The sequence below is a fragment of the Pelobates fuscus genome, chromosome 1 (assembly GCF_036172605.1).
Source record: "Pelobates fuscus isolate aPelFus1 chromosome 1, aPelFus1.pri, whole genome shotgun sequence".
Lineage (NCBI taxonomy): Eukaryota > Metazoa > Chordata > Amphibia > Anura > Pelobatidae > Pelobates > Pelobates fuscus.
This window is the reverse complement of record NC_086317.1, coordinates 24,536,278-24,608,366: the sequence shown is the minus strand read 5'-3', so window position 1 is coordinate 24,608,366 and position 72,089 is coordinate 24,536,278. Positions and strand designations below refer to the sequence as shown.

General features: G+C 44.1%; 1 protein-coding gene across 3 annotated transcripts; it reads right to left on the bottom strand.

Moving 5' to 3' along the window:
- Positions 1-27,666: 27,666 nt before the first annotated feature.
- Positions 27,667-70,962, bottom strand: LOC134602114 (OX-2 membrane glycoprotein-like). 3 transcript variants are annotated; one of them, XM_063446655.1, is made up of 9 exons: positions 70,876-70,962; positions 65,980-66,191; positions 56,071-56,137; positions 49,886-50,218; positions 46,929-47,195; positions 44,327-44,656; positions 43,544-43,798; positions 30,841-30,993; positions 28,605-28,693 (listed from the first exon to the last, which is right to left on the bottom strand). In XM_063446655.1, the coding sequence occupies exons 2-8, from the start codon at positions 65,989-65,991 to the stop codon at positions 30,863-30,865; spliced, it is 1,395 nt and encodes a 464-aa protein (XP_063302725.1). In that variant the 5' UTR covers positions 65,992-66,191; positions 70,876-70,962; the 3' UTR covers positions 28,605-28,693; positions 30,841-30,862. The 3 variants fall into 3 exon arrangements, with proteins under 3 accessions (XP_063302734.1, XP_063302725.1, XP_063302716.1); XM_063446646.1 differs by lacking the exon at positions 70,876-70,962 and adding an exon at positions 69,670-69,889; XM_063446664.1 differs by lacking the exons at positions 30,841-30,993; positions 70,876-70,962 and adding an exon at positions 69,670-69,890 and having other exon boundaries at positions 27,667-28,693.
- Positions 70,963-72,089: the final 1,127 nt, after the last annotated feature.

The window sequence follows — 72,089 nt, the reverse complement described above, 5'->3', positions numbered from 1 at the left end:
AATTCCGTTCACTGCACCAAGTAGACCAGGAGTTCCATGCTGATAGGTAACATCGTCTGGTTCCTGGTGCCCATGAGTCCCAGAGGAGATCTCGAGACGTTTGCGTCTTCGGTTTGCCAGGCTCCCCTGAAAGTGTCCAAGCCATCAGCATGAGACGGCCTTCCAGGATGAGCGGGTGTTGGTTCCCTTTTGGATCCGTAAGGAGTGTCGTGTAGGACGGTATGAGGAGAGGATCCTTGTAGGCTGCTGCCAGAAGATCCGGAAACCATAGGGGCGAGATGAGGAGCAGGGATCCGCGTTGGGTCTTCAGGTATTGCATCGTCCTTGCCACCATGGGGAATGGGGGAAAGGCATACGCCCCCGCGAGTGGCCAAGGTTGTAGAAACGCATCTCCTGCCTTGCTCCCTGGATCTGGGAGCCAGCTGAAGTACTCGTCTGTCTGCCTGTTGCGTGAAGCAAAGAGGTCTAGGTGGAGGGGACCCCTCCTGGCCGAAAGACGTTGGAAGATCACTGGGTCCAGTCTCCAGTCGCTGCTGTCCCGCCAGTGGCGTGAGAACCAGTCCGCTGTCAGGTTCGTGTCTCCCGGGAGGTATTCTGCCATCAGGGAGATTCTCCGGGGTAGACAAAATTCGAAGATGTCCTTCGTGATTTTTGATAGGAGCCTGGATCGTGCTCCTCCCAGGCGATTGATGTAGCGGACCGCTGAGACGTTGTCCATCCGGAGGAGGATGCAGCAGTCCGTGCGGTCTTTCGCCAAGCTGCGGATCGCAAACGACCCCGCCAGGAGTTCTAAGCAGTTTATGTGGAGGTTGGTTTCTTGTGAAGTCCAAGTGCCTCCTGTCGATCCGCCCTCGCCTGTGGCGCCCCAGCCCCAAAGGCTGGCGTCTGATTCCAGAACGATGTCGGGAGAATTCCCGAAGATGGCTCGGCCGTTCCAAGCCTCCATGCTGTCCAACCACCATCCGAGTTCTTCCTTGATTTCTTCCGTTACCAGAATGTTCTGGTCGTAGGAAGGGTTCTGGCGGAGGAAGGAGGCCTTGAGATGTTGCATCGCCCTGTAGTGTAGTGGGCCTGGGAAGATTGCCTGAATCGATGCGGACAGTAGGCCCACGATCCGAGCTAGGTTGCGGAGGGGAATGGTGTGGCAGCGGATGACCCTGCGTAGTTCCTTCTTGATGGCTGTGATGTATCTGTATCTGGAGTCTATCTCGAAGCCCAGGAACTGTATCGTCTGGGTTGGGGATAGTTCCGATTTTTGGTAATTTACCACGAAGCCTAGGGACGTTAGGAGTTGAATGGTATATCGTGTGTGTTGCGTTAGACTGTACCTGTCTGAGGAGAACAGTAGCAGGTCGTCGAGGTATATAATGCACCGAATTCCTTGCGTTCGTAGTCGTGACACAACTGGTTTGAGAAGCTTGGTGAAGCACCACGGTGCTGAGCTGACGCCGAAAGGGAGGCATGTGAACTGCCAGGGTTGGTTTTGCCATAGGAATCTGAGGAATTGACGGCAAGATGTGTGGACGGGGACCGACAGGTAAGCGTCCTTGAAGTCCAGAATCGGCTGGCTGCGCGGCCCCTGTAGCGGCCAGCCCGTCCAAAAACACCCCGACTGGGGTAACCTCTGAAGACTCGCTTCATGGATGTCTGAGCCTTATTCAGGGACGTAAAAATATTGACATGCTTGTTCAGCTCTTTTAAGAAGGGTTCCCCAAATAGTTTGCCCTGTGCCAACGGTCCCAGTTCTTTGGTGCCCAATTCCACCAGTTTTCCGTCAATACGGAGTAAAGCTGCCTTGCGCCTCTCAGAGGAGAGTGCAGAAGCACCTTTGTGCCCATTCTCTGATGTCATGTGCCCATTCCTTGACCATGCTAGAGTCAAATTGATCGGCTCTAGTGAAAGCATCATCTGCCAGGTATAATATGCGGGAGAGCGGGCCGATGGCGTCCAGCAGTTTGTCTTGGACCCCGTGGAATCCCTTCTCCACGCCCCGTCGGGGGTCGCGGCCACCCCGGGACATAAAGGTGTTCATCACCTGGTCAAACTCCGGGGTTTGAGTTACATGGTCGGGAAGTGAGGGACGTGGGCATTCCGAGCGTAGACGGTTGCGCACCGTTTTATCCAGTGGTTTGCAAAGCCAGCGGTGCATAAATTGGGAGAGGTGGTCGGGGGGTGTCCAGTCCCCGGAGCGTGGGTGGCGGATATTGCGAGGGTAAAAAAGACGTTGCCCTGTGGGGTCTAGGATGGCCTCGTCTTCCTGGGTAGGTGCGAGGTCGTCTGGTAACTGACTGTGATCCAGGAAGGTGCCTCGTAAGAGGCCCGTATGGGAGCCGGAGTCCGAGTCCCAATTGTCATCTTGCGGATCAGAGTCCGCGGCCTGCCACTCGTCCAATACGGCCATAGAATGTGTGTGTTCTTCCCCCTCATCCGAGGAGTAGTGGGCAGGTGTGGGTGGGGCTGGTCTATGGCGTTTGGGTGCTTTACCCTTGGCTGGTGTATCGCCCGCTTTCTCACCTTTCCAGTGATGTTTGGCGGGGCGTGGGTCCGCCAGTACGTGTGACTCTGAGGCCTCAGAGTCCTCGTCTTGAGGTAGTGTGAGCGTGGCCTTTTTGGGTTTGTCGGTAGGTGCCGACATAACTCTGGACAGCGCTTTCTCCATAGAGGCGGAGATGGCTTCTGCAATCATGGACTGGAAGTCCGCAGGGGTTTGGGATGCTTCCATAGTGGTTATGGTGTTGGCACAGGGTAGATGGGCTAGGGGTCAGTTGATTATAATATGCACTCAATAGAATAATAAAATCGGTAATAACACCCCAGCAGGGTGTGATGTAGTGTAGGTACAAGTAAAAGTACCCGAAACCCCAGCAGGGTAAATTGGGTTTTTCTTGCTGGGCCGCACCCAGAAATATATGTATGTATATCTGTGAGGATGGCACGAAATCCACCTGAATGTGACGTCAATATGGGGTTGGGATGCCCCTTAAACATATACATATATGTAGGTGGCACGAAATCCACCTGATGGCAGCAGTGCATTAAGGGCTTCACCCTGTTGGAATAGAAGGTGGCACAAAATCCACCCGGTCAGTAAGTAGGAATAGGAATAATAACAGTGGACTCACCACTGAGAAAGGGCCAGCAGCCTCTTTATCCTACAGGAAAATGTCTGTGACCCCTGCCAGAGTAACAAATAGAGCAGCTGAAAAAAGATATCGACGACTGGACGTGATCTGCAGGCCGGCACTGCGGAGATCGTGGGACTCCCAAAATGGCGGCCGCGAATCTCGCGAGACGCGAGATCCAAGATGGCCGCCGGGAAACCGGGAAAAATGTTTCCCGGCGTGTCGGCGAAACAGAAAGCGGCTGGTGAGCCGCAAGGGAGTGCTGGGGGCAGGGTGAGCGTTACCCTGAGGGGAAAGCAAGCTGGGAAGCCAGCGAAAACAAAGGGGAATGAAAACGGAGGGATCCTGAGGGGAATAAAGTCTGACATAAAACACATATACAAATAAACATAAAATAAACGTAAAATAAACGTAAAATGAAAGGGGAAAACCCCCCAGGATAGGAGGGAGAAGATTCCCAGAAGAAAACAGAATAAGGAAATCGAAAATTAGCATATAACATAGAAAATACAATATAAATAAAGGGAAGAGCCTGAAACTCTGACCTGTCTGCTGATGGAGCAGTAAAGAAAGAGGGGGAGGAGCCTCATCACTGTGAATACTATACCTCCTACTATTTTTTGATTGGTTAATGTTTTCACTCCTTTTCTTTACTGCTATGTGGAGTTAGTAAAAACAGTTAATGCAAAACATGAAGCCTCCTGTCATGTGGTAAAATTAAAATCCAACACTGTTTTGTAGGAGTCGGGTTTAGTTTATTCATTTATCTTCAATTTCTTAAGTGAATTGAGCAAGTACCGGTAATTGGTTGTATAAAGTATTTAAATCATTAGACTTTAAATGTCCAGTAGTTAAAGGGACTCCAGTGCCAGGAACACAAACTATTTTCCCAGGGCTGCCATCAGAAATTTTGGGGCCCCTAACACAGCTCAAGGTCTGTGCCCACTGGGGGCCCGCCTCCAAGCCTGCTTCTATATCCCGCCCACAGGAATACACACACGGACACAGACAAAGATACACATACTAACAGATACGAATACTGAAACAGACATACACACATATGCATAAGGCGATACAGATACATACACACACTGACATACATACTGACAGACACATATATAGAAACATAGAATGTGACGGCAGATAAGAACCATCCGGCCCATCTAGTCTGCCCAGTTTTCTAAATACTTTCATTAGTCCGTGGCCTTATCTTATAGTTAGGATAGCCTTATGCCTATCCCACGCATGCTTAAACCTCCTTTACTGTGTTAACCTCTACCACATCAGTTGGAAGGCTATTCCATGCATCCACTGCCCTCTCAGTAAAGTAATACTTCCTGATATTATTTTTAAACCTTTGTCCCTCTAATTTAAGACTATGTCCTCTTGTTGTGGTAGTTTTTCTTCTTTATATAATATTATATATATATATATATATATATATATATATATATATATATATATATATATGGAGAGAGAGAGAGAGTCTCCTCTATACACACTGGCATACATACAGTGGCATACACAACCCATGGGGCCCCGGTGCGAAAACTGATCCGTGGGCCCTCCCCCCCCCGCACGCTTACTCTGCGCGGGCTGGGGCCGCAACCAGGGCCGGACTGGGAGAAAAATTCGGCCCAGGCATTTTTTGAGCACAGCTGCCCACTAAGAAGGGGGCAGGTAGAGAGGGTGTGTTTCGTCATCACCAATGACAAACACGCCACGTCTCAAAATGAGCGTTGGGTCAATGCTCTTCCAGGGCAGAGCTCTGCTAAAGAGCTCTAGCATGAGGAAAAAATGCCCTCTATTTGATCTGCACAGTGCAAGCAAGTTTAATAACATGTTTGCACTGTGTTTCCTTGCAACTTGTCTCTGGTGTCTCTATAAATGGATACCAGGAGATAAAAGGGCCAGGAAAGAGTATAATGCGTGTGTTTGGAGCCTGCTTGTGGTATTGCGTGTGTGTGTAGAGTGAGCTGATTGTGGTGTGGTATTGTGTAATAAGGTCGGTTTTAGTTGTGTTGTGTTTGTGGTGTAATGTAATGCATATGTGGCTAGGGGCTGTAGAGAATGTGTGTATAGGGGATGTAGTAAGTGTGTGCATACAGGCTATAGTGTGTGTGTGTGTGTATAGGTGATGGAGTGTGTGTTTAGGGGTGTAGCATGTGTTTGTTTACAATTAATCTAGTGTTTGTATAAGGGATCCAGAGTGTGTATGTTAGGGATGTAGTGTGTGTGTGTGTGTGTGTGTGTGTGTATACAGGAGTCTAGTATGTGTTTGAAGGACCCAGAATGTGTAGTGAGTGAGTGTGTGTATATAATGGAATCAGAGTGTATATAGGGATCTAGTGTTTGTATATGATCCAGAGTTGGATAAGGGATCTAGTGTGTGTCTGGAATGTAATGTGTTTAGGGGTGCAGTATGTGTGTGAGGATGCTGTGTATGTGTGTGATTTGTGTGTGAGGCTGCTGTGTTTAAGGGTGCATTGTGTGTGTTGTGTGTGAGAGTGCTGTGTGTGAGAGTGCTGTGTGTGAGAGTGCTGTGTGTGAATGTTAAAAGGGATTGTGTGTTGGGGGTAAAAAAACAACAACAACTAATTAACATGAAAAAAGAACAACACTGAGGTGGAATGGACACAAAATATCCACCCACCAGAGTTTGTGGTGGTTAAAGGATATGGTGGGGCATAACCCCTGGGAATAGAGACAAAAAATGGGACTAGTGGTTGACAGAATTAAAACACACTGCCACACCAAAAGACCTTATATCCTTATATGAAAAAGGCTGTTTCTGCACATACCCTGTAGGGGAACTCTTATGAGCAGATAGCCAGAAAAAACAAAAAAACTCTTTAATGGTCCCTCTTGGGGAGAGAAAAAATGGATAAACGTACAAACATACAAACTAGGTTAAAATTGGGACCTAGTGGGGAATGGTAATGACTAAGCCGGGAAACAATGTTCCACGAGCAAGTAGCAAGGGTTGTATCAATATATTGAAAATTTGCCAGGGATTGTAACAATGTACTAATATCACAGAACACCAAGTGTCATAAATGTATATAAATTATAACTTGCGGACTAAATGGTTCCTGGACATGCCTTGGCTGATATCCCATGTACTAAATGCTCCTCTAGCCTAAACCAGAGAAAAATATACAGAAGATCTACAAGAGTAGCACACCTAAATTGATTTCATTTGTATGGTGTCAGACCCTTATAGTAGATTACTTATATATAAGACAGAAAGACACCATGACAGAATATATAATAGGTAAATCTCAGTTAGATAAAGCGAGGAGTATTTCTAGAAGCACATCTAGATTTGTGGGAAAATTTAGACAGAAACTCAGTTCCTCGTTGTCAGAAAAGGAACAGCGTTGTGTCAAATATGTAACAAGGTGCAAAACAGCGTTATGTCAAATATGTAGCAGAATGCCAAACAGCTATATGAGATTTGGGGGTAGGAGTCCCTAGCATTCTGTTCATACAGACAGCAACCGCAGGTAGAGTCCAGAGAATCCGTGTGATTAGTCGAAAAAACCCCAGAACTGTCCCAAAATAAAGTTTAAAAGTTAGGGAATCATCCGCTCTGTGTCGGTAGCTCGACGCGCGTTTCGGCGATCTACGTCGCCTTTGTCAAGAGCCGTTGTGAAATGAGTGGCGCCTCTTTTTAAATGCATATTTGGTACCGCCCTCTAGTATGACGTAAACGTCATTGACCAATCAGTGGGCTTCGTATAAATGAAGGGGCAGAGAGATCTTCCAATAATGTTCACAGTGATTAACCCTTTCCGTGAAAAAGCGATGTGACTCAGAAAGATGATCTGTAGAAGTTTTTACATACATGGGTATACGAGGCAAAGAAGCCTTCCTGATAAATGTCAAGAGTGTTGTGTGCAGTGAGTATGGACGATTATATCACCATATGTATGCCCAGGCGTTCCTTAAAGTGGCAAACAGGAGCTGTCCAAACACATTATCGGCTGTAAGGGGTTGATCTGTAAATGCCCATATTGCCCTTCATTGTCAGAGTCTCCAAATCAAGTATTTATCATAAATCTGGTCTTATTGCTGGGGCCATATCCGATGCTGGGGGACCCAATGTAATGGTAATACTTTACAGCTGGACAGAGGCCCTGAATTGGACAATACCATTAGTAGGGAACAGATAGCTATTCATATGCATTTAAAGAGTAGTGTTGTAGAGCGATATTTAGTATTAAAATTAAACTTAAAATTAAAACCCCCAAGATATAGGGGGTAAGTACCAAGAAAAAGAGATCTGTTTGAATGTAACACATGTATGATGACAAATATGGGTAGAACCATATTTGTCATCACACATGTGTTACATTCAAACAGATCTCTTTTTCTTGGTACTTACCCCCTATATCTTGGGGGTTTTAATTTTAAGTTTAATTTTAATACTAAATATCGCTCTACAACACTACTCTTTAAATGCATATGAATAGCTATCTGTTCCCTACTAATGGTATTGTCCAATTCAGGGCCTCTGTCCAGCTGTAAAGTATTACCATTACATTGGGTCCCCCAGCATCGGATATGGCCCCAGCAATAAGACCAGATTTATGATAAATACTTGATTTGGAGACTCTGACAATGAAGGGCAATATGGGCATTTACAGATCAACCCCTTACAGCCGATAATGTGTTTGGACAGCTCCTGTTTGCCACTTTAAGGAACGCCTGGGCATACATATGGTGATATAATCGTCCATACTCACTGCACACAACACTCTTGACATTTATCAGGAAGGCTTCTTTGCCTCGTATACCCATGTATGTAAAAACCTCTACAGATCATCTTTCTGAGTCACATCGCTTTTTCACGGAAAGGGTTAATCACTGTGAACATTATTGGAAGATCTCTCTGCCCCTTCATTTATACGAAGCCCACTGATTGGTCAATGACGTTTACGTCATACTAGAGGGCGGTACCAAATATGCATTTAAAAAGAGGCGCCACTCATTTCACAACGGCTCTTGACAAAGGCGACGTAGATCGCCGAAACGCGCGTCGAGCTACCGACACAGAGCGGATGATTCCCTAACTTTTAAACTTTATTTTGGGACAGTTCTGGGGTTTTTTCGACTAATCACACGGATTCTCTGGACTCTACCTGCGGTTGCTGTCTGTATGAACAGAATGCTAGGGACTCCTACCCCCAAATCTCATATAGCTGTTTGGCATTCTGCTACATATTTGACATAACGCTGTTTTGCACCTTGTTACATATTTGACACAACGCTGTTCCTTTTCTGACAACGAGGAACTGAGTTTCTGTCTAAATTTTCCCACAAATCTAGATGTGCTTCTAGAAATACTCCTCGCTTTATCTAACTGAGATTTACCTATTATATATTCTGTCATGGTGTCTTTCTGTCTTATATATAAGTAATCTACTATAAGGGTCTGACACCATACAAATGAAATCAATTTAGGTGTGCTACTCTTGTAGATCTTCTGTATATTTTTCTCTGGTTTAGGCTAGAGGAGCATTTAGTACATGGGATATCAGCCAAGGCATGTCCAGGAACCATTTAGTCCGCAAGTTATAATTTATATACATTTATGACACTTGGTGTTCTGTGATATTAGTACATTGTTACAATCCCTGGCAAATTTTCAATATATTGATACAACCCTTGCTACTTGCTCGTGGAACATTGTTTCCCGGCTTAGTCATTACCATTCCCCACTAGGTCCCAATTTTAACCTAGTTTGTATGTTTGTACGTTTATCCATTTTTTCTCTCCCCAAGAGGGACCATTAAAGAGTTTTTTTGTTTTTTCTGGCTATCTGCTCATAAGAGTTCCCCTACAGGGTATGTGCAGAAACAGCCTTTTTCATATAAGGATATAAGGTCTTTTGGTGTGGCAGTGTGTTTTAATTCTGTCAACCACTAGTCCCATTTTTTGTAACTAATTAACATGTATTATTTCCCCCCCCCCCCTCTTTCCTTTAGCCTGGGAGGGGGGAGACCGGCATGGTGGTACCAAGGAGAGGCGGGGGGGGGGGGACCGGCAGTCGCAAACCATCCCTGGTGGTCCAGCGGTGAGTGAACTCTAGCCTGTTCCTCTAGCTCCGGATCTCGCGAGAGGAACCCGGCGGAGCTGCAAGATTGAGCTCCGCCGGGTCCTCTTCCTCCCTCCCCAGCCGCAGGTCTATTAAAGTGGGCCGGTGAGATCTTTGATCTCCTCATGGAAAACAGCGGGGCCGGTGCTCGGATAGTGCCGGCCCTGCAAAGACCGGCAGGGGAGATCCTGGGACCTCCCCTGATGGCCACCGCGGCCCACCGGGCTTTTGCCTGGTGTGCCCGATGGCCAGTCCGGGCCTGGGCGCAACACATGGCGGCGGGCACCGGGTCGCAGGGGTCGCAGGGCAGGTGCGTACACCAGTGCATGCAGATACACATCCACTTAAAGGACCACTACAGACACACAGATCACATCAGCTCAATGCCTGACTACCCAGTGATACCAGGGCCAGCCTCAGGGGGCCCTGAGGTGGCTGGCTCCTGGGCCCCCCAGGAGAAGAGGCTGGCCACACTGGCATACATACCGGGGTCGCAGGGTGGCACAGACATACATACTGGCATGTATACATACATACAGACAGGCATACATACATACTGACTTACACACAATTCATTTTTCAGCCACCCTCCTCTTCCTTACCTTTGCATTGCTGGGGATGATGGGCGACGGCTGCCTCTCCTCTCGGCCTTCAGACTCTGTCCTCCTTCCCGCGTGGAGTAAGCATGGAGGAAGTGACCGGCCGTCACTTCCTCCCAGCAGCACTTGCGTTGCGGCTGCATTTTTTTTAAAGGGGCCCAGTCACATTATTACAGCGCTGACCGGGCCCCTGAAGATAATAGGACCCATTGGGTGGCCCTAAATGCTTGGGCCACCTGATGGGCCCCATCAGCACGTGGGGCCCCGGTGCAGATGCACCGCTGCTCCACGTGGGGCCTGGGCGGCCAGGCCCGTGACAACCATCATGTTGTCACCCCCTGATGTCGGACCTGCGTTTTCCTGGCACTTCAGGTCCCCTCTCCCTCCCACCCCTTCAGTTACTTACCTGTACTTACTTAAAACCCCTTCAGTTACTTACCTGTATCCAGCACTAATGTCCCTCGGCGCTGGGTCAGGGTCCGTCAACGCTCGTCATCCGGCGGGGGAGACTGCTCGCGCATTAGACCTCCCCAAAAATGCTTTCCTATGGGGATTTCAGCGACGTTGGAGGTCCTCACATAGCATGAGTACATCCAGCGACGTTCTAGCACACTTTTCATGTGCTATAAACACGGACGTGCCCTCTAGTGGCTGTCTAGTAGACAGCCATTAGAGGAGGAGTTAACCCTCTAAGGTAATTATTGCAGTTTATGAAAACTGCAATAATTACACTTGCAGGGTTAAGGGTAGTGGGAGTTGGCACCCAGACCACTCCAATGGGCAGACCACTCCTAATCTATGTCATGAGAACACCCAATATACATTGCAAAACAAATTCAAGAGAAATTTCAGAGTTATTTATATAGCGCCAACAAATTCCACAGCGCTGTACTATGGGTGGACTAACAGACACGTATTTGTAACCAGACGAGTTGGACACATAGGAACAGAGAGATTGAGGAATATGAGCTCACATGCTAGAGGGAGTGGGGTATAGTGACACAAAAGGTAACAGTAGGGTAGAAAAGTATTTTGTTAGGTTTCACTGAGGGCTTAGTGTTTTGGTTTGATGACAGTTGCAGGAGACGAATCAGGGTGCGGGGAGGGAAAGCTCTTCGCGGTTTAATTTATATACTTTTCTGAAGAAGTAAGTTTCCAAAGATTTTTGAAGGAGTGGATACTGTGTGAAAGTCTAACAGAGAGGGGAAGGGTGTTCCATAGGAATGGTGCAGCCCTAGAGAAGTCTTGAAGACGAGCATCAGAGGTAGGAGTACGAACACAGGTTATACATAGGTCTGCGGCAGACCTAGGGGCCCAGATGGGACACAGGTGGGACATATTTGTGTATTAGTGAAGATAGGTACGTTGGAGCAGCATTATGTAGAGATTTGTAAGCAAGTACCAGGATCTTAAATTGAGCCTTATATCTTACAGGAAGCCAATGTAGGGACTGACAGAGGGGGAGGGTGGGAGGTGTGGGCGGACAGGAAGATGAGCCTCACCACCACATTTATTATAGACTGTAACTGGGCAAGTTGGGAACACGTAAGACCACTGTGAAGCGGATTACAGTAGTCAAGGTGAGTGAAGACAGTGGCATGGACAAGCATCTTAGCCGTATCAGGTGTTAAATATGGGCAGATGCATACTTTGTTTTTAAGATGGAAGTGGCAGGATTTGGTGATTGATTGGACATGAGGGGTGAAGGAGAAGTTGAAGTCAAAAACACATAGGCAGCGATCCTGTGAGGTCAGAGGCGGCTCTCTAATTAGGCGGTTTAGGCGGCCGCCTAAGGCCTCGCACTGGCGGGGGCCTCGCGGCCGCCTAAACCGCCTGTTGGCAGAGTGTGTCAGGTCCTCGGTCACTGACCGAGGACCTGACACCAGGAGGGGGCCCGGCGGCTTGCCCGGTATGCCGCCGGGTGCGAGGCCCCTCCTGGCTGCCCGGCCACCATCGCAGACACTGGTCTGCAGCTCCGCAGTGTGCAGAGCTGCAGACCATGTGACTCGCGAGAATTGGCCAATCAGAGCGTTGCCGCGGGTTACCACGGCAACACTCTGAAATCTCGCGAGACTACACGGTCTGCAGCTCTGCGGAGCTGCAGACCGGGAGCAGTGGCCACCGGACCACCAGGGAGCCCACTGGACCACCAGGGAAATCAAGGTAGGCTCACCATAACCCCCCACAACACTCAGCCTCACCCCCCCAGTCACCATCTCCACACCACCTCCCACCACCCCCACCACCATCACCCCTAGCCCCCACCACCCTCAGCATCACCCCCCTCAGTCTCACCCCCAGCCCCCCTCATCCTCACCCTAGCCCCCCTCAGCCTCACCCCCACCCCCCTCAGCCTCAGCCCCCACCAGCCTCACCTCCCACCACCCTCAGCTTCACTACCCCTAGCCCCCACCACCCTCAGCCTCACCCACCCTCACCATCACCCCCCACCACCCTCAGCCTCACCACCCCCACCACCCTCAGCCTCACCCCCACCACCCTCAGCCTCAATTCCCACCACCCTCAGCCGCACTACCCCTAGCCCCCACCACCCTCAGCGTCACCCACCCTCACCATCACCCCCCACCACCCTCAGCATCACCCCCACCACCCTCAGCCTCACCTCCCACCACCCTCAGCCTCACTACCCCTAGCCCCCACCACCCTCAGCCTCACCCACCCTCACCATCACCCCCCACCACCCTCAGCCTCACCACCCCCCACCACCCTCAGCCTCACCCCCACCACCTTCACCATCACCCCTCACTACCCCTAGCCCCCACCACCCTCAGCCTCACCCCCACCACCTTCAGCATCACCCCCCTCACCATCACCCCCACCACCCTCAGCCTCACCACCCCTAGCCCCCACCACCCTCACCATCACCCCCCACCACCCTCAGCATCACCCCCCACCACCCTCAGCATCATCCCCCACCACCCTCACCCTCATCCCCCACCACCCTCACCCTCATCCCCCACCACCCTCACTCTCATCCCCCACCACCCTCACTCTCATCCCCCACCACCCTCACCATCACCCCCCACCACCCTCAGCCTCACCTCCCACCACCCTCAGCCTCACTACCCCTAGCCCCCACCACCCTCAGCCTCACCCACCCTCACCATCACCCCCCACCACCCTCAGCCTCACCACCCTCAGCCTCACCCCCACCACCTTCCGCATCACCCCCCTCACCATCACCCCCACCACCCTCAGCCTCACTACCCCTAGCCCCCACCATCCTCAGCCTCACCCCCCACCACCCTCACCATCACCCCACCACCGTCACCCTCACCATCACCCCCCACCACCCCTAGCCCCCACCACCATCATCCTCACCACCCCCACCACCCTCAGCCTCACCCCACCACCCTCAGCCTCACCAACCTCACCATCACCCCCACCACCCTCAGCCTACCACCCCTAGCCCCCACCACCCTCACCATCACCCCCCCCCCCACCACCCTCAGCATCACCCCCCACCACCCTCACCCTCATCCCCCACCACCCTCACCATCACCCCCACCACCCTCAGCCTCTCCACCCCCACCACCCTCAGCCTCACAACCCCTAGCCCCCACCATCCTCAGCCTCACCCCCCACCACCCTCACCATCATCCCCACCACCCTCAGCCTCACCACCACCCTCACCATCACCCCCACCACCCTCAGCCTCACCACCCCTAGCCCCCACCACCCTCACCATCACCCCCACCAGCCTCACCACCCCTAGCCCCCACCATCCTCAGCCTCACCCCCACCACCCTCACCATCATCCCCACCACCCTCAGCCTCACCACCACCCTCACCATCACCCCCACCACCCTCAGCCTCACCACCCCTAGCCCCCACCACCCTCACCATCACCCCCCACCACCCTCACCATCACCCCCCACCACCCTCACCATCACCCCCCACCACCCTCAGCCTCACCACCCCTAGCCCCCACCACCCTCAGCCTCACCACCACCCTCACCATCACCCTCAGCCTCACCACCCCTAGCCCCCACCACCCTCACCATCACCCCCCACCACCCTCACCATCACCCCTCACCACCCTCAGCCTCACCCCCACCACCTTCAGCATCACCCCCCTCACCATCACCCCCACCACCCTCAGCCTCACTACCCCTAGCCCCCACCATCCTCAGCCTCACCCCCCACCACCCTCACCATCACCCCACCACCCCCCACCACCCCTAGCCCCCACCACCATCATCCTCACCACCCCCACCACCCTCAGCCTCACCCCCACCACCCTCAGCCTCACCAACCTCACCATCACCCCCACCACCCTCAGCCTCACTACCCCTAGCCCCCACCATCCTCAGCCTCACCACCCTCACCATCACCCCACCACCCTCACCATCACCCCCCACCACCCCTAGCCCCCACCACCATCATCCTCACCACCCCCACCACCCTCAGCCTCACCCCCACCACCCTCAGCCTCACCAACCTCACCATCACCCCCACCACCCTCAGCCTACCACCCCTAGCCCCCACCACCCTCACCATCACCCCCCCACCACCCTCAGCATCACCCCCCCACCACCCTCAGCATCATCCCCCACCACCCTCATCCCCCACCACCCTCACCATCACCCCCACCACCCTCAGCCTCTCCACCCCCACCACCCTCAGCCTCACAACCCCTAGCCCCCACCATCCTCAGCCTCACCCCCCACCACCCTCACCATCATCCCCACCACCCTCAGCCTCACCACCACCCTCACCATCACCCCCACCACCCTCAGTCTCACCACCCCTAGCCCCCACCACCTCACCATCACCCCCACCACCCTCAGCCTCACCACCCCTAGCCCCCACCATCCTCAGCCTCACCCCCCACCATCATCCCCACCACCCTCAGCCTCACCACCACCCTCACCATCACCCCCACCACCCTCAGCCTCACCACCCCTAGCCCCCACTACCCTCACCATCACCCCCCACCACCCTCAGCCTCACCACCCCTAGCCCCCACCACCCTCACCACCACCCTCAGCATCACCCCCCTCAGCCTCACCCCCAGCCCCCTCAGCCTCACCCTCCACCCCCCTGCCTCACCCCCACCTCTCACCCCCACCCCCCTCAGCCTCACCCCCACCCCCCTCAGCCTCACCCCCACCCCCCTCAGCCTCACCCCCCACCACCCTCAGCCTCACCCCCCACCACCCTCAGCCTCACCCCTCAGCCTCACCCCCACCTCTCACCCCCACCCCCCTCAGCCTCACCCCACACCCCCTCAGCCTCACCCCCACCCCCTCAGCCTCACCCCCACCCCCCTAGCCTCACCCCCACCACCCTCAGCCTTACACCCCACCACCCTCACCCACCTCACCATCACCCTCACCCACCTCACCATCACCCTCACCCACCTCACCATCACCCCCCACCACCTTCAGCATCACCCCTCACCACCCACCACCCTCAGCATCACCCCCACCACCCTCAGCATCACCCACCCCACCACCCTTCAGCATCACCCTCCCACCACCCTCAGCATAACCCTCCCACCACCCTCAGCCTCACCTCACTCTCACATTACCCCTCCTCTCACTCTCACATTACCCCTCCTCTCACTCTCACATTATCCCCCTCACTCTCACATTACCCCCCCTCACTCTCACATTACCCACTCTCACATTACCATCACCCCCTCTCACTCTCACATTACCATCACCCCCCTTTCACTCTCACATTACCATCATCCCCTCCCTCTTCACATTACATTATCCCCCTCCCTCCACATTACATCATCCCCCCTCCCTCTCACATTACCATCACCACCCCCCTCCCTCTCACATTACCATCACCCCCCTCCCTCTCAACATTTTCATCACCACCCCCCCTCACTCAACATCCCTCTCACTTTCATCACCCCCCCCTCACATTACCATCACCCTCCCTCACATTACAACATCCCCCTCCCTCTCACATTACCATCACCCTCCCCCTCCTCTCACATTACCATCACCCCCCTCCCTCTCACATTTTCATCAACCCCCCCTCCCTCTCACATTTTCATCACACCCCTCCCTCTCACATTACCATCACCCCCCTCCCTCTCACATTTACCATCACCCCCTCCCTCTCACATTACCATCACCCCCCTCCCTCTCACATTACCATCACCCCCTCCCTCTCACATTACCATCACCCCCCTCCCTCTCACATTACCATCACCCCCCTCCCTCTCACATTACCATCACCCCCCTCCCTCTCACATTACCATCACCCCCCTCCCTCTCACATTACCATCACCCCCCTCCCTCTCACATTACCATCACCCCCCTCCCTCTCACATTACCATCACCCCCCTCCCTCTCACATTACCATCACCCCCCTCCCTCTCACATTACCATCACCCCCCTCCCTCTCACATTACCATCACCCCCTCCTCTCACATTACCATCACCCCCCTCCCTCTCACATTACCATCACCCCCCTCCCTCTCACATTACCATCACCCCCCTCCCTCTCACATTACCATCACCCCCCTCCCTCTCACATTACCATCACCCCCCTCCCTCTCACATTACCATCACCCCCTCCCTCTCACATTACCATCACCCCCCTCCCTCTCACATTACCATCACCCCCCTCCCTCTCACATTACCATCACCCCCCTCCCTCTCACATTACCATCACCCCCCTCCCTCTCACATTACCATCACCCCCCTCCCTCTCACATTACCATCACCCCCCTCCCTCTCACATTACCATCACCCCCCTCCCTCTCACATTACCATCACCCCCTCCCTCTCACATTACCATCACCCCCCTCCCTCTCACATTACCATCACCCCCCTCCCTCTCACATTACCATCACCCCCCTCCCTCTCACATTACCATCACCCCCCTCCCTCTCACATTACCATCACCCCCCTCCCTCTCACATTACCATCACCCCCCTCCCTCTCACATTACCATCACCCCCCTCCCTCTCACATTACCATCACCCCCCTCCCTCTCACATTACCATCACCCCCCTCCCTCTCACATTACCATCACCCCCCTTCCTCTCACATTACCATCACCCCCCTCCCTCTCACATTACCATCACCCCCCGCTCCCTCTCACCAACCCCCCCCCCCCGCTCCCTCTCCACATCGCACCCCCGCTCCCTCTCCCCATCGCACCCCCCGCTCCCTCTCCCCATCGCACCCCCCGCTCCCTCTCCCCATCGCACCCCCTCTCCCTCTCACCATTACCCTCCCCTTTCCCTCTCACCATTACCCTCCCCTTTCCCTCTCACCATTACCCTCCCCTTTCCCTCTCACCATTACCCTCCCCTCACCCTCTCACCATTACCCTCCCCTCACCCTCTCACCATTACCCTCCCCTCACCCTCTCACCATTACCCTCCCCTCACCCTCTCACCATCACTCCCCTCTCACCAACAACCGTCTCTCCCTCTCACCATCACCCCCCCTATACACACAACACACTTCAAGCAGCTACCCCATACACATAGGGTCTCAGACAAAACGCAAACATGCTCACAGAGACATGCATTCACACACACAAGGATACTCTCTGTCAGACACACTCTCAGGCACATACACAGGTAGACAGTGCATCAATGTGTATATGTGACACTTTTTTGTTAGTGGGGCCTCATGTTTGCATTTCGCCTAAGGCCTCATAAAGTCTAGAGCCGCCTCTGTGTGAGGTAGAGCTGATGGTAGTACCATTGACTTGGAGGGAAACAGACAAGGGAGTAGCAACACTTGTGGGATGGAAGACCAGAAGTTCTGTTTTGGACAGGTTAAGTTTAAAGAAATGAGCAGCCATCCAGTTGGAAATAGCAGAAAAGCAGTCAGAGACACGAGTCAAGAGGGTTGGTGAGAAATCAGGGGAGGACATGTAAATTGTGTGTAATCTGAATAGAAATGCTACATGATGGTGAAGAAGCTGATGAGTTTACCAATGGAGGCAGTATAGATTGAGAAAAATGGGAACAAACCCTTGGGTAACATCAACAGAGAGGGAGAAGAGGCAGTGACAGAGAATGAAAAGCTAAAAGAACACTGGAAGAAGGTAAGAAGAGCACCAGAAGAGAGAGGTATCTTGTAAACTGAGATTACAGGGGATGAGAAGAAGCTGTTGATGATCAACAGTGTCAAAAGCAGGAAAAAGGTTGAGGAGAATTAGGATAGAGTAGTGGCAAGGGGATTTTGCAGTGATGATAATATTGAATACTTTGGTCAACAGAGTGATGAGCACGGAATCCAGATTGAACCGGTTCAAGCAGAGAGTTGGGTTGGACTAAGTCTGTCAATCTCGCATACACAACTCTCATAAGGATCTTGGAGGCAAACGTCAGTAGCAAGATAGGACGGTAGTTGGACAGGGAATTAGGGTCAAGGTTAGGCTTTTCAGAATTGGGGTTACGGTAGCATGCTTGAAGGCTAGAGGAAATATGCCAGAGGGATCATTTAAAATTTTAGTAAGAGGCAGAGCAAGAGAAATAGACAAAGTGCAGATGACATAAGCGGTAATTGGATCGAGGGAACAGGTAGTGGGGTGGGAGGACTGGAGTAGAGCAGAAACAGCTTCTGATGTAGCAGGTGCAAATGAGCATAGGACAGCGGAGGGAGTGTGGTTGGGGGAAAAATTTGGAGGAGATGGAGAGAGAAGAGTTTGTGGGGGTCAAGTTGGTAGGAGGAGGAGGTGTCGCATCAGGATAAAGAGCGTTAAAATTATGAAACAGGTGTTTGGGTTCGCAGGAGAGTGTGGTTACGAGCATATTGAAGTAGTTTTCTTTTGCAGAGGAAAGAGCCAGACTGTAGAAATGCAGCATATATTTATAGTGGTTAAACTATTTATAGTGGTTATAGAGTTAAACTTAAAGCTTTTCCTTGGCCTCAACAATAACGATATACGTTTTTAAGATTTAAACGATATACCTTTATCTAATCCCCAGATCATCCTTCTAAGTAGATTTTTTCTCTCTCTCAAAGTACATGATCCCTTTCTTCCACAAGAATAATGCAAAATCCCACGTTACACTATGCAGAAGTTATATAATGACACTCCAAGTAGGACTAAAGCTCTTTGGTAGGCAGAAGGTGCCACTCTTCAGATTTTTAGGCATGTGGCATCAAATAACATGTCTAATATTCAACTGTATTCGAGTGCCGAGGTGAAGTTCACCCTCGGGATGACCCTCTTCCTTGTCACACCCTCCTCGCTTAAAGACCGGTGTCAGGGAGGACTGGCTGAGGAAGAACATAGGTGGTATGGAGAGGGGTCATTGTCACGATTGGCAGTCTCCTTTGCACGCACAGTATGTTGGTGACAGACACCAAGCATGCACAGAACTGACAGAACCCTTGTTCTGAGCTGACTGAAGATGCCCCAATGATGCTGCCGGAGGTAGAGTTACACCTTTGGCAGCACTGGGGTTGAACTCTGTATGTGCAGCATTTCATAGTGAAACACTCCACTCCACATACAGACTACAAAGCACCAGGACCACTTCAGAACAAGTCATCATGGTGTTTGTAATACCGCTTCAAATAGCGTTTCCTTTCTGTTGAACATCATTGCAATTGCCAATATACTATCCCAACAGGTCCCAAAGCCGATTGAGCGGAGAACAGATGTCTTTATATGTAGAGGTGGTTTTGTTTTTATTTTATTTGACTTTATGAGAAACTATCTTTAGCATATGACAGGCATCTTCTAACATGCATGTTGGGTCAGACAGTGTTTGAAAAATGGGGGGGGGGGGGGGGGGGGGAGGCGAGGGGTTGCCTCTGTTCACAAAATTCAGTGACTCCTTATTTTATTCCCTAAAGAATATTCAGGTGTGTAATTAAAGGGACACTCCACTGCCCACATACAATATGTTTTTTTTTTTAAATCACTGTTTAGTAGATATACCTCAAATGAAAACTTGCATGCATATAATTAGGCATTTTTTTTGACTAAGATATTTCTAAAAATATCTTCAAAAAAGTTGCAGTTCTGCCTTTGCAAGCCCTCCTCTTCTAACCCCGCCCAGACATTTTGTAGCTGTCCTATCACAGACTGCCCAATGCAGCTCAATGAGAAGTCTTAGAAATGCAGGTACTCTGGGCAATTGCTGCCTTTTGAGTTTAACTCAACTGAGCTAAACAACCAGGAAGTAACAAGACCTGTTGTCTGCTTGAAAACCAAAGGGGTGTTACCATGTTACTTTATAAAAGGTGTCAGTTTCTATTGAAATATTCACTTTTTGCAAAATAAAATAAAGAGGGACACACTTTTCACCCAGCTTTTCTGTAAGCTAAAGTGCTTCAGTGGTCTGGACTGTACCTTTATCCCCTTAAGGACACATGACATGTGTGACATGTCATGATTCCCTTTTATTCCAGAAGTTTGGTCCTTAAGGGGTTAAGCTGTTTTTTTTTTCATTTTAGAATTAAGAATTCTATATTTCTACAGTGTAAACTATTTAGTTATATTTCTTTTTATAAAAAAAAAAACATTCATTATTCTTGAATCTAACAAACATCACAAAAGAGTGACAGAGGGTGGAATTAGCGAACTTCCTGTTTTTAAGGAAAAAGGAAGTTGAGCAATGAAGTGAATTGTTTAGAATTTAGGAAACTATCAGAGTGAAATAAAATAGCATAGTGTGCATTGCAAGTCTGAGCAGAAATGTTACAGTCCAACACTCGGTGGAGTTTAATGCTGATATTTACATATTTTTTTAAGTCTTTACCTACTGATAAAACTGGCCCTGGTTATAGTTTGTGTACATTTGTCGATGTAATACCTGCAATTGGGGAAAAATGACTGTTCCATTTGCATAATAATAAAATAAAAATTTTAAATAAATTAACTATAAATATGGAGATATCATTGCCTCAAGCCCAGCTTAGAGAACCTTGAGGCTTACAATCGTTATATTCCCGACAAGCAGGTCTCTTTACATGTAAAGAGCCACCTCCCAATTAACCCGCTTCGAGGACCTTAGCATTCTCTGATCTAAAGTCACGCCTGAAACCGAAATCTGCTTGGCAAGTAGTAAATCTATTCTTAAAATTAAACTCTAGGATGTAGCATAAAATGCAAAAACAACTATCTGCAGGTGCGAAGTGATGTCATCCCCCCCCCCCCCCCCCCCAAGTGTTAGCCAGGAACATTCAATATAAATATATTTTATAAATAAAATATCAAGCTGTAGGTACCATGTAGAAAAACATTTACACAAACATGTTGTGCTCACAATGGCTGGATTTGCCATCAGACAAAGTAGGTTGCTGCCCAGAGACATCAGTCTATTATAGGGCCCCTACACTGACAACAAATGTGCTTTTTCTATATTTATTTATACATTGCTATACTTTTTTTCATTTTGCTATATAATAATTATTTGTGTGGATATATAAATACTGTTACTCACTATCCTCCAAATATGGAAACACTGAGCCCTGTATTTGTTTTTTAGGGATAGTGGGTCTTAGATGCCTGTAGGCGCAGAATTATCAAATGTAAATCCAGCCTATTGGAAAAAATACGGAGTAGTAAAAGGGCTAAAAGGCATTCAAAAAGGGAGCAAAATGGGAAAAATCCACTCTTTAGAAAGTGATCATATAAATGTATTAATATTACTCTATAGTAAAATGATATAGAGAATGCTGCTACACACTCAGGTGCTGGAGCCCCCAAAAGGTGATCAGCACAAAATAGAGAACAGTTATAGATACAAAGTATAAGTGGAGCGCATAGGTAAATGGTGATCTCAAATCAGGGAGTGCATATAAAGTGTAGATGTACATATGAATACTTAATATTTCTCAGGAGGATTCCCATGGGTAGTCATGTACATAGAAAAAAAGAAAGTATCTATAACTGTAAATCCAGTCTAGGAACTCATTTGTGCCTCTTTCTCAGGGTAAGAAACCTCTACCCCGAGGAGCAAACAGTTCACATTAAGAAACATAGAAACAGAATGTGTCGGCAGATAAGAACCATTCGGTCCATCTACTTTTAATAAGTCCCTGGCCTTATCTTAAGTCTACCCCACGCATGCTTAAACTCCCTCACTGTGTTAACCTCTACCACGTCAGCTGGAGGGCTATTCCATGCATCCACTACCCGCTCAGTAAAGTAATACTGATATAATTTTTAAACCTTTGCCCCTCTAATTTAAGACTATGTCCACTTGTTGTGGTAGTTTTTCTTCTTTTAAATATAGTCTCCTCCTTTACTGTATTGCTTCCCTTAGCACTTGGCAGAGTCCTCATATACTGCTGTGCTGTTATGGTATGTTGTGTATGTTGCTTTCTGTACGAAAGGGCAGCAAACAGTTCTATTTTTTTATGTTGTTAATAAACAATGCAGCACATAATTTCCGTTGCCATCCTCTCTCTACTTATGGCAAACGCCTGCAGACATTCCACGGAAGGAAGAGATGTTTACAAAGGATACAGAAGGCACTGGGAAATGAAAAAGAGCCATCTACCAGTGATTATGGTGTGGTTTTCTGGAAACATCGGTGTTATAAGTGTCCTTTGGGGAACTGATATAAGTGCTAGTTTGTAATATTTGCATTTTATTTGTTTCAGGTTACAAATGGTGGTGTATCAAGCTTGAATAAACTTACATGCCTTTTTCAGGTATTTTTTCCTGAATATTTTCCGTCATTTTATTTGGACTTGGTGATTCGCAAGTCTCGGAATGAACTAATTTCTCAGTAGAACATCTCATTGGGCCACCCTTAATAAATGACTTGCAGCTCCTTCCATTCAGTGACATCTTGTTTAGAGGAGCTGGAGAACACGGCATATTAGAAATTTTACAATAATACATATTTACTTAATGAACTCATGGTAGCCATGCACTACCCAAGTCTAAGACATTACCCATAATGTTCCAGTGGATGGCAAACTCTCACCTATATAAATGTAAATATATATCATGCAGGGAGGCTTTGTAACAAGAATTAGTTAACTAAGTTTGCATGCTAAGATCTTCAGATAAAAATGCAATGTATAAAACTTATCTGCTGCTTTGTAATTTGTAAAAAGGGAATTCACTTAATATGTCAAAATAAATTATCAACTTTTCAACCCTTTCTGTCTATTAACCAAGGTTAAAGTGAACCTGTCATGGCAGGTATAGGTTTAGAATTTTCAAACCCTTTGGTTTGACTCATGTTATACAATTGTTTCTTCCCTTAATACTTTGAAAAGCTAACATTTTCAATAATTGTCATTACCCCGTCTCCTGCTGAGACCATCAATCACATTTCAGTGGACATTACACTTGCTGTAAGGCACACCTCTCCCGCATACCCCTGTTTAGGACTTGCTTTCCATAACAGGTTAAAAGTCTCCAACACTTTATGTTATCTTTGTATAAAACAAAATTATGTTATCTCTCTTTATTTTCAGATTTCCTGCCCAGAGGTGCTACAATAAATCATTATGGCTGTTTCTTTCCTCCATCAGTGCTGCTCTCACTCAGAGCCTGCACCTCCTCCCTACTTCTCCTTTGCAGACTTTGCTTTACCATAGGCTGAATACAAGCAGGAGAAATGCCCAGAGAAGGGTTTCATTAATAACAGACATACAGAGCACAACCTTATCTATAAGAGGAGGGGGAAAGGTCTGTCTTTTAACCCCTGATTTTAGAGACATTTAGACAGTTGCTAGCAGTTCTGCCAGTACCATGTACAGATGAAATCTGATTCTCTATTATTTAAGATTGTTGAATTTGTCATGACAGGTACCATTTAACCCCTCACACACTGCACTCATACACACACTGCACTCATACACACACTCTGCACTCATACACACACACTGCACTCATACACACAAACTGCACTCATATACACACACTGCACTCATATACACACACTGCACTCATACACACACACACACTGCATTCATACACACACACACACACTACACTCATACACACACTGCATTCATACACACACACACTGCACTCATATACACACACACACACACACTGCACTCATATACACACACTGCATTCATTATATACACACACTGTAAATAAATATTCAATTAATATAATTTTTTTAGGATCTAATTTTATTTAGAAATTTACCAGTAGCTGCTGCATTTCCCACCCTAGTCTTATACTCGAGTCAATACGTTTTCCCAGTTTTTTGGGGTAAAATTAGGGGCCTCAGCTTATATTCGGGTCGGCTTATACTCGAGTATATACGGTACCTGCAAAATCACCTTCAATTGTTATGAATTCCATCAAAGTCACTGATGTTCATTTGCCTATTCAATTAGCATCTATAAAAAATCTTTGGAGAGAGCTTTGAAGAAAATAAAAGGTAAAACACTGCTGCTGCAATCATTCTGGTGCCAGAAGTGCCTTGGTGCCAGTCCAGGGTTTCCCAGGCATTTTTTTTAATCTCATCTGACCTTCTCCTGCAGGATAATCCAGATGGCTCTTCAGTTTAGGCATTGCCAATACAGGACGGCACTCCTTGGCTGAGATAGCTGAGCTGACACTCTTAGCCAATGAGAGTGGCTTTGCATGGCCATGCTTTGCTCAGTCAAGGTAACCAGATTCTCCAGTGAAGAGAATCTTGGAGCAATCTGTGGTAGCAGACACACATCTGTTCTCTCTTTTTATTCTCAGATTGCCTGTCCTGAGGTGCTGCAATAAATAATTCTGGCTGTTTCTTTCCTCTCCCAGTGCTCCTTCTGGTGCTGCTCTCACACAGAGCCTGCACCTCCTGCCTACTTCCCCTTTGCAGACTTTGCTTTACCATAGGCTGAATACAAGCAGGAGAAATGTCCCGTTTGGATATTAAACTATTCTAAAAAAGTTCAACGGATAACTCTGTGAAGGTGACAGGGCACTCTTGGCACTACAATCACTACAGTGTGCTTATTTATTGTTATGGTGCTTGGAATGTTCTATAATGCTCAAAAGTCATTTGACTGGCTGAACTGTCTTGGCCAATCACATGGCAATTTGTTTACCATTTACCTTGTGTTTTAGTTTTCATTGTTTTGTTTTTTTATCAGTTACGAAAGCAATGTCAAAAGAAATGGTTAAAAACATTTTAATAAATGTTAATCAATATTTGATTTGGCATTTTTTTATTTGTGTTCTTTTTAAAGTGACACAATTTCATTGTTTTCCTGCCTTGTACATTAATATGACAACAAATGATCTGTGTCTATGGATCTATGGTATAATAAGGAAACTAAAATGAAATGTTATGGCTCCCCTTAATCAAGATAGCCTAACCTTGAAGAGTACCTTTGAAAAATACAAAATGGATCATGCTTGTCAAATAGGTCAGAGTTCCAGAGTATCTACTTAGAGCGATCTCTTCTACAAATGAAGTGTTTATTGGCTATATCCCACTGGAATAGCTTGGGTGTTCTAGGAATGCACACAAAACCAATATATCTCCTTCCTTTAATTTTATGTGTTTACAAAGGAATGGTATCAATGTCCTTTATATAACTTAAGACCATTGTGCAAATACGTATCACACCATACCTTCAGTAAAATGAGTTTTTTATTACTCATGATGGTTTTATAAGATTTTGCTTTGAATATTTGTGGATTTTAAACATTCTTTCAGGTAGTCTATGTCTTTGCTTAAATGACCATGAATATTGGTACTGACCTTCTTTTATGGACACCAGGGTTGTGAATACGGTTTGAATAAGGCTGTGACATTGTTTCACTGTTTATTTATTGTGCAGATGCAAAGAAAGCCATATTGTAAGCAACGGATGGCTTAGGTGTACATTTCTGTGTATTGAATTTTAAAATCCAGTGCAGTAGTCAACTTGGAAGGTGTCCGTTTTCTGAGAACATTTTTTATTTAATTTAATAATTTTTATGAATGAGGAACTACTGACTGTCAGCAGAGAGCTGCCCAGCAGCACGCTATGCTTATTGGATCAGGATTCGAGAAAGTGGGTGCATGCGCATTCGGCTCCAATGACATCGGACGGGGGAGCTGACGTTCGATGGGGAGGAGAGGTCACCAGCGCCGAGGGAGCCTGGCGCTGTATTAAGGTAAGTGGCTGAAGGGGTTTTAATCCCCTTCAGCACCACGGGAGGGGGACCCTGAGGGTGGGGGCACCCACAGGGCATTATAGTGTCAGGAAAACGCTTTGTTTTCCTGACACTATAGTGATCCTTTAAGTAAATGTTGTAACACTTCAAAACTAGAATTCAAATTTTCAATGCATATATATATATATATATATATATATATATAGAGAGAGAGAGAGAGAGAGAGAGAGAGAGAGAGAGAGGCAGCTGTTAAAGACAAACAATAATAAAACCACATTAAAATGTGTTTTAATTAATAAGACTTTCTTTTAAGTACAGCGATTAATTATTAATGTAAATTTGATTGGACCAAATATACGGAATAAATTTTCATGATAATCTTACTTGGCCCTATCTCTACATTTGTAAGAAATGCAGAGCTTCAGCTGAAATATAATTTATTTTCAGGAGCAAGTTATGGTTTGAGAAGTCCAGAAACAGGTGTCTCTATACCGGACTTGCACAACTTCGCAGTAGGTAGGGGCCAAAATTATAATGTGCTAAACTCCTTCGGGTCACAAAAAGTATTTTTTTTTTTGTGCCTCACTTTCCAAGGAAAGTTATAAACATACTGATACACACACTGACTGATATACAGATATATAGACACACAGATACACACAATGACAGATATACAGACACGCACACTGTTAGACATACAGTTACACACATTGACAGACATACAGACACACACTGACAGGAATACAGATACACATACAGACATACCGAAGAACATACAGATACACACACGGACAGGCATACAGACACACACTGACTGGCAGACATACAGATCCACACACAATGGCAGGCATACAGATAGACACACACAATGACAGACATACAGGCATACACAGATACACATGCTGACAGACATATAGATGCACACACACACACACACACACTGACAGACAGAGATACACTAATAGGCATACAGATACACACACACAAACTCACACATTGACAGACATACAGATACAAAAACAGACACACACTGACAGACATACAGACACACATCCTGTTCAACATATACACTGTTATAGCCACCTTCCAGTTTCCTATCTTTTTGGTGCTGGAGGGTGGCTTTCCCTGTATCCAGTCTGCAGGCTGTTGGGGGTTAGCCTATGCCCCCTCCTCTCCAGCCTTCTCCTCTGTCCTCCTTTCTCCCAGGGCCCAGACCCCCTCCAAACTGTCTAAAGTTGATTAAAGTTTATTTCTGTAGATACATCATTTAAAAAAGTTTTTTTTATGTACAAACATTTTCCATAGGCTTTACTTGTGACTTTTGTAGATAATAATAATAATAATTTGGAATGTTTTCCTAGCTATGAAAATCAGAAATTGACTTTAATGGTGACTTCTGTCGTTAAGTCATTTGAACACTTTTTCTAGCAGATTGTGATCATTTCTGATGCTGCTCCAAGACTTAATTCCCTTTGGAATTTCATTTTGTCTATGTTCTTTTCCACATTAACTGCCACTTTCTCACACACGCTATCACACTTATCACACAAAAAAAATCTCATAGTTACTAATGTAAAATGTGACCTTTAAGATATTTTTCTTGTGTTTTTTTTTTTATGGATCTCTCAAGCTTCCCATTACATCAAACCTTCAAATATGTTAACTTGTTATTTTTAATCTCATAGTTTCCATTTTTCCTTCCAGGATATCTGAATGATGTAGGGATTTCTTATGAGAAAAGAAAAGCTTTAGAAAAACAAATGTTAAAAAATACAACAAAAAAAACCACAAACATAAAATTATACAAATATAAAATAAGATTTCTTTTTATAATGTTTGGTAACTTATATAAAGCTTGGAAACTTGTGTACAAATAAAATTGAAATCACTTAATATTGGTATCCAACTTCAAATAATGGACAGTAACAGTTTTCAAATTGCTAAAGCTAATGTGACTAATAAATCTTTAAAATATCCGAGGCGTTGAAAGGCTCTTTCAAGAATATAAAGAGAGCAATCAACAGATGTGACATATCAGAGCTATATTTTATCAGACAGAGTAAAGCCTCTCATTACAGATGTTTGTCTTTATATAGACAACAAAATCAAAAACTGACAAAATAAATACAGTAGGTTCTTGACACAATTGTAGAATATTCAATATCTTGAAAAGTTACTGCCATTAGCAGGAGATCAGTTGTATTGCTATATAATATATTTATAGTGTTCCAAATCTACTAGATAGTCGATAAGGATTCCAATAGTCAGCCCATTGACCAGTCTGTCCTGAAAATGCCACGCCAAGTTGTAATGTTGAATCCAAATTTATACGTGTGGGCTTCATGATCATGTCCTCCTGGAATTAGTGGAAATCTTGACCTAATTCAAGAGGGGATGGCATGCAGACATCATCATGGCTGGTAGTAGTGGATCAGTAGAATATAAGTCCTCTTGACTTTACAGATTTGTAGATACACAATCAGAAATTATTATATTTATAGTGCTCTTTAAAGTTATCTTGAGAGCTCTTGGGAAAAGCTTGTTAGATGTATTTAGAAGTAAAATCAAAGCTTATGCTTTGGATAAAGCTGGTACAATCCAGTTAACAGAATGTGTAACAAAAAAAAATAAAACACGAGGCACTCAGTAGTTGTTGAATAGCCAAAGTAGGACTCCAGCTATATGCCTCCTGATAGACAGGTAGCTCCAGCAAGGACTCCAGTCAGAAGCACAGATACAGAAGAGTAGATACAATAACTCGAATCAAAAGTAGATGAGTAGGCCCAAAAAGATCTCAAAGCAGAAGCATGGATGAAGACGAATACTCCGAGAAGGGACTGGAGAGACAAAATATTCAAAAACTATTAACATCATTTCAAAGAAACTGTGCACATTTACACATATGTTGCAGATCTTATAAAAGCAACATAAAACACACCATATCTACTCGATTAAAAGAAATGGATATTTAACCAGATTATATTGGTAATATAACACTTAAGTCTCAATTTAATATTATTGGATAACCTTTACAAACTACTTAATATTTTTGGATAAACTTTTACAATTATATTTTCAACATTAAATTACAAAAATTTAACTATTCATCACAAAATGAAATCATTTTTAAACTTTATGCCAAAATGCTAAAACCTTTTTGAAAAACGTATCCAACAATATCAAATTGAGGTCACCATTATTAAGTACAACAAGCAAATATGTGAAATACATGAGAGACCAGTGAGTCTCGATGTCCATCTAGAGGTGCTTCCTGTGCATTCAGTGTCTCCACCCTCTGCATGGAGACACTGAACTTTCCTCACAGAGATTTATTGATTTAATGCATCTCTATGAGGAGATGCTGATTGGCCAGGATGGCATTTGACCCCGCCCGGCCCACCTCATCAGAATTCCTATGAAAATTCCTATGGGGAAACCTTGTGATTGACTGAGATCATCACTTCTGATGATGTCAGCCAAGGAAGCAAAACAGGGGCAGAGCCAGCCCCAACAGATTGGAATAAAGGTAACATTTTACTATATTTAGGGGCACAGGGAAGGTCAGGGGGGCTTAATAGTGTTTTTAACACTATAGGGTCAGGAATACATGTTTGTGTTCATGACCTTATAGTGTTCCTTTAAATAAAACCATCTACATGTGCATCCATGAATGTAGTGGTGTATCCTGGTTTTGTGCTGCCCTAGGCAGGACAAAACTCAGGCGCCTCCCTCCCCCCCTGCCCCGCCACCCCCACCCAACCCTTCCCCCCGCCCCACCTTCTAAATACACACACACACTCATTCACTGACAGATACGCATACATTAGCTAACAGAAACACACACACTCACTAACAGACACACACACACAGACAGTCAGACACACACAGTCAGACACACACACAGACATACACACTAACAGACACACTCACACTCACTAACAGACACACTCACTAACAGACACACTCACTCACTAACAGACACACACAGTCAGACACACACACACACACTAACAGACACACTCACTAACAGACACACACAGTAAGACACACACACACACACTAACAAACACACTCACACTCACTAACAGACACACTCACTAACAGACACACACACTAACAGACACACACATTAACAGACACACACACTAACAGACACACTCACACTCACTAACAGACACACTCACACTCACTAACAGACACACTCACTAACAGACATACACACACTCACTCATATTAACACATTTTATTTATTTTTTTATTTACCCCCACAGCCTCCTTACCTTTAGGAATGCTGGGGGAGGGGGGGGGTCTCTATCTCCCTGGGGTCTTTTGGGGCTGCCAGTCGGGCTGCTGGGCGGCGCTGGCGGGCGGCGCTGGCGGGCGGCTGGCGAGGGAGAGCTCCCCCTGAGCTGTCTGCTCATCTCCCTTGAGCGCCGCAGAGTGAGGCTGGGAGCTGGAATATGACGTCATATTCCGGCTCCCAGCCTCACTCTGCGGCACGCAAGGGAGCTGAGCAGACAGCTCAGAGGAAGTGCTCCCTCGCCAGCCGCACGCCAGCGCCGCCCAGCCGCACGCCCGCGCCCCCTGACCGCCCAACAGCCCGCCAGCATGTCAGTTAGCCGCAAGGCTAACAAGACATTTGCCCTGGGCATTTGGGGGCAGCTTTTTTTGCCGCCCCCTGGAAAATGACGCCCAAGGCAAATGCCTTGTTTGCCTCACGGCTAAAACGTCCCTGGGTACAGTCATGAATAATTTCTGCCACAGCTACCATCAGTTTCCTTGCTACTTTACAAGTGAGGAACCGAGGGTGCCATTATAGAATGAAGTGGTAGGGTTCATCTCTTTGCCTCCCCTTATACCCCAAACATCTTCTTGTTTTTACTTTGGATGGCAAAGGCACATTAAACTATTTTTTATTGTTTATTTAATTATTACTTTCTCCTAGCCCAAGAATAATCTGTGTACAAACTCCAGTTAGTCTTACCCTGTTAAAAGAAGACTGAACTTTAATGACTTATTCGCTGCGAAGAACTCTTTCTCTTAGAACGACAAAACACAGCTGCCAGAATCCCGATAATCACCAATGTCATACCACTTATTAATAAAATAATGGTTGGCTGGAGGCCGGTTACAGGAGCTAATTAAAACAGAAAGCGCAATTACTGATTGTATTTTTATAACAGGTCTGGAACATACTACTAATATTTACAGTAAACAAATACTTTAAAATGTATGACGTGTGATGGGGGAAATTTTCATCTCTTGTAATTAAATGATTCAATAGTTTTAATCAACCTTTAAAGTGCTTTAATATTTTGAAGAATATTTGAAACCTATGTATATATGTGCAAAATTTAGCATTTTGATATGGATTCACACATGTATCCTCGGTCCTCACCCAATAGAAGCTTCTATTTAATATTGTTGGATAAGCTTAAATTATGTATTATTTTTGGCTAAACTTTTAAAAGTATTCAATAATTTGAAAAAAATAAATATATATATATATATAAATAAATCTGAATATTGCAAAAAATATATAATATTAGATATTAATAATTATATATGTATATTAATAATTTCTATATATAATATATTAAATATATTTAAAATATATATATTTTTAACCTTTATTCAAAAATATGATATCAGCTTAAAACCTTATCAAACAATATGAAATCAAAGTCAGAGAAGCAAACCTATGTCCAAGTGTATCATGCAATCCTTCTCCATCTCACAGAGACATTCTAAATATTTATTTACATGGGTATATAAATAGGTCATTTTAGGTCACCATGCAGTGTATGTATGTATATTGACACAATTCTATTTTTAACTTTTATTATAACATAATTATTGAGGGGCAAAGAATTCGTACAATATCATATACCTCTGAATCAGAGTGGGTCTGAAATATTAACACTGAAACAGAAATATATATTTTTTATCCAAAACAAAATGAAGGCCAAAATCTCACAAACCGTGAAAAGAATGCCCCCTGGATATATAGCAGTATCCTTAATGAATGATAAGCAGCTATGGTAAGAGAAAAATAAATGTAACAAGACAAAAAAGAGGGGGAGGGGCGGGGGGAGAGAAACAAAATAATACTAATAAATAATGAAATCCTAAGCCTAAAAAGGCTATCCTCTACCTCATATTACTACACAATAAGAAGGTAACATTCTGGAGTTTTATTATATGAACCAATAGGGGCAGTGTGCAAAATAGGGTTAATCTAGAAGAATGAATTCATTAGATTATATACCAAAGCAGAGGTTCCTATGGCTAGACAGATTGTCTAATAGAGTAAAAGTGCCATTAGGTATACACAGATCTCCCCTTTGAATAGTGTACAGAGAGCAAGAGAGACCTGGAATGCCTTTATTCTCACATGAGTATAATCCGAATGCTTGATGCAGGTACCAGGACCACAAAACTCCTGTGCTGTACCCAGTCTAAATATAGCCAACACAGGACAGATAGAGTAGGATAGAACAAGCCTCTCTATCTTCAAATCTAACTAGACAGGTAGAGGAAATAATGGAAACAGAGTAATATGATTCAAATCATCATGCAAGAAAGTGTGCTTGGATGTAAATACATGAGCTAAAAACAAACGTGAAATAACTTGCCCATTTAAAATGTCACAACAACCTGACGTGCGTTTCGGGTCCACTGACGAAGGTGCACTTACCTTTGCACCAAAAAGACAGTTTTTACTGGAAAAAGCCTAAAGGGAATGATTATACTCACCAGAACAAATACAATAGGCTGTTGTTGTTCTAGTGACTATAGTGTCCCTTTAAATCATTTGAAAAATGTATCCAAAAATATTAAATCAATGTCAATATTATAGGAATGCAACTTCTTATAAATGCAAAATAATTTGATGGGTGCCAATTCAAGTACCAGACATGTATGTGTGTGAGGCTAGACAGGAAATGGAAGGGATCCATTTCCATCTGCCCATCAGCCACTCACACAGGAAATACCTCGCAGGAGGATTAGAGACAGAACCGAGTGATGCACTGTGTACGATAGATACTACAACTCTCTCACAGGAGAGTGAGTATTTCACAAATAACCCTTCAAACTCCACATTCGTGTACCCTAAACACCTCTTTATCCTTAAAGGGAAACTCCAGTGCCAGGAAAACGATCCGTTTTCCTGGCACTGGAGGGTCCCTCTCCCTCCCACCCCCCAATCCCCAGTTGCTGAAGGGGTGAAAACCCCTTCAGTGACTTACCAGAGGCAGTGACATGTCCCACGCCGCTGCTTCCTCCTCCCCCGCCGCTCCTCCTTCTGCTTACGTCGGCCGGTGGGCGAGACTGATCTCGCCCGCCGGCCGAGGAGAGCTAATGCGCATGCGCGGCAATGCCGCGCATGCGCATTAGCGCATTAGCGCACCCCATAGGAAAGCATTGAAAATGAATTTCAATGCTTCCCTATGGGGAATAGAGCGACGCTGGAGGTCCTCACACAGCGTGAGGACATCCAGCGACGCTCTAGCACAGAAAACCTGTGCTATAGAGCAGGAAGTTCCCTCTAGTGGCTGTCTAATAGACAGCCACTAGGGGAGGACTTAACCCTGCAAGGTAATTATTGCAGTTTAAAAAAAACTGCAATAATTACACTTGCAGGGTTAAGGGTAGTGGGAGTTGGCACCCAGACCACTCCAATGAGCAGAAGTGGTCTGGGTGCCTGGAGTGTCCCTTTAACTCTAAATGTTACCCCTCACAAAGTCAAAACAAAGTTGAATCCCAAATTTAAGCACTCAAAGCCTGGAACTGAAGCAAATATCTTAATCCTATGTTTAACACCACTTATAAAACTAAATACGCAATGTACCCCAGTACTAAATCTAACCCCACCCAATCTAAACCCAATAATTCTAAGCACTTCTATTACCACAATTATAACCCCTCTTAAGCTTTTAACAATAAAACACCCCTATGTAATCTAAATGTGACATCAACATCTCTCTAACTTTAACTCTTACCGCTTATAATATTATCTTTAACCCTGAATACATGAACACAGCTGCATAACTCAGTATAGTCACAGATACAAACACAATACATTACAAGAAAAAATATGTGCATGCATACATATGCAGTTCTCAAATTTGAATATATAAGTTTTTGTTATATATTTTTTTTAATGCCTGCAATGTCCACTTAATTATTTAAACTCCTGGTACCTGCCTTTTATTTCGGGGGACCCTATAATAATGTGCATACATGTACCATAGATGTAACTCCAGCCCTGGTATCATGTGTACCCTGAAGCCACCAAGAGGTAAGTACATTTCGGGTTTGGTTATCAGATATATACATTAAGATTTTACAAAAACAAATTGTACAGAAAAATAGATTTGTTCCCATCAGAGTACAATAAATGGGTCACTATGATCCCTGTTTGAGACTGCAGTAATAGTTAATGCTTAAATAAATGAGGAAGCTGTCCTGCAGTTGCCCAGTCAGTTTAACAGAATATCCTATATCTCATAATTGCTGAAAACGCGGTGGTCCAACCACTCAAATTATATCAGTGAATACAAATAACATTCAGCAATAGTGATGTCGCAAACATAAAATTTTCAGTTCGTGAATGGCGAATGCGAACTTCCTCAAACGTTGGGCGAACCGCCATTGACTTCAATGGGCAGGCGAATTTTAAAACCCAAAGGGACTCTTTTTGGCCACAATAGTGATGGAAAAGTTGTTTCAAGGGGACTAACACCTGGACTGTGGCATGCCGGAGGGGGATCTATGGCAAAACTCCCATGGAAAATTACATAGTTGATGCAGAGTCTGCTTTTAATCCATAAAGGGCATACATCATCTAACATTCCTAAATCACAATGGATATGGATTGACACCTGACATATGACATATTGACACCTTGACATATGGCTTGACACCTGTCCTCAGGGACCCTGATTCACGACACAGAGCAGAATAGGGACTGTTCCCCCTACATAGGGTCACTTGGCAGATATGGAATGACACCTATCCTTATGATCCCTGATACACACTGGCCCAGAGCAGAATAGGGACTGTTCCCCCTTACATATGGTCACTTGGCAGATATGGATTGACCTATCCTAATGATCCCTGATACACACTGACACAGAGCAGAATAGGGACTGTTCCTCCTACATAGGGTCACTTGGCAGCATAGGCGTGCGCAGCCTGTTGCATTAGGGTGTGCACCCTAAAGCACAAACACACGCCGCGTGTATATGTATTTTTATATACACATACACACACACATACATATATATACATACATGCATACACACAAATACAAATATACATAGGTGCAGTGTGTGTGATTGTGAGCAGTGCAGCGCGTAAGGGGTGCAGTCTGTGTGATTGCGAGGGGTACAGTGTGTGTGTGTATTTGTGAAAGGTACAGTGTGTTGTAATTGTGAAGGGTGCAGTGTGTATGATTGTGAAGGGTACAGTGTGTGTAATTGTAAGGGGTACAGTGTGTGTAATTGTGAGGGGTACAGTGTGTGTGATTGTGAGGGATGCAATGTGTGTGGGGTACAGTGTGTATGATTGGGAGGGGTGCACTGTGTGGGTGACAGGGGGTAGGGGGGTGGAGGGGCAGTGACAGGAGGTAGCAGGGGTAGATGGTTAGTGACAGGGGTTGGGGTAGAGGGGCAGTGTAAGGGGTTAGGGGTAGTGACAGGGGTTAGGGGGTAGAGGGGCAGTAACAGGGGGTGTGGGTGAGTGGAGGGGCAGTGACAGGGGGTTGGGGGTAGAGGGGCAGTGACAGGGGTTGGGGGGTACTGACAGGGGTAAGAGGGGTTGAGGGGCAGTAACAGGGGGTGTGGGGGAGTGGAAGGGCAGTGGCAGGGGTAGTGACAGGGGTTAAGGGGTAGAGGGGCAGTGACAGGGGTTGGGGGGGTAGGGGGTAGTGACAGGGGTTAGGGGTAGAGGGGCAGTAACGGGGGTGTGGGGGAGTGGAGGGGCAGTGGCAGGGGGTAGTGACAGGGGTTAAGGGGGTAGAGGGGCTGTTACAAGGGTTAGGAGGGGTAGGGGGGTAGTGACAGGGGTTAGGGGAGTGGAGGGGCAGTGACAGGGGGTAGGGGGGTAGTGACATGGGTTGGGGGGGTTGAGGGGCAGTGGCAGGGGGTAGGGGGTAGTGACGGGGTAAGGGGGTAGAGGGGCAGTGACAGGGGTTAGGGGGGGTAGAGGGGCAGTAACAGGGGGTGTGGGGGAGTGGAGGGGCAGTGGCAGGGTGTAGTGACAGGGGTTAAGGGGGTAGAGGGGCAGTGACAGGGGTTAGGGGAGTGGAGGGGCAGTGACAGGGGGTAGGGGGGTAGTGACATGGGTTAGGGGGGGTTGAGGGGCAGTGGCAGGGGGTAGGGGGGTAGTGACAGGGGTAAGGGGGGTAGAGGGGCAGTGACAGGGGTTAGGGGGGTAGAGGGGCAGCAACAGGGGGTGTGGGGGAGTGGAGGGGTAGTGACAGGGGTTGGGGTAGTAGAGGGGCAGTGGCAGGGGGTAGAGGGGAAGGGGGTAGGGGCAGTGACAGGGGGTTGGATGGGGCAGTGAGTGACAGGGGGTAGAAGGGGGTGGGGGGGCAGTGAGTAGATGGGGGTGGGGGAGCAGTGAGTGACAGGGGGTAGAAGGGGGTGGGGGGCAGTGAGTAGATGGGGTGGGGGGCAGTGAGTGACAGGGGGTATAAGGGGGTGGGGGGGCAGTGAGTAGATGGGGGTTGGGGAGCAGTGAGTGACAGGGGGTAGAAGGGGGTGGGGGGGCAGTGAGTAGATGGGGTGGGGGAGAAGTGAGTGACAGGGGGTAGAAGGGGGTGGGGGGGCAGTGAATAGATGGGGGTGGGGGAGCAGTGAGTGACAGGGGGTAGAAGGGTGTGGGGTGGGGGGGCAGTGGGTAGATGGGGGTGGTGGAGCAGTTAGTGACGGGGGTAGAAGGGGGGTTTATAAATACCTGCCCTGGTGGTCCAGTGGGCGCCCTCTCTCTTCAGTCTGCAGCTCCGCTGGGAGTGAGCTGCAGACCACATGGTGAGTCTCGCGATCTCCAGTCAGAGCGTTGCCGCGGCAACGCTCTTACAGGCTGGAGATCGCGAGACACCTCAGTCTGCAGCTCACTCCCAGCGGAGCTGCAGACTGAGGCCGGATCTCTGTCAGGGCAGACTGACAGGAGGGGCCTCGCACCTGGCGGCATTGTGGGCACGCCGCCGGGCCCCCTCCTGTGTCGGTTCGAGGACCCGACATGTCAGTCTGCCCAGAGGCAGTGCAGCACGGAGGTGTGATTAGGGTGTGCCCAGGCACACCCGGCACACCCCGTGCGCACGCCTATGCTTGGCAGATATGGATTGACAGCTGTCCTCAGAGAACCTGATACACACTGACACAGAGCAGAATAGGGACTGTTCCCCCTACATAGGGTCACTTGGCAGATATGGATTGACACCTGTCCTCAGGGACCCTGATACACACTGACACAGAGCAGAATAGGGACTGTTCCTCCTACATAGGGTCACTTGGCAGATATGGATTGACACCTGTCCTCAGGGACCCTGATACAGACTGACACAGAGCAGAATAGGGACTGTTCCCCCTACATAGGGTCACTTGGCAGATATGGATTGACACCTATCCTTATGATCCCTGATACACACTGACACAGAGCATAATTGGGACTGTTCCCCATACATAGGGTCACTTGGCAGATATGGATTGACACCTGTCCTCAGGGACCCTGATACACACTGACACAGAGCAGAATAGGGACTATTCCTCCTACATAGGGTCACTTGGCAGATATGGATTGACACCTATCCTAAGGATCCCTGATACACACGGACACAGAGCAGAATATGGGCTGTACCCCCTACATAGGGTCACTTGGCAGATATGGATTGACACCTGTCCTCAGGGACCCTGATACACACTGAAACAGAGCAGAATAGGGACTGTTCCTCCTACATAGGGTCACTTGGCAGATATGGATTGACACATATCCTAAGGATCCCTGATACACACTGACACAGAGCAGAATAGGGACTGTTCCTCCTACATAGGGTCACTTGGCAGATATGGATTGACACCTGTCCTCAGGGACCCTGATACACACTGACACAGAGCAGAATAGGGACTGTTCCTCCTACATAGGGTCACTTGGCAGATATGGATTGACACCTACCCTAAGGATCCCTGATACACACTGACACAGAGCAGAATAGGGACCGTTTCCTCTACATAGGGTCACTTGGCAGATATGGATTGACACCTGTCCTCAGGGACCCTGATACACACTGACACAGAGCAGAATAGGGACTGTTCCCACTACATATGGTCACTTGGCAGATATGGATTGACACCTGTCCTCAGGGACCCTGATACACACTGACACAGAGCAGAATAGGGACTGTTCCTCCTACATAGGGTCACTTGGCAGATATGGATTGACACCTGTACTCAGGGACCCTGATACACACTGACACAGAGCAGTATAGGGACTGTTCCTCCTACATAGGGTCACCATTTTTAGCCCAAGGCAGCTCATCTCATCAGGCCTTTTTTAGTCGAATGTATCGCCCACTGTCAGTCCCTTCGGGATCCATCCCTCATTCATCTTAATAAAGGGGAGGTAATCTAGACTTTTTTGACCTAGGCGACTTCTCTTCTCAGTGACAATACCTTCTGCTGCACTGAAGGTCCTTTCTGACAGGACACTTGAAGCGGGGCAGGCCAGAAGTTCTATTGCAAATTGGGATAGCTCAGGCCACAGGTCAAGCCTGCACACCCAGTAGTCAAGGGGTTCATCGCTCCTCAGAGTGTCGATATCTGCAGTTAAGGCGAGGTAGTCTGCTACCTGTCGGTTGAGTCGTTCTCTGAGGGTGGATCCCAAAGGGCTGTGGCGATGCGTAGGACTTAAAAAGCTCCACATGTCCTCCATCAACAACACGTCTTTAACGCATCCTGTCCTTGCCGTCGTGGTCGTGGGAGGAGGAGGATTACTTTCACCTCTTCCCCTGTTAGATTCCCGTTGTGCTGTGACATCACCCTTATACGCTGTGTAAAGCATACTTTTTAATTTATTTAGCAAATGCTGCATCCTTTCCGACTTGTTGTAATTTGGTAACATTTCAGCCACTTTCTGCTTATACCGGGGGTCTAGTAGCGTGGACACCCAGTACAGGTCGTTCTCCTTCAGCCTTTTTATACGAGGGTCCCTCAACAGGCACGACAGCATGAAAGACCCCATTTGCACAAGGTTGGATGCCGAGCTACTCATTTCCTGTTCCTCCTCCTCAGTGATCTTAATGAAGGTATGTTCTTCCCCCCAGCCGCGTACAACACCACGAGTACCAGATAGGTGACAACGAGCACCCTGGGATGCTTGTTGTGGTTGGTCTTCCTCCTCCTCCTCAAAGCCACATTCCTCCTCTGACTCCTCTTCCGCACAATCCTCTTCCAGCGTTGCCGCAGGTCCAGCAAGTGATGCTGATAAGGCTGTTTCTGGTGGTGATGGTGACCACAACGTTTCCTCTTCCTCTTCACGCTCATCTACATCAGAAAACTGATGGTGCCTTCGGTGCAACTCACTAGGTTTGTCACCTCCTCAAAAGGACGCATGAGCCTACAGCCATTGCGCATGAGCGTCCAGTAACGTGGCAAAAAAAATCCCAGCTCCCCAGAGGCTGTCCTAGCACCCCGGTCATACAAATATTCATTAACAGATTTTTCTTGTTGGAGCAGGCGGTCGAACATTAGGAATGTTGAATTCCAACGTGTCGGGCTGTTGCAAATCAAGCGCCTCACTGGCATGTTGTTTCGCAGCTGGATATCGGAAAAGTGAGCCATGGCCATGTAGGAATGCCTGAAATGGCCACACACATTCCTGGCCTGCTTCAGGACGTCCTGTAATCCTGTGTACTTATGCACCAAGCGTTGTACGATCAGATTACACACATGTGCCATGCACGGCACATGTGTCAACTTGCCCAACTTCAATGCCGCCAACAAATTTGTTCTGTTGTCACAAACCACTTTGCCGATATCCAGTTGCTGCGGAGTCAGCCACTTTTCCACCTGTGCGTTCAGGGCGGACAGGAGTGCTTGTCCGGTGTGACTCTATGCTTTCAAGCAAGTTAAACCCAAGACGGCGTGACACTGCCGTATCCGGGATGTGGAATAGTACCTGGGGAGCTGGGGGGGTGCCGTTGATGTGGAGCAAGATGCAGCAGCAGAAGAGGACTCAGCTAAGGAGGTTATGGAAGAGGATGGAGTAGGAGGAGTAGAGGAGGTGGCAGCAGGCCTGCCTGCAAGTCGTGGCGGTGTCACCAACTCCTCGGCAGAGCCATGCATTCCATGCTTGGCAGCCGTCAGCAGGTTTATCCAATGCGCAGTGTAGGTGATATACCTGCCCTGACCATGCTTTGCAGACCAGGTATCAGTGGTCAGATGGACCCTTGCCCCAACACTGTGTGCCAGACATGTAATTACTTCCTTTTGCACAATCGAGTACAGGTTGGGGATTGCCTTTTGTGCAAAGAAATTTCGTCCGGGTACCTTCCACTGCGGTATCCCAATAGCCACAAATTTTTTTAACGCCTCAGACTCCACCAGCTTGTATGGTAAAAGCTGGCGGGCTAATAGTTCAGACAAGCCAGCTGTCAGATGCTTGGCAAGGGGGTGACTTTCTGACATTGGCTTCTTACGCTCAAACATGTCCTTGACAGACACCTGACTGTGGGCAGATGAGCGGGAACTGCTGAAGGCGAGAGACGAAGTGGCGGATGGTTGAGAGGGGGCAAGGAGGACAGCAGTGGTTGACGTGGCTGAAGATGCTGGACCAGGAGGAGGATGGCGGCTTTGAGTTTGTGTGCTGCTTGTACTCATGTGTTGATCCATAGGCGTTTGTGATGTGCGATCATGTGTCTACGCAAAGCAGTTGTACCTAGGTGGGTGTTGGACTTCCCACGACTCAGTTTCTTTTGGCACAGGTTGCAAATGGCATCACTGTTGTCAGAGGCAGACACACAAAAAAAATGCCACACTGCTGAGCTCTGCAATGACGGCATTCTTGTGGTGGACACAGCATGCGTTGATTGGCGTGCTGTCGGGCTGACCCCGGGTGCCGATGCATGCTGTCTGACTGTGCCACTTGCTCCTTGCGATGACCTCCCCCTGCTTCCAACTTGTCTCCTCCTCCTCCTCTCTGTCTCCCCATCTGAACTTTCGCCCTGTTCTTCTTCTTGCCGAGCAGGCACCCACGTGACATCCATGGACGCATCGTCATCATCAACCGCTTCACTTGTATCTGACAACTCAGCAAAGGAAGCAGCAGCGGGTACAACATCCTCTGGCAATAATGGTTGCGCAACACTCATTTCTTCAAACGGATGTGTAAATAACTCCTCTGACATACCAAGTGAAGCGGCTGTGGTGCTAGTGTTGGTGGTGGCGGCAGGCGGGTGAGTGGTATCTTGAAAGGTGCCCGAAGCTAAGCTGGAGGAGGATGGTGCGTCAAGGTTCCGAGCGGAAGCTGTAGAAGATTGGGTGTCCTGTGTTAGACAGTCAACTATGTCCTCAGAACTTTTCATGTTCAGGGTACGTGGCCTCTGAAAACTGGGCATTATTCTAGGGCAAAAGAGAATCACAGCACCATGACCACGATGGCCCCTGCGGGGTGGCCTGCATCTGCCTGTGCACACTGGCAGAGTACACGCTGTTGGCCTGACACACAGACGCTTGCAGACAACTAACTGCTATTCAATCTATAACAGTGAAAAAATGTTTTCGTTTTTAAATGCAAGCTATTGTGACACCAGATATGAGTGGTGGCACTGGGCAAGTGGGCACAGTATCCACTGTGAGCCTGACACACAGACGCTTGCAGACAACTAACTGCTATTCAATCTATTACAGTGAAAAAAGTTTGTGGGTTTTTAAATGCACGCTATTGTGACACCAGATATGAGTGGCGATGTGCACTGGCAGAGGTTGGCAGAGTACACGCTGTTGGCCTGACACACAGACGCTTGCAGACAACTAACTGCTATTCTATCTATAACAGTGAAAAAAGTTTTTTGTTTTTAAATGCACGCTATTGTGACACCAGATATGAGTGGTGGCACTGGGCAAGTGGGCACAGTATCCACTGTGAGCATGACACACAGACGCTTGCAGACAACTAACTGCTATTCAATCTATTACAGTGAAAAAAGTTTGTGGGTTTTTAAATGCACGCTATTGTGCCACCAGATATGAGTGGCACTGTGCACACTGGCAGAGTACACGCTGTTGGCCTGACACACAGACGCTTGCCGACAACTAACTGCTATACAATCTATAACAGTGAAAAAAGTTTTTTGTTTTTAAATGCACGCTATTGTGACACCAGATATGAGTGGTGGCACTGGGCAAGTGGGCACAGTATCCACTGTGAGCCTGACACAGAAGCTGGCAGGCAGGCAGGCAACTGCAATTAGATTACACACACAAAAAAAAAGCAGACTGATGTTCTAGCCCTAAAAAGGGCTTGTTGGGGTGCTGTCCTTACAGCAGAGATCAGATGAGTCCTTCAGGACTGTAGTGGACACTGAATACACTAGCCTAGCTATACATTTCCCTATCAAATGAGCAGCAGCTACACTTTCCCTCCTCTGTCTAAGAATGCAGCTTCAGAATGAATCTAAAATGGATGCTGTACAGGAGGTGGGAGGGTCTGGAAGGGAGGGTCTGCTGCTGATTGGCTGGAATGTGTCTGCTGACTGTGGGGCACAGGGTCAAAGTTCAGTCAATGATGACGAATAGGGGGCCGATCGAACCGCGCATGTGTTCGCCCGCCGTGGCGAACGCGAACACGATATGTTCGCCAGGAACTATTCGCCAGCGAACAGTTCGGTGCATCACTATTCAGCAATATTAAGGCAAAATACTAAATTATATCCTTCCTTTATTCTTCCACGTGTAGCACATGTAGTAACATACATCATACCAGGTTTTGCGGATTACCAATGCAGCCGTAGTCTACATGTTTTGTCCATAAGCACTTTAACCAGTCATTTAACCAGAGTCTGAGGTGCGAAACACATAGACTGCTACATTGGGACCCACAAACCCTGTATGTTGTATGTTGTTGCATGCATTTTATAGCCACACGTTGGAGAATATAAGGAAGAGAAGACATTTTTTATTTGCTCTCGATATTGCTGCCTATTATTTGCATTAGCCGTAATAAGTAGCAACAGAACAGCTTTAAAAAAAAAAAATCACTACTTATAGGGAATAAATTCCCTGGACTGGCAGTAGCAGGCTAACAGAGTCCACATCAGAGTTGCCTGTCTTAGATAAAAGCGAAGCCCTTCAAGATGCCTCTCACAGCAAAACATGCAAACTAAATAAAAGTAAACACTACACAAGCGAGAAGTGGTTTCATAAATAATCTGGTCTTTATAGATCCTGTTACACGGTATAGAACTACAAACACCACCAAATTGTTCTGAAGACATGGTGGAGAGGAAAACTGACTGTGTAATATATAGTCAAGGTGGAAAGAAAAATATCCAACTCCTACAAAGATAATAAAATCCCTTATGTTTCACACCAAGTTCTATATAGTGATATAGCTGGGATATTTTCATAGAAAGAATGTTTCTTAGATATTAATTAACAACTAAAGACATATAGTAAAGGACTTACGTGGTAGTTTAAATGTGTTAATATTCCCCATATGATGGACTCTGCACTCCAGTTTTCCTTTGTTTTTAGTGTCCAGAACTATCCAGTTTGTAAGAGTTGCTGTTCCATTTATTGTCTCCATGTGGGTGCCATTTTTATTGTTCATTCCCACTCCAAACCAAGATACTTCGGCAACAGGCCAACTAGATGTAACACACATAGCCATGAAGGAATCAGTTGTTTCATTGTATTTCGTTAGCGATCCCTTCACAGGCTCTATAATTTAAAAAATGTAATAAAAATATTAAAACATAGAAACGTAGAATGTGACGGCAGATAATAAGAACCATTTGGCCCATCTAGTCTTTCCAAACTAGAAACATAAATCTGTTACATGAAGATGTGTTTGAATGTAAAATCAAGTTTTGGTTCCAGGTATTTAAGAGGGTTTAAATATCTAAATATGTATCTAATGGAACAAAACTTTTTAAGATTTAAATCACATATAAAAAATACATAACTGTGAACAGAAAATATTGTAACAGAAGGGGTCCTAGAACGAAACAGATATTAAGTAAACATTAGTAATTTGAGATCTCTGGTTCTCTGAGTTTCTGTTTTGTCACACAAGTCATGGTTTTATTGTCCTACGGCTACGAATGTCAAGATAGAATTAGGCTGGAAAAAACATGCATTCATTTCCAATCCTTCCAACCATGAATGTAATACTGATGTAAAACGTGCTATAATAATCTCTCTAGGAAATCCTCTACAAAGTAAGATTGGAAAAGGAACATTTCTTACCGTACACAGAAACAAAAATTTGTTTTTCTAATGATGGATTTCCAACGATACTGAAAAGGCATTTGTAATTTCCTTCATCACTGGTTGTGGCTTTCCATATTGTGATGGCCGTGCTATAAAGGCCTGGAGTGGTGATATTCAAAATGTCTTTATACTGATTTACAATCATTTCTCTATTCACAGCAGAGAACGTGCCCAGAGTGACATCTTTGTCTTTTATAGTCCTTTTCCATGTTACAAGTCTAGCTTTATAATCAGATGCTTGCAGCGTGCATGTTAAGGTTACCTTTTCACCCACTTTCACTGGCTTTGGATTTTCAGCTAGCACATCTGCGAATAAAAATATTGGTCTGCATTATTAAAAAAATAAAAGGATATAAATCCCATACAATAAAATGTACTAAAATAGTGACAATTGGGTTATTTAGACCCACCACAAACCACACCCAAATATTCAGAGCTTGTGCTTGTGGTAAATGCCTACCCTATCTGTGTCTCCCTGTGGATCTGTCTCTCCTCCTCGTGGCTCTTCGACCAAGGTAGGTAACTGGCTACTGATTCGTTTTACCTCGATTTAAATTTTATTAACACAGAGAGACCAGACTTACCATGAGTGCTCACCCTGTAAAATACCTCCCCATACAGTGTGAAGGGATGGGGGTTGACTGGTCACAGATTCAGTATAATAAAAGTATAATGAAAACAACAAGGAACCAGGGTATCCATATTTGCGTCATTCTCGCAATATTTTTGCTGCAGGACCCTGCCATACCACGTCCGGCTATTCAAGTGCATGTATGTGTCATAAGTGTAACACTGGGGGAAGCTTGTGTGATGCTGGTGACTATCCACAAGTACGTTCTGTAAATGCAAATATGATGCAAAGCAATAAACAGGGGTCAGTATCTATAAAACCGCTAATGCTCTGGAGCACAACATCCTGTTGTGGGTTTCCTGTTATCCCAATAACGCATTTATATTCTTGATTTTCTATTTATTATCTTTATTGAATTGGCTTGTTCTTGAAATTCCTGTCTTCTGATATCCCTGACTTGGCTTCGTTTCTCGTATTCTTTGACCGCTGCTCGTTATCTGTCTATTCTAGTTCTATTTCACTTTCTTAAAGTTCAGCATTAAGCCCAGCCACTCTACGGACTGGTAATACGTCACTGTCCTTCATCTTGTACTTTTGGATGACTTAGGTTAGGTTCATTCTGGGCATATCCTTTACATTCAGGATATAGGTATAGAAATTCAAGTAAAAAAAAAAAAAAAGAGAGAGAGAGAGAGAGAAAACCTCATCCCTACCTTTAGTAGGTGAAAGGATTATTCAGCCATATACATGCATCTTGGGTCAGTCAATTTTGGAAAATTGACAGTTAGTCTCTATGGTCTTACCTACCTGCACAGAACCACAGACCATAGAGACTAACTGTCAACCTGTCTGACCCAAGGTTCATATATATGGCTGAAGAATCGTTATATCCTGTCAAGGTACATACACTTAATTTATCAAAAAAATCTACTCTGTTTTCACACCTGAGGAAAGGATTATTAGATAGAAAAAAACTCCTTAAGTGACATTTGTCCTTTAAAGTAACAGTAAGCAAGTATATATATATACACATACACACACTGTAAGACAGCACTAAGGCAGTAATACTTGCAGCATAGGAACAGTCAACAGAAGTGGGGGTCTACCACTCCAGACAAGACCCAAGGTGCACTCTGTACTAAATGGCCTCAGAGAAAATACAGAACACAGCAGCCAGGTGCAAGGTGTTAGCAGGAACAGAATACACTGAGAAGCACAAACAAATGCTGGGATTGTATACCAAAATATCTGCACAGAATATTAGATGGACCTGCTTAAATTTTGATGGGAAATAAGAGAAAGGGTAGTTGAAAATAATCTAAGATCCTGTGGAACTTCCATACCCAGATAGACAAGCATGCCCTGGCCAACCAACCCAACATCATGGTGGTAGACAAGAAACAGATGACTACAGTGGCGGTGGATGTTGCAATACCCAGTAACTATAACACCAAGTAGACGGTACACAAGAAGGTGGAAAAATACCACGGACTGAAAGAGGAGCTAGAAAGGATGTCAAAAGTGAAGGTAGAAGTAGTTGTGATGGGAGCACTCGGGCTGTAAACCCCAAGTTGGAAGAGTGGCTTCAGCAGATTCCAGGTGGGACATCTGAGATATCTGTACAGAAGAGTGTCTAAGAGTGTCTGCATAGAACCCTCAGACTCATAGGCCTCTGGCAGAGGATGCGAGAATGATCGATACACAAAATACCACCCGAAATACCAATTGATAAAAGACCCATGGGAAGTTAAAATATCAAGCTAACTCAGTCTATATCATTTCTTGCATCTGCATTTTTTGGTCAAGTTTACAAACTTGAAGTATCGAATTAATGAAAGCAATACAGCAATATAGTGAGGAACTGGGACTGGTGGGGGCATGCTTGTGATATGTTGAGAACAACAGGTGACTGGTGTGGGGGACGGGTTGTATCCAAAAGGGACGTTATCCCTGTGATAGACTTTTTACATCAATTTAATTCATTGAGACAAACAGTGAAGGACTTACGTGGTAGTTTAAATATGGTATTATTCCCCATATGATGGACTCTGCACTCTAGTTTTTCGGTTACTTCACTTTTGCTTTTAGCGTCCAGAACTATCCATTTTGTAAGAGTTGCTGTTCCGTTTGTTGCCTCCATGTGGGTTCCATTTTTATTATTCGTTCCTACTCCAAACCAAGATACTTCCGCAACAGGCCAACTAGATGTGACACACATAACCGTGAAGGAGTTAGATGTCTCGTTGTATTTTGTTAGTGATCCTTTTACAGGCTCTATAACATAAAATAAATATTCTGTGTTACAACAAGATGACTGCTGCTATCAAACCCATCTGTGGCTCCAGAATTTTAACAGATATTAATGAAACAGAATTTGGAGTAGCCTGTCTATGACAGAAAAAAATTATATTACAAATTAAAAAAGCACTTTTTATGTTTTACCATCAAACCTGTGTCCTATTTGTATGGGTTTTTTCAATCCATCCCTACATTACAAACATACCTTTACATCTATGTATGTATGCATCTATCTATGACCTCCATTTAATTAGAACTGGGCACTGTAACTGTCAGTCTATCAGCTCTCTTACAAGTCATGTAATGGTTCAGATTGATTTAATTACTGCCGTTAAAGGCTTATCACAATCTTACAACTGTTGAAAACTAAAGCTGATACCTAAATATTAAATTAAAAATATTGAGTGAGTTGATTTAATGCCATTTCAAAAAAATGCCTCATCAGATTTGACAAGTTGTTGATAGATGCCTTTTGCATTAGCAGCCTGTAGACAAGAAGTTAGAAAAATCTTATGGGGCAGTGGTGTATTTTAGTTTTGTGCTGTCCCTCTAATCTGAATTTGCCTTACCCCATCCTTTTAAGGCAGCACCTTTTCCTGCTTAAAACCTGCACGCACTTTGATTGGCCATCACACGCCCTCACACACATACACTGATATACACTTGCTGACAGACACACTATGACACACACTAAAAGACACACGCACATCCTCACTGATTTGACACACTGACAGACACACACACACAAACACACTCACTGATAGCCACTCACTCAGACATACACACTCACAGACACACATACATTCACTGACAGACAGACAGACACTTACTCACTCAGACACATACTCATTGACAAACACACTCACTCAGATACACTCACTGACAAGCACACACTGACATACACATATACATTCACTTATAGACACATGCACTCACTGACAGATAGACACTGACAGCCACACACACATTCATTGGCAGCCAGACATTGACAGCCACACACTTACTCAGTTACACACACTCACTGACAGACATCTACCAGCATACACACACACATTCACTGACAGACACACACATCCATGGACAGACACATTCACTGACAGACAAGAGATGCACACACACACTCTCACTAATAGACACACACTCACAGACACACACATTCACTGACAGACAGACACACACACATTTTCTCAGACACTTACAAATTATAAGTTCACTCAGCCTCCCTACCTTTGGGAGAGATGGAGTGGATTTTTTTTCACTTGGGTCCAGTGCAGATCCTGTCTTGGAGTTCAAGCAGGCAAGCAGGCCCAATCCAGCAGGAGCAAGTGAGCAAGAAGAGCACAGAGATGAGATCTCCCTCGCCGCCCACCTGCAATACACATGGCCGCCCACCTCGGGCAGGGGGCATAAGGTGGCCAACTGGCCAGCTCTTGGGCCCCCGATGACACAAAACTAACAAGACATCTGCAGAGGCATTTGGGGTGGTGTTTTTGCAAATGCCTTGTTAGCTTGCAGAAAAAATGCAGTGCTGTATGGGGGTCAATTCGATACCCTCATTAGTGTAATGAAGGATTGCTAGAAAGGTTCAAAAGGAGTGTGATGTTAAAGAAAAGTGAGACTTGTCTTAATGTTTATGCATTTTGTTTTGTTTTTTGCTTATTCGTTTTTTTTGGGGGGGGGTTTAATAGTAATTAATAGATATTTATTTAGCTGTTAGTGGGGCTGTAATAAAGATTTAAGAAGAAAGAAGACTGATGTCAAGTATTACCTTTTATTTTACAAGTATTTTATTTAAGTTGTCCACCTCACAATTATTACGGTGAGGTAGGTATGCAGATTTTTTTTTTAATTGTCAGGGCATTGCTAGGAGCTTGGGGACTCCTAGCCTCCCAGGGAGATCCAGGGGGCTATATAGTGGGCTTACCTTTTGGGGGTGGGAAATGGCATGTCCAACCTTTATTGTAAGGGGATTGATAATAACATGTCTACCTCTGTATTCATTTTAAAATAGCCCCCATGTGCCACCCATCGGTGGGGGCTGGAGGATGCTTCCCTTCCATGATTATTTATATTCCACCCATCAACTGGGGACTGAAGGAACACTATGTCCCTCTGTTTATTATATTACAGTCCATACCTGCCATGGGGCGGGTGGGGGGGCAGTTTCTAATTAATTGAGCCCCCAACTGCTGTTCATTGGGGGGGGGAAAGGGCTGAACAATTACTTTTTCATCCCTAATTATTCAATGTTGAGCCCCCAGTGTCAGGTTCCGCTTTATTTTAATAGTGACTGGGAAGCAATAGATGTCTAGTTGCTATTTTAAAAAAATATATACCAAACATTAAAAATACACAACAGTGAAACATGCATAAGGAAAACGTAATGCCGTAGAGGGGGTTCTAGAAACAAAACAATTCCATATTTGTAATTTATGATGTCACTGGTCCTCTGTGTCTCTCTGAGTTTTTGTTCTGCCACATAAAAAACGTTGCCACCTTGGCTGGAGGAATATGCACTGCATGGATTTATTGTCAGGATCAAATTATATTGTAAAAAATAAACACATTAATTCCCAATTAATGTAATAGTGATGTGAGAAGTGCTATACGTATCTCTCTAGGAAATCTTATATAAAGTACGTTTTTAAAAATGGAACATTTCTTACCGTACACAGAAAGAAAGATGTTTTTCTCCATTAATGAAGCTCCAAAAACACTGAAAAGGCATTTGTAATTTCCTTCATCACCGAGTGTGGCTTTCCATATTGTGATGGCCGTGCTATAAAGGCCTGGAGTGGTGATACTCAAAATGTCTTTATACTGATTTACGATCATTTCTCTATTCACAGCAGAGAACGTGCCCAGAGTGACATCTTTGTCTTTTATAGTCCTTTTCCATGTTACTAACCTAGCTTTATAATCCTTTTTTTGCAGCGTGCAAGTTAAAGTTACCTTTTCACCCACTTTCACTGGCTTGGGATTTTCGGTTAGCACATCAACTGCAAATAAAAATACAAGTCTGCATTATTGAAAAGTAAAGAGAGATAAAAAAGAATGTAAAAGCCATACAGTGAAATGCAATAAATTATAATTATAACTGCACCATTAAATGGGTATAAAGGGGATAGTGGATAATAGTAAAACTTTACTTTTATTTAAAATACTTAAAAAGTTCCACTTTGGAGAAAAATCACAAGAATGTGTCAGCTTTCGGCATTTACCATGTTAGTTTAACCCCTTAAGGACCAAACTTCTGGAATAAAAGGGAATCATGACGTGTCAGACATGTCATGTGTCCTTAAGGGGTTAAACTGCTCGATTCTTATTAAAAATGTGCTTGTCTCAAATAAAAATCACTAGAAGTCACTATGTAGCCAGAAAATGGACATCTTCACCCAGTCACACAAAAGAAGGTAAGTAGGTAATGTAAGTTGGTACACATACGGTGACATCAAACCTGCACTTCATGGACCATAAGAGAACTGGTAGTAACGACTTCGAGAGAGGGGGGAAACCTATTACTAAAGTGAAAGATAATTATAACTGCAAATACATTACTACAAACTAATGCAAAGAATATTTTTCTACAAAAGATAAAGAGTTAAAAATAATTTCAAATTAAAAAGGAATTTAAGCCTGCATTTGATATTGTTGAATACAATCTCCAAATGGTTACACATTTTTTAATAAACTTTAAAAATGATTTAATATTATTAAAAAAATTTTAACTTGTAATAATTGGATATTTTTGATATATTGATATATTTTGTATATTTAATATATATATATATATATATATATATATATATATATAAATAAAAGTTTATGCAAAAATGTTAAATCATTTGGAAAAATTATCCAACAATATTAAGGTGAGACCTTAGTTACTTATTGAAGGTTACGCCAAAATATAGAATATACAATGTAGGGAATACCTAGAATAGATTACATAATTGAGGTAGTGTAATTAAATTCCTCGTTTAGCCTAGTTTTGTATTCATAAATCCAGTGGGATTCACATTGTAACGATATTCTGTTGTGACTCCCTTTTGGTGAATGTAAATTTATTTGAAAAGGTAGGTGGGATGGATTCCCATCGTGGAAAGGACATACGTGATGGGAAACAGGGGTTTCTAGCCCTGTCAACACCAAGTTCACACGCTGCAAGATCCGATGATGGAATTATTGAAACATTTTCCCAATGTAATAGAGATGGCATGTTCAGGTCATTAAAAACACACTAAATGTGGAAGAGCAAATGATAAAGATGATCTTGACTTTTTGCCCATTCTACTTGTTACTCGGTTTGTTAGTTTGATAAATTGGCAAGCCTTACACTTGTCACATCTGTAAACTCCTCTGAGTGGTTTCAGCCAGGTGGTTGTTGGGGAGACAGTTGACTATGGACCAAAAGATCTGACAGATTAGAAGGCCGTCTGGCTGTCGTGGTAGAATGTACTGTCACACCCAACAGTCTGAAGTAAGTATTGATCCTGTATTGCATTTTTTATGCAACATATTCCTAATGCATCACGTATTCACCACACCATCTCTCTTGTATATTGTATATAATACTGTAACAGTGTTTACACGGTTAACCATTGTGTGGGTGATATTGGAGGTTTTCACTACACTTTTTTGCTGTGTTTTTGGTATATGTTGTACTACCGTTGGAAACAGCTTCCCACTGAATTTGAACTTTGGGACCTGTTTTGGGCTTTCACTGCCACATTCTGTGTCATGTATGTTTGTAAGTGCAATATGTTTAACCTCATCTGGTTGTTTAATGGGTTTACGCTATGTATGTTGTTTTCATGTCTTAAGCTATCAAAAGGATATCAAGATTGTACTTCTCTACCATCCATTGCTGATATTTGTAACACCAGTACAATAGGAAGACCAACATATCTTCTATTTACTGTGAGCTATTTAACATTTGAAGTGTTATTTATCTGTGGAGTACTATTGTACAATGCTACATCCACTTTCGACTGTTGTTTTTCCTTACACCACACCATCTCTATTGTATATTGCTCCTTTTAATATTCTCCTGGGATAGCCTTTACATTTTTTAAAAATATTTCAGAATAGATGCTAAAAAAAAAATTTCATCTCTGCTCCAATCATAAAGATACTGGCCACATGCAATGCCCCTTCTTAATGCGAGGGGATGATGACTTTGCCAGTTTAGGAAGCAATTTGTAGCCATACCCTTATGTTACAATTTGGTCATCATTCTATATTGGTCATTAATACAGATTTCTAGATCTAAAAAGAGTGACTGAAGTTAGTTTCAATCCAATGTCATTCTCATTTAGAATATGGATCCAATGATGAAAAGAGGTCATATCACTCTCCCATACTAGAAGTACATCTCTTATGTACCAGAACCAAGAACAGAGGCGGCTCTCTAATTAGGCGGTTTAGGCGGCCGCCTAAGGCCTCGCGCTGTGTGGGGCCTCGCGGCCGCCTAAACCGCCATAGGGCAGACTGACATGTCGGGTCCTTGAGGACCCGACACAGGAGGGGGCCCGGCGGCTTCCCCTGTATGCCGCCGGGTGCGAGGCCCCTCCTGTCAGTCTGCCCAGGAGAGCCAGCCTTTAGTCTGCATCTCCGCTGGGTGTGAGCTGCAGACTGAAGTGTCTCGCGATTTCTAGCCAATCAGAGTGTTGCCGCGGGTTGCCACGGCAACGCTCTGACTGAAGATCGCGAGACCTTCACCATGTGGTCTGCAGCTCTGCATCCGGCAGAGCTGCAGATCGGAGAGCCCACTGGACCACCAGGGAGTCTGCCACCACTGGACCACCAGGGAAAAAGGTACCTGTCAACCTGCCACCCACCCTGTAACCCCATCTGCCACCCTGCCACCCCACCTGTCACCCCCCTCACCCTGTCACCCCATCTGCCACCCCACCTGTCACCCCCTCACCCAGTCACCCCGTCACCCCATCTGTCACCCTGCCACCCCACATGTCACCCCCTCACCATGTCACCCCATCTGTCACCCCCCTCACCCTGTCACCCCATCTGCCACCCCTTTCTGCCACCCCCCTCACCCAATCTGTCACCCTGCCACCCCACCTGCCACCCTGTCACCCCATCTGCCACCCAGTCACCCCATCTGTCACCCTGCCACCCCACCTGTCACCCAATCTGTCACCCTGCCACCCCACCTGTCACCCCATTTGCCACCCCACCTGTCACCCCCTCACCCTGTCAACCCCTTTGCCACTCTGCCACCCCACCTGTCACCCCCCTCACTCAGTCACCACATCTGTCACCCTGCCACCCCACATGTCACCCCCTCACCCTGCCACCCCCTCACCCTGTCACCCCATCTGCCACCCCTCACCCTGTCACCCCATCTGCCACCCCCTCACCCAGTCACCACATCTGTGACCCTGCCACCCCACCTGTCACCCCATCTGCCACCCCCTCACCCTGTCGCCCTATCTGCCACCCTGCCACCCCCTCACCCAGTCACCCCATCTGTCATGCAGCCACCCCACCTGTCACCCCCCCTCACTCAGCCACCCCACCTGTCACTCTCCCCACCCAGTCACACCACCTGCCACCCCACCTGTCACACTGTCACCTCCCTCCCCCTGCCACACACCTGTCACCCTCTCTCACCCTGCCACCCCACCTGTCACCCCCTAACCCAGTCACACCACCTGCCCCCCCACCTATCACACTGTCACCTCCCTCCCCCTGCCACCCACCTGTCACCCACTCACATTGTCACCCCCCTCACCCTGCCACCCCATCTGTCACCCCACCTATCACCCCCCTCTCACCATGCCACCCCCTGTCACCTCCTTTCACCATGTCACCCCCCTCTTACTCTGTCACCCACCCTGTGACCCCCCCACTGTCACCCCCTTACTCTGTCACCTCACCCTGTCACCCCCCTCACCCTACCACCCCACCTGTCACCCCCCCTCACCCTGTCACACCCCGCACCCTGCAACCACCCCACCTGTCACCCTTCTCTCACCCGGTCACCCCACCTGTCACCCCCTCTCACCCTGCCACCCCACCTGTCACCCCTCTCTCACCCTGTCACCCCACCTGTCACCCAGCAAAACCATCTGTCACCCCACCTGTCACCCCCCTCACCCTGCCACCTCCCTCTCACCTTATCACCCCACCTGTCACCCCCTCACCCTTTTACCTCCCTCTCACCCTGCCACCTCACCTGTCACCCCTTTCTCACCCCACCTGTCACCCCCTCACACTGTCACCCCACCTCTGACTCTGTCACCCACCCTGTGACCCCCCACACTATGTCAACCCCCTAACTCTGTCACCTCACCCTGCCACTCCCCAAACAATATGCCCCCCCTCTCAGCCTGTCACCCCACCTCACATTGTCAGCCCCTAACACTGTCATCCCATCTCACCCTGTCACTCCACCTCACATTGTAAGCCCCTAACACTATGTCATCCCCTCTCACCATGTCACTCCACCTCACATTATGTCACCACCCCTCTCACCCTGTCACCCCACCTCACATTGTCAGCCCCTAACACTGTCACCCCACCTCACACTGTCAGCCCTTAACACTATGTCAACCCACCTCACACTGTCAGCCCCGTCACACTGTGGTTATGAAATTTTGCATGAGTGTCTGAGTGTGTGTGTATGTGTTAGTGTGCCAGTATGTCTGTCAGTGTATCTGTATGTCTGTGTGTGTGAGTCTGTCAGTGTCTGTGTGCTTCAGTATGTATGTATGTGTGCATGTCTGTCAGTGTATGTGTGTATGTCTGTCAGTATGTCTGTGTGTGTGTGTGAGTCTGTCAGTGTGTCAGTATGTCTGTGTGTGTGTGAGAGTCTGTCAGTATGTCTGTGTGTGTGTGAGTCTGTTAGTGTGTCTGTATGTCTGTATGTGTGTTTCAGTATGTCTGTCTGTATGTGTGCCAGAATGTCTGTATGTCTACGTGTGAGTCTGTCAGTGTCCGTGTGGTTCTGTATGTCTGTGTTTGTCAATATGTCTGTCAGTGTATGTGTGTTTCAGGATGTCCATCTGTCTGTGTGTATATGTGCCAGTATGTCTGTCAGTGTATCTGTATGTCTGTGTGCGTGAGTCCGTCAGTGTCTGTGTGGTTCAGTATGTCTTTGTGTATGTGTGTTTCAGTATGGCTGTCTGTGTCAGTACGTCTGTCAGAATGTGTATCTGTATGTTGTCCATTTGTGTTTGTGTGTGTATCTGTATGTGTCAGTGTTTGTATCTGTATATCTGCATGTGTGTCAGGTTGTGTATCTGTGTGTCTGTATGTGTGTCGGTGTATCTATATGAAGTCAGTGTGTGTACCTTTGTATCTGCATGTATGCCAGTGTTTGTATCTGTGTGTGTCTATGTGTGTGTTAGTGTATCTATATGTAGTCTGTGTGTATCTGTATGTTCTTGTGTGTATCTATATGCGGTCAGTGTGTGTCAGGTAGTGTATTTGTGCGTGTCTATATGTAGTCAGGGGGGCCCAAGTAAATGCTTGCCCAGGGTCCAATCAAAATTAAAGACGGCCCTGTATACACACAAATCAACTGCTATTTTTTCAATAATGGTGTTAGTGGGGGCCTCATGTATGAGTCTCGCCTAAGGCCTCGCCAAGTCTAGAGCCGCCACTGACCAAGAACAAACATTTTTTAGATTTTAATATCTTAGATTCAGTTGACCTCCCACCAGGCACGTTAGTGGGTAACATAAATAGTAACGCTAACAAATAAATGGGGGCATTTCAGAGGTGCAAACGCTATAGAAATGAAAAGGGAGTACAACGATTAACATCCTATATACTTTAGAAACATCTTTATAAAAATTACAATATTTGCATTGTTCCTATTTCTTACCGTGTGCGTTTGATATCATGCAGACAGAAGCAAACAAGCAGAGGATTAAGAGATATTCTTCTTTTACCTGAAATAAAAAGGTGGTGAGAGTAAATAGATACAAATCTGAACACTGTGACATTTTATCATACTCAGAAAACAAATGATTAAGAAAACAAAATGACAATTTAGCATCATTCGTTTTTCTAAATAGCTACCTAATAGCTACTGATTGGAACCACTCTCTCCTGATGCTCTTCCTACCTCTCCCAGGGCTCTTTCAGGGTTTCTTTCTCTGGCTCTTCCTCTTCTCCCCAATCCCTCTCTGTTGGTGTTCCCCGAGGGTCTGTCCTTGGTCCCCTACTGTTCTCAATCTATACTGCCTCACTAGGTAACCTCATCTGCTCATTCGGCATCTGCTCATTCGGCTTCCAGTATCATTTCTATGTGGATGACACGCAAATTTACGTACTTCTTTAGGAAAGCATATCAATTAAACTGTCCCCACACCCCGATTACTCTCCTGCAACTGTTGATATGGGTGTTAATGAGGTATTTGATCAATTTAAAGGATGTTGAATAATTTTTAATCTTCAGATTATGTACCATAAACAGCATGTTTTTGAAGTGCCCACAGAGACTGCCCGATATAAAGGAATAATGGGTAAACCAAACCGTTAACATATATATGCAAAAAGGATGTTTACCCATAAGTAAAATTAACAATACTATCAGGAACTGGATATGATATGGCCCCCACACTGGATCACAATGATAACATCATATCGATAATGCAGATGGAAGGTCCAGTATATTACAGGAAAGATGAAGACACCGCAATTACTGGAAGGACTATATAAAAAGGATGATGTGGGAGTTTCTTTCATTTTGAAGAAGACCAATCAGGTTGAAACGTGATGTGCACGGACTTTATGCTTTTATTACTAATATTTTATTGTGTCTGATTAAAGTGTTGCTTCCTGATCCATGTGGGAGAGGAGGGAGGTTATTATTCGAGCTGGTGAAGTTTATCAGCCGAATTACTACAAGAAGACACAATTTATACTTTATACTTTAATGACTACTTGTGATATACTCTACCATGAGCTATTTTTATGCTTGATTTTAGGTTGCTTTGTATGGTAATATTTTATCAAATCGTTTATTGTGTGCTCTCTCTCAGATTTTTGGGGGTTTATTTGTGATTACACTGTATTCTATTATAGCAGAACTTCTCACAGTTATCACCAGATTTGCACTTTTTAAAACTTCTTACAGAAGTTAAACTTTGTACAAAACAAATGTTTTCTTTACCCACCCCTCTATTTCTCCTTTACTTGCTTCTTCGAGCTTAAAAGTTTACCTTACTTTGTCTCTCCACTCCTGTCCAGAAACCTTTAATCCACAAAACCAGCAAGAGACAAAACAACAATTAAAAAACATAAAATAGAGAAACGTAATTTCCACTAAGCACTAACCACCCACCCCGTTTCCTTCTTCAGATACCACTCAATTACCTTCACATTCCCTTCACATCTTACCAGTGGCTACAATTATTATGTAATTCCTTCACTTCCAAATCCCCCCTGCTAACTTTTTCCTCAACTCCCCATTTGAACCTCTAGATCAGGTGTAGGCAACCTAAGGCACTCCAGATGTTGAGGACTACATCTCCCATAATGCTCTCACCAGGGTAGCTTTGAGAAATATTGGGGCCCCTAACTCAGCTCAGGGTCTGGCCCCCGGGGGCCTGCCTCCAAGCCTGCCTACAGGGACCACCTCCAAATCCAGCCCATAGGAATACACACAGACACAAACATACGCACTGATACAAAAGGACACAGATACACACAAAGATACACACATTCTGACACACATACATACTAACAGACACACATACTGAAACAGACATACACACATATATGCATACATACTGACACACAAATACTGAGACATACACAAATAAACAGATACACAGACATACACCTACTAACACATACAGACACAGACACACACAGACATACATACTGACATACAGACACATACATACATACAGACATACTGACATGCATACATTCTAGCTAACATACATGCTGACACAGACATACATATAGACATACATTCATACTGACATACAGACATACATGCTGACACACAGACATACATACAGACATACATACATACATGCTGATATGCATGCTGACATACATACATACATACATACAGACAGACATACATACATGCATTCTGACATACATACTGACATACATGCATACTGACATACACATCTAATTTTTTAAGCCACCCTCCTGTTTCTTACCTTTTCCTTGCAGGAGAGTGGCTGGGGCTGATGGGAGTCGGCGTGGCACTCCCTCTTTGAGGCCTCCATGCTGTCTCTGCTCAGCCGTCACTTCCTCCCAGCAGCACTTGTGGTGCAGCTGCAATTTTTTAAAAGGGGCACGGTCACGCTATTTTACGGCAACAGTGCTGACCGGGCCCCTGAAGATATAGAGCCCATCGGGTGGCTTTAAGTACGTGGACCACCGATGGACCCCATCAGCGTGACAACCTGCTGGCGGCCCTGGCTTTAATACCCATAATGCTGGCAAAGCATCATGGTAGGTGTAGTCCAAAACATCTGGAGTGCCGAAGGTTGCCTATGCCTGCTCTAGATTGTAAGCTCATTGGCTTATTGTAGCCAAGTATTTTGTATAAAAGACTATCAATTGCTAGATCTCAGCTCACTGACAGGGCCCTCTTTGTCTTTTGTATCGGTCTGTGTATATTGTACTGTATTTTTGACCAAACGCTGGTGGTTGATAAATGCCAGTAATAAAATAGCAAAAAAGTGTTTGTTAAATGTTTTCATAATGGTTTATCAAATCAGAGCACATTATGGATTAAAGGGACAATCTGCACACCTTTACCTGTACATTTTATTATAGTGGTTATCATACAACAAGTCTTTAGATGCAATTCTACCAGCTTGTGTCAATCTATTTTCTTCTATTTCAGCCCCCAGTCTTTTATTGCCATATAACTCTGGACAGAAAATGAGGATGTGCAAACACTGGAGGAAGTAGCATACCTCACAAGTTTCCTGATCTACAAGGTACAGTCCCTATTGTGGGTCAAAATACCTCGGTTAAGCTTTTCTATCCTAATGTACCTCCTTTTTAGGACCTCCATGTTGTTGGTGTATCTGAGTGTATAACAGCTCCACAGCAATAATACTCCCAGTAATGTGTCTGAGTGTATAACAGAGCTCCACAGCAATAATACTCACAGTAATGTGTCTGAGTGTATAACAGAGCTCCACAGCAATAATACTCCCAGTAATGTGTCTGAGTGTATAACAGAGCTCCACATCAATAATACTCCCAGTAATGTGTCTGAGTGTATAACAGAGCTCCACAGCAATAATACTCCCAGTAATGTGTCTGAGTGTATAACAGAGCTCCACAGCAATAATACTCCCAGTAATGCGTCTGAGTGTATAACAGAGCTCCACAGCAATAATACTCCCAGTAATGTGTCTGAGTGTATAACAGAGCCCCACAGCAATAATACTCCCAGTAATGTGTCTGAGTGTATAACAGAGCCCCACAGCAATAATACTCCCAGTAATGTGTCTGAGTGTATAATAGATCTCCACAGCAATAATACTCCCAGCAATGTGTCTGAGTGTATAACAGAGCTCCACAGCAATAATACTCCCAGTAATGTGTCTGAGTGTATAACAGAGCTACACAGCAATAATACTCCCAGTAATGTGTCTTTAAAGGAACACTATAGAATCAGGAATACAAACATGTATTCCTGACCCAATATTGTTGCTCTCCTTAAATAGGGTTAAAGCGTACCTTTAGTCCAGAGCAGTGAGGGTCTGCTGGTGCTGACTCTGGCCTGCTTGCGTCCTTAGTTGAGATCATCAGAATAGACAATCCAATGCAGCAATGCACTGACCCAGGAAGCACCTCTAGTGGCTGTTTGAGTGACGGCCACTAGAGGTGTTTCTAGGTAACAAACACTACTACAGCATGCAAAGACATGCAACCACTACATTAAGCTTGTTGTTCTGGTGACTATAGTGTCAAAATTACAATAAATGTATTTGGAAACCAGTCAGTGTAAATTAGATACATTGTTCATGTTCCAAATTACATTTTAGTTGCTTACATTGTTACTAGTAAGTCACCTAAAATTTCTCAGAACAGCACCCCCCCTGAACCCCATTCACACCTATAGAATGAAAATGTCCCTCTTTGTCCATTTGAAATGTTGGAAGGTATGGGAGTACACTAAAGGAGTCCTAGCACCATACACATTACAATAAGATGTAGTATTTATAGTGTCCTTTTGTGTGGCTCACCGGTCAGACAGTAAAAATAAAATCTTACAAAGTGGGCAGGTTATTCATTGAAAGAGGGGGTGATGATATAGACACGGTACCTTTTAACTCCAGTTGAGCTATCCCAGGGAGACCCAGTAGTCTTTACACAAAGTAGCAGTTATATAAACAACCACAAGGGCAAATTATACTAAAAACATATTTTTCTATTCCGGAACTTATATGGAAGATATTAATATATTTACAATTATTTAAGGGGACAGTCGTGGAAGATAATCTATGTATATTATAATTGCCTTTGTTCTGCCTTTTTATATGTTAAAAAAGTGAGTAATTCATTGTGCAGTTAACTGTGTGAAATCAACAAGAAAAATGCTGATTGTAAGTCAAAATCACCAAATTGGGGAAATAGTTGAGATAGATATGTTTTTTTCCCATTGTGACGAATTGGCTCCTTTGGCCTCTATGTTAGATTTCCCATGGCAATTTGACATCCTGATTCGAGTGAATAAACTCAAGCTGTAATAAAACTCTATTTTATTTTTTTAATTCAAACATATAGAGGTTTTTGCTTTGTAAGAATATACTGTAGTGATGCGTTGCACTTTTTTTTTATATCTATATACCATTATTGCTGTTGTGGTGAATGGTCTTAAATGTTTGAATTTTCTTTATTGGGGGGGAAAATGGGGGCAAATATATTTGAGAAGACAAATTTATTTTACTTCTCCAAATCTGTCCAGTAGTAATTATCTCACAAAAATTTAATTTTTAAAGGTTTCGATTTGGTTGATCTTTACAGTATTGTAGCCTATATACGTAACAATTTGCATATAAATGTTGGCATTTTGTGTTTTTTATTTTTAAATTCTTCTCCATTAGTAACTTATTTAACAACAACAAAAAATAAATAAATCGTTTTTCTAAATTTATAAACAAAACAGCTGACAGCACTTCCTAAATGCTGGTGAAAGGTCATTGACCAGGAATTGAAGTAAACAGTCCTCAATCATGTTTATATCGCTGAAAGAAAATCCAGCAATGAGAAATACACAGTAAATGTAGAAATGTTCTCGTAAGCAGAAATGAAACGCTTTTCTTAATTTCAGGTTCATAGTAATCTAAAACTTGTGAAAAAAGATGTTGGAGGTGACCTCACAATAACTTGATCCATTTCTTGAATTTTAGGCCTGTGGTTTCAGCTGCCACATGCCCGTAGACAAGAATGGTCAGACCTGGTTTATTTTTGGAAAATGTTCCTTTAGTGTTAGGGCAGCAGCAGGAAATTCCGATATTGGTGCAAATTTCACTCCTGGGCAGGAGCTGCTATTTCGTGATAAATGTTTTAGTTCAGCCCTTCTCTATTTAGAGATATGCTGGGAGAGGCATTTCCTTAGCTCCCTCCTGGCATATCAGGAAATAAATTAATACCAGCAGCTGCTGCCAACGAGAGTAACTCCCACTGATTTTAAGCAGGTCATGACATGTATTGTAGGTTCTTACTGTGCCCGGCGGGTATATATTCATTGGTCTACTAAAAAAAGATAAAGTAATAAAATTTCCGTACAAAAACAGAGAGTTAGTCTGTTTCTCTAGATAAGTCAGAACCAAGGTACGTACTATTCAGGTTAGCGGTTATGATGCAATTATTCTAATATTATTCGATTATTTCCCAGTTCTGGGTCAAACATTGTTCACGTGGTTTGATTGAAAGCTGAGGTCTGCGAAGGCCCTGCCCCCTCCACTCACAAGACTGCGAAATAACGACTTGGGATTTACTGCATCCAGTATTGGCAGTCGAAACCTAACATTGAATGGTGTATACTCTCTAGACAGATTTTTTTCCGAACTTGTTTATTTTGACTAGAGTTTTAGAAGACAGTTGACAACTCTAGCGAACAAACCCTGCGTGTATTTGTACAAGAACCTGATGTGTTTTATAAACATGTAACTGCCCTAATTACTCTATTTCCTATTTTTATATTTCCCATTCTACCCAGTTAAAACACAAAAACTATTTGGCAGCACAAGGGTTACTTTCCTTTGCTGTCGTCAGGAAATGTCTGAAAGACATTCTGCTTATTGATGTTTTATTTAATGTGCTATCTTTTCAAGTATAAATAGGAAATCATTTATCATAGCAAATACATCCATGTTTTTGTAACGATAATGATTAAAAAAAATAAATGAAATAACAAACATTGTTTTTTTGTTTCCCATGTTAATCCCGCTGATTGTCGATTGGGATTTAGAGCAAAGAGGTTAACATTGCCTTAACATTGAATTACGATTGTTTCAAATATTGTAGTTACCTTCAAATATAATATTTATAAATCACTGGATACGTTTACATTATACATACTTGCTTTTTATTTAAAAGGGCACTATTGGCACCCACACTACTTCAGCTCATTGAAGTGGTTTGTGTACAGTATCCCTATCGCACTTAGTGCTGCAATGTAAAACATTGCAGTTTTTGGGACACTGCAATGATTACTTAGCAGGACTAAGACAGCCACTAGAGGCGCTTTCGGAATTCTAAGGGACTCTGAGTCCCATAAACGATGCTGGATTCCTCATGCCGACCCAGAGCCAAGGCACATCAGGGGAAATTGAAGGTTTTTAACCCTTTCTATGTTAGGTGACACAAGGGAAGGGGGGACCAGGGGGCACTATAGCATTAGGAATACAACTTTGTATTCCTAGCACTATAGAACCATTTAAATCTCTTGGATTTAACAGTAGTAACTATTGTCTGATGAGACATTTCAGTGGATATAGCTCCAGCCGCAGTATCTCAGAGTGACAGGTCTAATTGCTGTAAGGTCAGTTCAGTCTTTTGTCTTTCCGAGGTCAATAAGTGAGTACCATTAAGCTGGATTATTATTATTATTATTATTATTATCGCCATTTATATAGCGCCAACAGATTCCGTAGCGCTTTACAATACTATGAGATGAGGGATTTAACTATAAATAGCACAATTACAAGAAAACTTACAGAAAGGATGGGATGAAGAGGATCCTGCTCAAATGAGCTTACAGTCTATAGGAGGTGGGTTGTAAAACACACTAGGACAGGAAATAGCAAAGATATATAACATCTCCACACCAGGAAACTAGCAAAAATAACTAAATGCATGTACTTTATGTACTTTTTTTTGTTAAATAGTTTGATATTATAATTTCCAATGTTTAAAAATATATATTGTTAAAATTCTAGCATACAAAAATATAAAATGACTTACGCATCACATTGCAAACGTGATACAACGCCTAAAAGAATTTCATAAAATCTATAATATTTGTAATGCAATGATACATGCTTAGATTCCTGTACAAGTTAGAACTATTTACAGATTGTGAGTACATTTTGCTGCAGCCTAAATAATCATTTCTTTCTCGCTCCATACAAACACAAACACTGCGTCAGAGATTATAATCAGTAATGTAATTGATAGATTATGTAAATTGTGTCAGCACACAAACATAAATTAAAATCATTAAAATCATTAAATTAAATGTAAAAAAAATAATTATAAAAAAAAACATAAATAAATAAAATGTAACATCAAACCACGTGAACAATGTATTCGAATAATATTAGAATAATTGCATCATAATCGCTAACCTGAATAGTACTTACCTTGGCTCTGACTTATCTAGAGAAACAGACTAACTCTCTGTTTTTGTACAGAAATGTTATTACTTTATCTTTTTTTAGTAGACCAATGAATATATACCCGCCGGGCACAGTACCTGGGATCAGGTTTGCTGAAAACCAGTTAACAAAATGATCAGAAACATGTAGAGATCATTTTACTAAACAGTGAGCTGGATGTCTTGAGAACTTGATGTGCAAAAATTTGGACAAAAAAAACCTACTGCCTTAATAGTGAAATTGGATATTAACAAATATACTCCTAAAAATTCTGTTTTCATTGCCCTGTTGACTTTTTCCTCTTTTTATCATCTCACAATCTTACTATTTCAGAATACACATGGATTTCTTGTTTTACCGAGCTATCCTATACAAGATAGATAGATAGACACAGAGAGAGAGTTTTAACACTAAATGTGATCAGTAACATTTTCAGACTTTTTCCAAAGTTCTACTTCAGGTATGTATGTCAGAAACAAAAGTAGAATATGTTTTATCTTATTAGGATTCTTAGCTATATGCTGACAGACTTCGAAGAGCAGAACCAACATTTTAATGACGAGACCCAAAAGGTTAAAACTGTGGTTGATGTCTGGCCATTGGTCCTTTCAGATCACACCCCATAATTTGGTTTAAAAGCAGTGTTAGGAACAGTGTATAATTGCTAATTATAACATAGGTGTCTGTTTGTGCTCCTCTGCATCTCATCCTGGGGATTTTGGAAGAATAGGGGAAACGTGACTTCTCAAAAACTACTTTACCCAAGGTAGACATTTTCCAAAGGCCCACTTGAGATAAACCGATGATGACAACAGTTAGTATAAATAACTATATATATTGGATTACTTATATAGGCACATAGCAAAATCCAGGTAGGATCTCTGTCCTAAAGAGAACTGTTCTAGGAAGAGCTAACATACCGTGCAGAACCTTCAGAATTCTAGGAGGATCCGAGAATGAGGAATACACACAGACAAAAAAAAAATATCATCCAGAGGGATATATATATATATATATTTAAATTTTTACCTGGCGCTTGGTAAATGGATCGAATATTACACAGTATACATACATGAAAGAGATTGAATTAAGTATTAGGATTCAGATAAATACTTAATGACCATAATAAGCTGGTGCCTCTGTAATTGAGTTCTTATTTTTTTTTTTACTTTCTGATCTAAAATCGATTTTGTTGTTCATTGTGATTGCAATGTTTCCTGATGTATTCTGTATAATATTGTATCTCCCCATCGAGCATCCACATGATGTAGGGCCATTTAAAGAACAGATTAAGACTTTGTTATGCTAATGCCCTTTCTGGATCTTTCTATTTACTTTAACTGTACCTTATAAGGTCTGATACATATTTATTTAATCTTTCTATTGATTATTCACCGAACAGTAAATTGTATTTGATCTGAGAACCAACTCCCAAGTTACAGCCAAAACAACAGAAATGGAAGATCCTGCTAAACTGGAGACATTATTCATCCTGGTTATTATAACCTACATTATTCTAAGAACATAAGTTGGTTCTTGTCACTACACCACGACGTTTAGTGTGTGCTTTGTGTTTGTATATAAAATTCATGTAAAATAATACAATTTTTCACAGTCTAGGCAATGAAAGTTTGTGACATAATTGCACGAGTCTAACCTTACTACAGTAAAATCTAAATATACCTACATCTAAAAAAATACGTATATCAGTGTAGGGGGAAACAAAATACTGAGCCCAGAAATTACACTTAGAGAAAATACCATTCAGGGCTCAAAACATAAATCTCGCTATGGAAATGCCTTAATCCAACCAGAATATATTAATTCTCACACATTGTTTTGATTTATGAAAGCATTGAAGACATGAATACAGTAACAGGTTCAGTAAAGAACGGAGGAGGTATTTGTACGTGTCTTACCTTCCAGTCCATTTTGAGATTTAAACGCCTTCTAAATTGTTGTCAATTTGGCAGCGATTATTCCTAAATGAGTCATTCCCACTTTTAAACCAACAATATATATCCTCTTGGCAAATATTGACGATGATGTATTAATATGGGAGTGTGCGATCTCACCGAATGTAACAAAGGTCTCCAGAGACACAGGACCGGAGCCCCCACAATCCACCAGCCTAGAAATTAAACATATGAGTGATCATTCCTTCTGCTTGCTAATTCAGAATCTTCTAAAATAATGGCTATTTATATATTCCATGTATACATTTCTTCATCATACAGAAATGATTTGTATTTAATATACACACAAGATGTTTGCCACCTTATGGTTCAACTGCCTAAACCTTTTTTTATGAAATATACAAATAAATGAGATCCATAAGAAATATATATATATATATCATGTTTCTTGTGGTTTAAAATGTTGGCTCATATATATATATTTCCATAAAAGAACTGAGGATCTCATTTACATATAGGGTATCAAAATAAAGCCCCATTTCTCATATGTATACAGAACACAATATTACATAGGAATAAAATATTTAAAGAAATGGGAAAAAAAATACAAAAAAAAAAAAAAAAAGTACATATTTGTAGAAACAACATCCCCCCGGCTATGTAACTGAGAGTATTTTGACAGTTTAATTTAGCAATTTAACCATTTTATTCCAAACCTAGGTCAAAATATTAAATTGTGTTGTTTTTTCACGTTTTACTTTGTGGAAATTCACACTAATGCAAACATCCCACCTTTGTACCTCAATTACAATGCTGCCCCTAATCCCAGCCCAGATGGATTCCCTCTGCTGACATCAGTACTAACACCAGCAGAGGGATGTACCAGCACACAGCACAGAGAGCTCTCTCTCGTGTTAAAGCTCCAGGAGCTGTGATCATTGCTGGACAGCTAACAAAGTTCAGCAGCACCAATCACAGAGCTCAGGGACATGCAGGAAGACCTCGCTATGGTCTTTTTCAGTCTCTGGGGTCTCCATGATACTGGGGCAATTTAAAATCACCTCCACTAAGTGTGATTGCTCAGCCATGGTATTTAAATGAATTAAAGGGCCATGCACAGAGCTCACTTAGATTGCGGCACACGGCTTATCAGTCAGTCTGTAACCACTAATTTTATCGAAAGATACTTGGCGCTCCCTATTTTTAACTGCTGGCAGTCTGGGGTACATTCAGAAATACTCTCAGCGTGATCACTTAGTGTTTAGAAGGATCTATAGTGCCTTGTGAAGCGCTCACTTAGACCTCTGCACGTATCACTCATCGTCATTCTGAGACCACTAATTGTGGCAACAGCTAACAGAGGTGACCCGCAGGTATCCAATGATTTAACCCTGATGGTATTTTTACCGCATGATGGTCTATGCCATCAATGAGCGTTGAAGCCCTGTACCAAAAGGGGTCTGAAAAGTACTACACAGATCCAACCATAGCATAACCAAAGCAGAAGCTAGAATGGTATACAAAATTAAATTAAATGCATTTTATAGTTATTTATTTTGCCCACAATTTGAAAAAAAATTTTTGGGTGATATACTAGAAAGGACACATGTAACAATAACCACTCAACTTACAATTCAGTGATGAACATTTGGGAAAAAAAACTAATTGAACTGTAGATCTGAAAGCAATTGAGTTAAGGTATAAATAAACATTTACAATACAGGTAGGAGATGGACGCTTGTACATGGAGCTTCACCTGACAGATTAAATAATTGGCCAGATATACCGGCAACTTGCTGCTTTTTTTTTTTTCCAATGCAATGTTATATTTTACATGGCTCGTGGGTAAGGGCTGAGAGCGTCAGCTGATAGCTCTTTGCCTATGAGTTAAGCCAGTCGTCATGACCCACTACCAATCCAGGATTTAGGGATTACCCAGTTGTGTCAAAGGTGTTTTTAGAAACAACAAACAAAAAAAACACGTTGGACAAAACTGAGTAATCCATGTATCCTGGACTAGTAGGGGAGGCATGAGGACTAGTTTGGGAACCGCAGAGTTAAGACTTAGATTGCAACTGCTGTCTGAAGAAATGGAGGCAGGGATGGGTGTCCTGTGAACCCTAGGTAAAAAGTTAAACCTTTCGAAAATGGTTTGACTACTTACAATGGGGGTTGCAAGGGCACTCAAGGCACCATAACCACTACAGTGATGTAATTGAGGGAGAAGGAGGGTGTATGATTAATTAATAAAAACAATGGGATATTCTAAGTAGATTTTTTTTTAGGTTAAACTTAAAATTGCCATCCCACTGCTGTCTAACCTTTGGCTTTTTGTCAAAATCATTCAGTAGTACAAAAGAGAAATGTGGAAAGAGCTAAGGACTATATCACTGTTAACAAAATCACTAGTTTTTGGCGCTCTTTTACTAAAGATACATGTCGTAAATATCTGGTTTTCTTATTTTCAAGTTTGTAGTAAACAGACCAGATGGTCAACTGAGCTCCTCAAAAACCAGAGGACCAGGGTAAAGAATTTAAGAGCAAATAGAACTCTGCAATGTTAGGTAGTTTGATACAATGATAGCTAAGGGAATATGTGAAATGCAATTGAAGAAGTTTGTTTTAATACATAGAAGAGGAATGGGTTTACTAGTTTAAAAAAAAAAAAAAAAAAAAGAGCATTTAATAATAATGCACAGAAAAGTCTAATTCAAGGCCACCAAAAGTACCCATAATGCATGTTATACAGAATAGCTAAATATCACGGTTGCGTAAAAACCCAACACGCAGTATGTAAACCCACAGAAAACCTAAAAACGTATTACCGAACCTTAGAATTGTCGGGTTTAACGTAGGTAGAAAAGCCAAAAGATTGGATACCAGAGATCAGTAGAGTGATACAGGAATAGCCGGGTCTGGATACCAGAAAGGAGAAGAGTCAAGATACAAGCCGAGTCAGGGGACCAGAGTACAGAAGAGTCAAAAGCCAAGTCGAGTCAAATCACAAATAAACCTAGTAGTCACAGAGAATATCAAGTAGTAATATAGGGTACAAAAGGAACCACAAAAGGGCAATGAACAAAGCAAAAGGTGCCCTTTTTATAAGGGAGCATATTTTGCTTTAATGCCACGCCCCCAAAATGTTCTGGGCCGGTACAGATGACGCGGGACCCCGTCATCGATTTTATGACGTTGGTGCGTATGCGTTGCGTCATTAAAATGGGCGTTATACCAGCGTCCGGCGTAGGACATGCCTAACATGCTGCAAGAGGAGTTGGCTTCGGGTACCGCACGACATGGGTATGCTGGAGAGAGTAAAGAGATCGTGACACTATTCTTCAAGCTCTGAGGAATTTGAGAACAGAAAATCTAGAGAATGAGGAAAGTTTATTACTTGTTTTGCTCACTGCAATACAGAACGCAGCAGCCAGAAGTGAGAATAATTATAAAGAACATAAAGTACACTGGCTGCTAGTGGAACACCATTTTACTGTCAAACTCTCTACATTGGTACACAGGGCATTGTACATGAACATTACATGATACCTATTTCTTCACACAGGTAAAACACATCACACTAACTTCAGGGATCTAAAGACTTGGCTCCATCTTCTTTTCTTAATCCATCACATACACAATACATAAAGAAGCAAAAAAAGTTTTTGAATCATATAAAATAAAAGAGATGCTCACCTCGTGTTTGCTGCAGACCTTCAGATTGTAGAGTGCTCGATGTGGAGTTTTCTCATGTTGTTATTAGGCTCTCTTTATTCAGTTTGAAAACATATGCACACCCCATAACTCTCTGCTCAGCAAGGATTGATAGGATGTGCAAATCATTTATACAAGTACTCTTAATCATGAAATGAATTAAAAACACATGCACTTCATTCACCAAATAAACACACAAGAATAACTGAGCCTTAACCCACAAAATGCCTAAATCCTGTATGTTGCCAGGAGTTTCCTTTAAAACTTCCTCCTCATTCCCACCCTCCCATTTCCTCTTCCCTTCCTCACCACAAGCTGTATACATACCTAGATTGTATATAGGTTCTGAGGTAAACAGACTATGGAGTAAAAATAAACAAAATATAGGATGACAGGAGAAGATTGAGACCTCTGTACACACCATAGGGCTCAGTCTATGGCAAAATATTAATGTTTATAAGGTATTTGAATAAATCTGGTTGGTAAGCAAACTTTATCAATTAACCCCTTAAGGACACATAAAGGAAATATTCCGTCATGATTCCCTTTTGTTCCAGAAGTTGTGTCCTTAATGGGTTAAACATGAGTTTGTAACATAAACATTTGCCATGTAACCTATCAATGAGCTCCTATTTACTGTGCTGTGATACATAGTACACTCTGACATAATGTATTACAGAGTAGTATTCATAATGTTTAACCCATGCAGAACTAATGGCTCTGAAATGTTTAACATTACTCAACTGGTAGCATTAAAGGAAATTACAAGTATATATGACAAGCTTGTTTGTGTTTGTTTGTTTGTTTGTTCTTCAAGAGGACATTGGAAACCGACCAACAACAATATTAATTTGCCAATAAAACCTTTTTACATGTGGTGTAAATCAAGACAATAGATAAAATATCATGCTATTTACAGTGCAACATATTGAACAAATAATAAAAAATAGATAACAAATAGAGATATTTTACATCCAGCTATACAATGCTAAACAGGGTCACACAATAAATTACTAACACCATCAGTAATACTGTGATTAAATAAACTACTAACACCATCAGTAATACTGTGATTAAATAAAACTCATAGCCCAAATATTGTATAAATAAATCAGAGCTCAGATTTGCAGGTTTACATAGTGTGTATCAATCAGGTCAAAACATAATGAAAGAAAGAAATGTACTTACTGTATGGACAGTACGGATAAGTCCTGTGTACTGTAAATTAACAAAAATATATATAAAATAAAAACAGGAAAGTTCCCACACTGGATGAGCCCTCGTTAATGGCCACTAGATGTCACTATCATCAGGAAATGAGCTCAGTGATAAGAGTGCATACCACAATATGTGCCTTATTCACTAAACTCCAAATTGCAGGGAATTGAAATACAAATGGAACCCCCCCCCCCCCCCCCCCCACTAAATTACTCTTTTTACTATCTTAATATAGGCCTTATGTTATGATATTTTATCTCTTATTTTTTTTTTTAAATGTATTTATGTATATTGAAATTTTTGGAAAATGCGGCCCCTGCCTTTTCCCCTCCCCCATTATGGGAGTCATCTTTATGTACCTTTGGTCAGATTGTTTTCTGACCCAGTGATCAATAATTCGCTTTACAAAATCGTTTGCTCTTTCTATCTGTAGCATTTCGTCTCAAGTGGTATTGAAAAACAATGGACCCACAGGGACTTCATCTGCCCACACAAAGATGGCGGTGCCCAGGACCTCCCACTGAGGCACTTCCTCTTTCTTTGCTGCTCCATCACAAGTCAGGTAAGAATATTGTGTGTCTCACATTTTTCACTGGCTTGTCTTGTCATTATTACTATTTTAATATATATGTTTTTGTGGGGAATTTAGGGATTATCTGCATTCTTGTTGCTTGGGCTGCACTGTTGGGCTAGGTGTATCCCTACCCTTTTTTCCGCCTTTTTTCCCCTCACACTTTTCAGGGAATATACCCCATCTTCTATGGCTACGCTCGACACTTTGGGGAGCCCCAGGGGCACAGCATGTTCACTAGTTCGTGCGACAACGTTCGCTTATTCGAGCCATTCACCTACCGAACGCGCACATTACGTTAAATGTTCGGTAAACATCTTGCGAGCGTGCATTCGTTCGCTTATACCTAACTTTTTCCCATTTGGTTGGCTATTTCCTTGCTAAATTGTTTAGTTGACTTTCACTGCCAAATGTATTTACATGTATGCTATGCATTTCTGGTGTATGTCTATTATTATTATTATTATTATTATTATCTTGTAGTATGCTATAGATGTGTTAGTCAGTTAGATATTGGATATTCAGTACATTTAACAAGTAATGTTGCTAGTTAGCCAGATTGTGGTTACTCACGTTTTTTCAAGATTTTGGCTATACCACTAAAACGTTCTCA

Coding starts and splice junctions, on each gene's coding strand:
- LOC134602114 (XM_063446655.1), bottom strand. Junction 47,196..49,885: donor CATCTTTCTTTCTGTGTACG/GTAAGAAATGTT, acceptor TTTATGTTATAG/AGCCTGTAAAAGGATCACTA. Junction 30,994..43,543: donor TAACACATTTAAACTACCAC/GTAAGTCCTTTA, acceptor TGTTTTAATTAG/CTCCTGTAACCGGCCTCCAG.